We start from the raw sequence: 72,089 nt of genomic DNA on the forward strand, positions 1-72,089 counted from the left end.
TATTGATGTTGGGAAAAATACTTGTTTTGTAAATTAGATAGGAACACTTAGGGTCTTGCTTGAATGAAATATTGTCCTCTATGCCTAAAAAAATCCTTCTATGAGTTTATCATCCAAAGAACAAGATCTTTGTAACATTTATTTTGAGTTATTTGTATTTAAAAGTATTACTCTTATTCAAAAGTATTATATTCGAAGTTTAATGAGTATTTTACATAGCTTTTATGGTCTATTAATGTCCTAAGCTCTACACATACAACATTAGTGTATTTCAAGTTTATGCCCCCAAATTAATGATTTAATGTGCAAGATTTAAGTTAATTAATTGATTGAAATTATTTTCACAGTTTAAGGCAAGAAGATGAGTGAGTTTATAAGGGGGTATGAACTCCCACTCATATGGTACTAAAATGATCATTGAACCAAGAAAGAAAGTAAGGAGGTATATAGGAGTTTGATCTGCATTTTATCAAGTGGAGGGTATTATGATCTATGGAGGTATATCCAAAGGGCTTCTATCGTGATGAAATTTTAGTGAGGAAGGGAAAAATACAACTCAAAATTATGGGTATTCTCATAATATTGGTGGCATGACTATTTAAAAATGGAATCACTTACTCAAATGGTTCAATAAATCATGGGAAGTAATAAAGGCCTCCTTGGAGTAATAAGACTACAATAACATTGGAAACTCAATGTCTCAACGTCTCAAGTAATTTTCTTGTCTTAGCTTGGATTTTTTCTTTGGTTTCTAGGTTGGAGTGAGGACGGTTGGTCTTTCTCTACTCCACAAGGGATAGGTATGTTACTTTTATTATTTGGAAGGGATAGGTATGTTACTTTTATTATTTGGGATGTTATTTGATTTTAAGGCTCTAATATATGGTGACCTAGTTGGTGATATGCACTTTTGAGTCTATTAATTTTGATGTTCTAGTGATGGGAGGTTTGATTTTTCTAGTAAGATACCAACCATTTATAAGATGAAATCAAATGAGGTAGCTCCAAAACTTGGAACTCGGAAAAAAACAAGGATTTCACCTTGAGGGCCTTGGGCTCTAAGAATATAAATCATGTGCCTAGAGCTAAGAAGCATGTGATAGAGGTAAAAAAGAACTTCCATTAGCTAAAGAGGAAATTGAAAAATTGGAAAAAAATGGTTAAGGAAAAAGGAAACAATTATACTAACAGTAAAATATTGAAAGATTTGGATGGACGAATTAAAGACTTGGTACATTCTTAGCCCTTGGAAACAATTTTCTTTAGGATAGAAAACATTGAGCAGATTTTCGAAGCTTTTATTTCTCAAGCTCTAAAAAACAAGGAGGAATAATCGTGGTACATTCTCCATGCGATCAAGATCTTTGAGGGAAATTTTTAGGGATGAGTATGTAAGGAAATCTTTATAATAGGTACAATGGTTTCTCAATTGAGAGATGAATATGAAATCAAGTTTGAAAGAGAGAATGAGTGTATCTTGTAGGGAATGAAATTCAATACCATCATCCTTGAGGAAAACCTAAAACCTTTTGGGTCTAAATAAACCAAGAAGTGTGACTATAAGGAGCTAGTTAATCAGCATATTGAAGACAATGCACCATGAGTCATAACTTGATTTCTATTTTGTTGTGTTATAATATTTTTCATGCACAAATATAAGATATTATCTTAATATTCTATTTTCTTATGTATAATGGCCTGTAAAAAAATATACATGAATTCTTTGGTGGAATAGTATGATATCTAAAGGAACAGCTTAGATAAGCCTCTAAGAAAGAATGGTTTAATATTGTTTATATATGAAGTAAATTAATATTTATGTTTTAGATTTATATAATTCTTTATAAATTAGTTATTAATTAATAAAGAAGGTAGTTTTTATTAATTGATAATAAATTGTTATGACTTAATTATTAATTAAGGAAGATCACTACTATTAGTGGTTATCTATGAATGTGGCTTGACTATGGTCATTGGCTACTCATTCCATTGACTCATGTTTCATAAGAGAGAGGCTTCCATAAGGGAAAAAGACATATTCTCTTACTGGATATGTTTAACCACTCATACGAAATTTGGTGCTCTATAGTTCTACAACTTAGTATATGGTAGATGTTTAGGCTATAGATGTTATAAGTTAGACAATAAAGGTTAAATGTAAATATTATATATATATATATATATTTTTATACTGTAATTTTATTTTTATTAATCATAATATAGATATCACATCAACGCAGTCATTGTGAGGTCACCAATTCAAATACATTTGGTCTAGCATTCATATATGTGTCTATGTTATGTATAAATTAATATCATTTTTATCATATAAATTAAAATAATCATTTCGTAAGGATATTTAAATTTAATTAATAAGCACATAAAAATTCCATACTTATATAACTGGATTCCTAATTATGGATATTCAACCTCATTTTATCATGGATATTATTAACTTCCAAATAGGATGGGCCAATACATGGCTTATGGATACCACATTCCAAAAAACCATAACTCATTTTAGAATCAAAATATTTTATAAGTATTTTATTTTCATTTAATTTTATAACATTTAATTAAATCAAAACTTAATACTTAAAATATAACAAGATTCTTAACCAAAGATATTCATCCCCATTTTACCATAAATATTATTAAATTGTAAATAGGCTTTGTTAAAATAGCAAGGGCCAATATCATTTAACATTTTTAATCTAATGTTGACACTATTTAAAAATCAATCTAATTATTACTTATGTATAAACACAATATAAATTTAAAGAGGTTTATGAACATTAAAAAAAACAAATATGGTAAGTAGATAAAAATATAAATAAACTATAGGTATGGTAAATAAATAAAAACAAAAATAAACTAGAGGTATGGTAAATAAATAAAATCTCTTTTTATATTTACTCAATAAACCTCTTTACATTTATAAAGAAGAAGTTAAACCTATGGGCCAAATACCATATTTATAAAGAGGTATGGTAAATAAATAAATATAAAAGAGGTATAATAGTATTAGAAATCAACGTCTAAAATCTCATAGATCCGTATTAGATCAAAACTACCATGGTCCAAATACTATAGTAAATAAAATAAGTATGTTAAATAGATAAAAATATAAATAAACTAGAGGTATGGTAAATAAATAAAACCTTTTTATATTTACTCCATAATGGATCAAAAACAAAAAATAATATTTTATATTAGTTAAGCTCATGGAACAAATATTAATAAAAATAAAGATGGCACATGCAATTGAGACACAATGGTATTGACCCAATAATAAAATGACCATAGTATCTACCCATAATATTTTTATTAATATTAATAAAAATAAAAATGACCCATAGTATATATAAATCAAATATCTATTAGGAGCAACAATCCAGATCTTACTATTGTTAATCTGCTCCAGATCTTGTAATTGTTCAACTGCGAAAAACTTCTTATCTCTTCAGATCTATTGTTCAAAGAATCGAACAAGGGAACAGAACCGTATTCTGAGAGACGTGGAATCCGCACTAAGCGCAAACGCAACAGAGGCAATTACAACCACTGAAAGGCCCCAAAGCGAAGATGATGTAAATGCAGAGCATTTGGTGTCCAGTTAATAACCGTTAATATAACTGTTAATATGATCTAACTTGAGATGCTGGTCTACATGAGTTGCAGGAAGAGTGGTAAATAGCAGTGTTCGTGCAGCAATTGATGCGTTGCCAGGAGTTATAAGCCCCCAAGAAAAGGAAAGCGAGGATGTGGTAATGTGCTGTATCTGTCACGAAACTTTTTCCACTGGAGATCCTGCAAAACAATTACCGTGCACACATAGCTTTCTTGCAAAGTGCATTCGTCTCCAATATGCAGACGTGAGGTGGTGATGCAGCAAGTCAACCTTCTTGTTCTCAACTTAAGTTTTCGGTAACTTGAGGTTTTTTCAGTAATAATTTGTTTTTTCGCTGGCCATCTAAGTTTTATATTGTTAAAATCTATTGTATTATTCCTTGAAAACCGCTGCAGTGCCGAAATGTTAGTTCATTGCTCTATATCTTCAGTATATTTCAGTATAGGTAACCTATGCAACATGAGCTTATCTACGTTTTATATTGTTAAAATCTATTGTATTGTTCCTTGAAAACCGCTGCAGCGCCGAAATGTTAGTTCATTGCTCTATATGTTCAGTATATTTCAGTATAGGTAACCTATGCAACATGAGCTTATGGGTTTTATTATACGTTCTAGATTTGGAATTGCACCGCATTTTGTTTAGTCCATAATATTTAAATATATGCTTGATTGAAGGCCTGAATGTGTGTTTTATCGATTGTAAAATGTGACAGATTTTTAATTATTTGAGTCTGTTTAGTGTAGGTAACATGATGCTATTGGATTTTATTGCGTAGGTTAGAATTGGAAAAATGCTATGGATATTTTTTTACAAATTTCTCTCTTATGTATCATAAATAATTTTTTGGTTAGGTTAACATTTCACTATAATGAAAATGGTGTCATTTGAGTAGACAATGGTGTCACTGAATTATTCAAAACATAAAATGTATCTGTGCATTTGAATGTCATGCATTGAGGCTCAATCAAGAGTTGAGCCACCATGTTTTAGAATGCCTAATTATCCAGGTTAGCTAAAAGAAATTGTAAGTGCATTCAGACTTCCATATATATTTAAACTTCACAATAAAGAAGTTTATAATTGTTTACTCTGTAATTTTATTGAATGAAAAAGTACAAGGGATTTTATGATAAATGAATGATGTCACGAATTTAGGGATCTGTTTTCAAAGAGAATATGATGTTGTTATCTGATTAAGCAGGTTTTATTATTTTTCATTCAAACTATTATAACAACAACAAAAGTAAGAGAATTTAAGAATAAGATTATGAAGAAAACCAAGTTCCTTCTTTTTCTTGGATCCCCATAACCAGAAAAATGCTAAACTATCCATGGAGGAGACATCCATACCCTGTGACTTCAGTTGGAGGCCTCATCATTCCTAGATGAAGTCAGGGGCCTAACCCTGGGTACCCATAGAATATGGGTAAACCAAACTAATTTAACTACAACTTTTTTATTCTGCTATATCATTTTTTTTTGTCAAGAACTTAACTATTACACATTTTTTATTAGGCTATTTAATTTTTTTGGTAAGAACTTGAATTTTGGTGGTTTGAAATATGTTTTTGAATGTATATTCTCTGGAAAATATTTAAGTACTCACAGATTGGAAAAAAAAATTGCCTCTTTATTTGATTAAGCAAGTTTTATTATTTTTCACTCAAACTATTATCAACAACCACAAAAGTAAGAGAATTTAAGGATAAGATTATGAAGAAAACCAAGTTCTTGCTTTTGCTTCAATCCCCATAATTAAAAGAATGCTAAACAATTCATCCAAGAGACATCCATACCCTTTGATTTCAGTTGGAAGCCTCGTCATTCTTAGCTAAAGTCCCTTGCCTAACCCTGGGTAGCCATAGAATATGGGTAAACCAAAATAATTTAACTACTATTCCTTTCTTTGTTGTGTTATTTATTTTTTTCTTGGCAAAAACTTAACTATTACTCCTTTTTTTTTGTTGTGTTATTTAATTTTTTTTTTGGCAGGAACTTGAATTTTGGGGCTTTGAAATATGTTCTTGAATGTATATTGGAAAAAAATTGCCTCCTCACTTGCACACAAAATGAACCAGAAGAGAGCTAATACTTCTAGCAAAATAACCTGGAGCACAAAGTGGTCTACATGTGTGAGTATACCATTAGTGGTTACACAACTCTATAACAATATATTTGAAAATCTAGTAGTAGGGAGTCACCTTGTAGTAGGATGCACATGCCTGTGGGTGGCAAGTAATATTGTATTTTTAATTAGTGAAGAACTTGAGAAAAGGTTTGAGCCTAGTCTAAAGTTTGAATTGGTTAAGCTTATTTACTTTTAGGATATGTAAGACTCCCCCTTATATTTCAATAAAATTTAAATGTTGTCTTGTCTAATGGCCACAAAGAATTGTTGCATAATAACTAACATATCATGGTTATGATTTCCAACATCATTGATTAGTTATAAAATTTTACAGACACATAATACTTAACCCAATTATTTAAAAAACCACAACACTTCTTTCTTTACATGAAAAAGAATACAAAATTAAAAAAGGAAAAAAGAGAAACAATACTTCACCCTTTAGATTGAAGAGAATACAAAATTAAAAAAGGAAAAAAGAGAAATTGTCCTTTCATGTTTAAATGGAAACAAAAAAAAAAAAATGGAATACCAAATGGAAAGGGAAAAGACTAAACTCATGTTCCCATGATTATTCAATGGAGCAAGAAAATAAACAAAACAACAATTATTTCTTACTTTTGTTTTTTTTATAATTAGTTGCTCTCTTGCTTGTAAGAAAGCCTATGAAATTGACATAGCTGAGAAATTCTTGAAGAATTGGTTAAAGATGACTTACCTCTGGAATCTCTAAAATTCAATGTTGTCTTTTGTAATGGTTTATGGAATTTTCTTTTGTTCCACACAAACTTGTTTTCTTAACTATCACTTACTTGTGAAAAAATGTTACATAGTCACAAGCTCTTACCAAGAACAAGGTCAAACAATATTATTTAATTTAGCACATAATTGATGTATATTTTACCCCACGTCCCCACCGAGATTGAATTCGAGAGGATGCAATTCACAATCTTTCCTTTGAAATTAGATTTGTTGACGACCGAGATTGAATTCGAGAGGATGCAATTCACAATCTTTCCTTTGAAATTAGATTTGAAGTCAACATATCTTTTGTTGTTTTACATAAGGTTGCAACTTGTAGAGGGAGGAATAAATATTGTTATTTTTCTTAAACACTTTGTGTTCTTCAATTTTCAACTTTTGATCCACATGCATTATCATTTTAATCCTTGAGCTCCACTCTTAGTTGAAGGTCTTTTGCTTTTCTCTATGCGTGATTTCCTAACTCTTGCCTACATTCTTAGTTGAAGGTCTTTTGCTTTTCTCTATGCGTGATTTCCTAACTCTTGCCTACATTCTTGAGGTTGCTAGTTGTTTTTAGGTTAATGTTGTTCTTTAAATGCTTGAAAACATATATAAAAATAATTTTTTGACATTTATAATTAACATATCATAGTTGTGTTTTCTAAACATCATTTACTTGTGACGAAATGTTACACAGTAACAAGCTCTTACAAAGAATAACGTCAAACAATACTATTTAATTTATCACCTAATTGATGTATCATTTGCTACAGTTCCCACCACATATTTTAGAGATTGTGATTAGAGAGGATACAATTCACAATCTTTCCTTTGAACTTAGATCTGAAGTAAACATATATTTTGTTGTTTTACATGAGGTTGCAACTTGTAGAGACTGGAATAAATATCTATTGGTATTTTTCTTAACCCCCTTGTGTTCTTCAATTTTGAACTTTTGATCCACATGGATTGTCATTTTAATCCTTGAGCTCCATGGGTAGTTGAAGGTATTTTGCTTCTCTCTATTATTGGAAGCTTGTGATTTCCTAACTCTTTTCTACATTGGTGAGGTTAATGGTTTTTGTATATTAATGTTTATATTAAAATGCTTGCAAACATACATAAAAAAATCTTTTGACTTAAGCTCATTCTGTTATGATGTATTTTGTGTAGTGATTTTTGGTGCACATATTGTTCAAGTTTTTTCCTTTGCACACAAAGTATTTGTGAAATCCAAGCAGTTGGATTGACACATTTTCCATATCACAAAATGTAAAGGATTGTCAAGAATCATTGAAACTTTGAAATCTAAAAAAAATAATTTCTCATGAAATGCTTAACCCACTAGCATATATATTAGAATTATATACCATAGTTAAGGTTCTTCATAATATCTTACTAAGTGCAACCTTTCATTGGGCTAAGATTCTATGCCATTAATAATGTCCACTAATCATGAGAATAATTAGTACTATCTATAGGAAAACAAGTAGAGTTGTTTAACATAAAACAATTTGATTGGAGGCTCATAGTGCACATCAACTAACATGTCTCTAATATATTCATAAGCTTTCCCACAATTTAAATCAAGAAATACAACTTGAACTATGTTGAACTGTGGAAATCTACATACTAGGATGATGTTTTTAACATTAATCTTGACATTTCACTTTGTTGATAAGGTGTTTCTAAACTACAATCTCTTTCACAAGGATTATGATTGCACCATTCTACAACTGTCCTTCCTAAGTGTTGTATCTCATATACTCAAATCTTAAATTTCAAACTTTCGTGTTGTATCTCATTTATGCAAATCTTAAATTTCAAACTTTCTCTAAGACAAACGTGACTAAAGAAACAAAATTGCATAAAAAATCTACTTCTTTCTTCTAAGATTGTCTCTTCTATGTTACTGACTTACAACGTTTCCTTTGCAACATGTGGTGCAATTGCTAGTTTCTATTTCTAATAATTATATATGTTTATGTGAGAGAGATTCCTTGTTTTGTTTGTTTTATTAGAAATTTCTTTAAAAGGAAAAAGGAGTTCTCATTTTTAACAACCCATCAATGTCCAAATTCATTCCATGTATGAATAGCTAGCAAAACATCCTATCAAATGCACCTTTACTTCCAATTCCAATAGCCTAGTCTATTGCAACATCAATATATTTGGCTTGTCTTTGAATAAATTTTTTTTGAAGAATAATTTCTTTAAGGCCATCCTAATTCCTCTTGTGATATGAGAGATGAGAATCATTAAGCCACTTATTCAGGACCCCCTCTACTAAGGACCCTAGGGTTGTGAATTGATATATACATAATATTTATTTCTCTCATTCTTATTTAGCATGTAATATGTAAATTATCATGCCTACTATTTCAAAATGGGTAACTATAACCATGATCTTTAGTCTTCCTAAATATTGATTAGTTTCTAGATTTATTGCTCAACATTTTTATCAATCTTGGAAGATTCAAGAAAAAATACATCTCTACAAAGAATATTTTATTATTTAACTCATTGTAGAGGTTATATTCCTTGGATTCACTTGAATACGCCAAGAATATGCACCTTTCAATCCCTTGCATCAAGCATGTTTCTTTGCTGCTTACAAATTAAGGCATAACAAGTGAAACCAAATACAATGAGATGCCCCACCAAAGTTATGCAACCATGTCATACTTCATGAGCCTTGTTCTTAATAGTATGAGGAGGGCATATTTTTCACATATAATGCACATAGAACTACATTATCCCAAAACATCAACTTTAAATTTTTGAAAAACAACGTGGAACAAACCATTTTGTTGAGGATTCTATGGAATTGTGATTTGACCTTGAATCACATATTGGTGAAGATAGTTTCCATTTCGAAATTAATTAAATGAATCCTCTTCCATTATAAATAAAAAGAGAGACAATATATGATTGTTCTTAAGCATTATTGTTCTTTCACACTGTACACCAAACACACCTAGTTGTAATAATTAATAAAAGCAATCATATACTTATTTCCCTTAGGATATGGAAGAGGCATGGGGTCACAAAAATCATAATGTATTAGTCAAATTTTTGTACATGTTATGGGAAAAATAAGATTGTCACCCATGGGGCTTATAATATATGGAGTAACAAATTGACCAACTTGAGTGCCAATGTCCAACCACAAAGGTTTTCTCTCTAATCCATATTGCATTTAAATTTACCACAAAGTTGGACACATTGAAATCACAGTGGTGTGACATATGGTCACTAATATGGGTGCACACATCCTTTACTCCAAACATTACATTTCAGGAAGCTAACTTCAAATAAATAATTATGTTGAATCCTTATATTTCAATATATCATTTTGTGATCAAGCTCTACACGTGGATTCTAAACACTATCATGGAGTATGATTTCTCAGTCGTACGAAATGGTAAACTAAGAAAGGATATAGTGTTGGATAATTGACATTGTTTATGGCTGTCAACAGTCATGCTAGGAGATCAAGGTGGGCAGTTGGCATTGATGTCAACCAAACTAGCATGGATGCATGTGCTAGAATGATAGTTAGGCAAGGCAACATTGATGCCCACTAGGCTAGTTGTGATGACATCAGATGCTAGCATTGATATGCTTGATGTCTCAAGATTAGGGGGAGACTTATGGTTGTCATAGTATAATTTTTATTGGAGAAGCCATAAAATTATTGCTATAATGGTTGGGAGTCCTAGAATTTGGAGGATATTTTGCCTCAAGAGATTAGCTTTGATACTCCTAGAGTTAGATAATTTGGTTTGTTCTTAGAAATATCTTTCCAATGGTATGTTGAAGTCCATAAAAGGATCTTGGGATCAAAATTTATTTATAGTTAAAGTATGCATGTTGAAGTCCTTAGAGGGAGGATGCATTTAGGAACCCCAGGAGTAGGCCCAATTTTGAAACCTCAAATTTCAAAGACTTGAAGGCTTGGGACATCGAAGAGGAGGAATCTCGAAAGGTCAAAATATCAGAAGGTTGAAATATCAGAGGGCTGGAATTTCAGAACCTCAGAGGGCCTGATTATCAAAGTAGGCCAAATATTGAAAGCAGGCTAGAGCATGAGAACCTCAGAGGTTTTGAGCTTTAGAGGTTCAAAATTTTGGAGGTCAGATTCTCGGTCAATTGAAAGGTCAGTATATCAGAATTTCATGGCATTATAACTTCTTTCAAATTGAATTCTTTTGAAAGTGTCAAGGGTTGTGAGGAGCACATATTATAAAGGAAATCGGTGCAAAACTAAAGACTCAGAGACCCTTTCTCTCTCCTAAGACAAGACACATGGCGGTAGCTAATTGGCCCTCAGGAGTTGATGGTGGTAGGTGATGTTAGCATGACATGTCTATATAAAAGACATGTGGGAGTCATATTCAACATTTTAGAGTGGCTTAATGGAGAAAATATTTGTGAGAGGTGTCACCACTATGGAGACACCACATGGGGTTGATGATAAGAGCATGATGTCATCCTGTAAGCATATCGAAGATCGGGGATTTTGTAAGTCCGTTGTAATTTATTTTTGAGAAAGTTATGATACACAAAGCAGCTTTGATGTTGATTGGAAGTTGGTTATGGAGACCCAAAGAACCAAGGGTGTAATGAAGGGATTAACACCTAAGTGCTATGGAGATTCCACAGAGGTATTTCAAAGTTTGGGATTTTATAACTCCACTCTAATTGAAATTTGAAATAGTTTTGATGATATGAGCATCCTATGTTAGTTTCTGCTTGGTCGTGGAAGCCTAAAGAATCAAGGGCGTAGTAAAGGCTTAGCATCAAAATGCTATGGTGAGGTCAGGTGGGAGGTATTTCAGAGGTCGAAATTTGAGAACTCCGCTATAAATGTAATTTCAAAAAAGTTTCAATACTAGGGAGCTTTGATGTTGAATGACACCTAGTCATGGATCCCAAAGAACTAATGGAATAGAGAAATCACACAAGGATATAGGACCCCAGTGGGATCCTGAAGGAATTTGCACCTAAGTACTATGCTACTGGTCACAATGCTTGCTCATATGTTGGAAAACAATAATAGGCAAATAAAATGGGCTAAATGCAAGGATTGGGATCTCGTAATATCGTAACATCCACCACAATAAAGTTATGAAATATCGGGCTCCAAGATTACAACACATAGGTGTATGGCGCCGCTGGTCAAAGAACTCGGTCTTATGGTGGAAACGCGATAAGGGGTGAAGAAAAAGGGGTTAAGTCCAATCAGAATCTCATGATTTCGTGACATCTCCTTTATAAAGTTACAGAATTATTGGGCTCTGAAATTGTAGCACAAAGGCATACGACAGATGAATGAGTTAGCAAGTAAGTAAATGTACATAGTAAGATTTTGTCAATGGATTCAATGGTGACTATCACAGGTAGGAGATAGAGACAAAAATCATTGGGTCAAGGCACTAAGGACCACAATTGTGGAGGATGATTTAACTGGAGTTTATGTGTGAGTTGAGACAAGCCATCCCTGAGCTTGCTTGCGTGCTACAAGGAATTAAATGAATATCATAGCCTTAGGTAGAGGAGATTTTTTCATAGAACTAACAAGCACCTTGATGGAGTGTGTATATTGATTGAAGATTTATGTCTCAGCATGGATACACTAAGGTGCCCATTCTCATGTTTAATGCAGTGAAAAAATTAAAGAAAGGGACACAATAGTAGGATGGAGAAGCTATACATAGGTACACTTTGATAATGTGAATGGTAGAGTGATGGATGATGGAGAAAACATTCATCACTGTATTTTAGTGAAACAAAGCTAGAATTGCAGTTGAGCAAGGTGGGGGGAAGAAACATTGTTTCGAGTGAGTTGTGTGGATAAATTTGTGCGTGTGTGTGTAATCCTAAATAAAGGCTAAGTTAGATAGAATTGCAGAAAGAAAATGTTGAGAGTGCATATGCGAAGAAAACAGACCTCGAGGGAGCTTGTTTTCGTATGTGAGAGGCCGAGAGAGTTTGTGTTGTTGTGTGAGGCTGAGAAAGCCTTTAGAATATAATACATGTGAGACCGAAGTATATTCTATGGAGTGTGAGTTATCTACAGAGGTCTGAGTGTGATTACACTGCAAGGAAGAGGTCATGTGTGCATTAGCATAATGAGAAGGCTGATGGATGAGAGCCTATGTGAGTACGCTTTTGTAGGTGGGCACATTGCAAAGAATGTTGTGCATTATTGAATGTTCTTGAGTAGAACGACAAGCTACAATAGAGTATGCATAGGGCGAAAAAGGTTCCAATATGATTTTTCCTTCCTCATCAAGTTTTGGAATTATTGCTTGAACTAGAATCGTGTCACCTATAACCTTGTTTAAGCATGAAACATGGAAAACTGGGTGCCCTCGGGAAGCTGCAGGAAGCTCCAATTTGTATGGCATAGTACCTATCTTTTGCAACACCTTGTATGGACCATAATAATTTGGTGATAATTTATTATCCTTCTTAGCTTGCTTGAGGGACATTTATTGACATGGTTGTAGCCATAGGAATACCCAATCACCTACATCAAAACTTATTTCGCTGCAATGTTGATCTACCTGTTGTTTCATTCTATTTTGTGCCAAGGTGAGGTTATCCTTTAAGAGTTGGAGAACTTGTTGCTGATGGTCAATGTGATCTTCCACCGCTTGAACCTTAGAATTTTCTCTTGAATACGATGTCATGGATGATGGATGATATCCATAAAGTACCATAAATGGGGTCATTTTGGTTGCAGTATGGAAGGAAGTGTTATACCACCATTCAACTAGAGGCAACCATTAGACCCATTGTGTTTGTTTATCAGATACAAAGAAACTAAGATATCCTTCCAAACATTTGTTTACTATATCAATTTTCCCATCAGATTGAGGATGATAAGATGATATATGAGCTAACTGAGTACCAAGACAAGAAAATAATTCTATCCAAAAATTTCCACTGAAAATGGGATCTCTATCGCTTACAATAATCTTTGGGTTTCCATGAAGCTTTTGAATTGTTTCCATAAATACAGTAGAAATTGTTTATACTTGGTAAGTCTGTCAAGTACCACCATGATAACACTGTTTCCTTCAGACTTGGTAAACTTGTGATAAAATCCATTGAAACCTCCTCCCAATGTTGGCTTGGAATTGATAAAGGTTTTAATAGTCTTGGGGTCTTAATTGTTTCAACTTTATTTTTTTGGCAAACCAAACATTCCACCACAAACTTTTGAATATCTGATTTAAGGCCATCCCAAAAAAAATCCTTCTTAACCCTGCGGTAGGTTTTTAGAAATTTTGAGTGCCCTCCTAAGGGAGAGGTGTGCAATTCCCTAAGAATCTTTTGTTTGAGTTGGGAATTCTTACATAGGTATAACCGATCCTTGTAACATAATGAATCATTTTTCTAGCTAAATGTATTAGATGTATTGGGATCTTATTGTATCTTTTGAATGAGTGACCACACTTCCTCATCCTTCTTCCATTCATCCCTTGCTTCGTTTATCTAATCTGGTTGGATAACAGAAGTGGCGCAAAGAAATGCTTCCTCATCCTCATCCTTTCTTGAGAGTGCAACTGTCACAACATTTTGCTTCCCTTTTTGGTGGATGATTTCAAAGTGATAGCCCAACATCTTTGTGACCCATTTTTGCTACTCTTCTGAAGATAATCTTTGTTGTAAAAGTATTTAAGACTATCATGACTTGTTTTTACCTTAATGTGTCTTCCCATTAGGTAGGGTAGCCATTTCTTAAGTGCATGTAGTATTGGCAGCATTTTGCTTCTGATAAATAGCTTTGTGTAAATACTTTCCTTTGATTGGACGACTTTCGAAAGCAATGGGCCTTTCTTCTTGCATTAAAACATCACCAATTCTAGGGTGGTGTCAACCTTGTAGATTGTGGATGGCTAGGGTCATCAACGCTTCCATATTTATGACTGTGAGTGGTAGGCTTCCTTGTTTCCATAATTTTTCTTTCCATTTTTCTTGCCATCGTGAATGCCTTCTCCAATGAATCTAGTTCACAAAGGCGAACCTCATGTTGTATGTTATCTTTTAAATTCCCTATGAACACATCAATCATATTCTCCTCTGGAATATCTTTTACCCTTATATTCAATTTTTGGAAGTCCTCAATGTGCTCCATCATTAAACCCTTTTGTTTGAGATTTATCAATTGGGTAGAAAAAGTGTTGCTTTTTGTATCCTCATAATGTGCTATCATTTCATTCGTAAAGATAGCCCAAGTGGCAATTTGTTTACAAGAGCGAAGCCATTGATACCATACAAACTGATTTGGTGAAAACTGTGGTAGCTCATCACTAGTGCCGGTTAGGACGTCTTTGTACATTAGCAAGCCCTCTGATGATGAATGTGTGGACATCCAAATGGATCCCTCCTCGAGCGCATCTTCTGAGTAGTCCACTAGGTCTATGTCCATTGCACCAACTGCCAGTGGAGCAGCAAATTGATACAAGAAGTAAGTCCGACAACAAGAGCTGTAATCAATAGTGTACACGGGAATGGTGGAGAAGCAAAGCCATCGAAGATTCTAAACCATCGAGGAGGTAATTCTCATACATTATGTGGGTAAACTGGGAGGTATGTTGCCGGGGGTACTGCGTCAATGAGCCAGCGAGGAGGAGAGTGAAGCAAAAACCCCTCAGATAAAAACTGAAGTAAAAAATACCCCCCTAGACTACTTGTTCCGAGAGAATAATGTCGAGACGAGTCAGTTTAGATGTCTGCAGTATTATCCCATACTACAGATCGTAAACCCTCTCATTTCACATCTCTCTTCATCTGCACCTTTATATCGGATGTTAGAGGCTCCATTTTAGGTTTTCTAGCTACATCATTGAAGTCAAAGATGTCTTCTAGTGGGGCTAATCCCTTCTGCAAAAATATGTCTTTGAGGTTTAAAAATTCTCATTCATCATTGGTTAATTCCTTAATTTCTACAGTTTCTAATTCATATATCTCTAGTATAGAGAATTTAGCTGGTTCTAACTTATTTACATCATTTGCATCTATTTCATTATTTATGGTATAATCTGATTTACATCCAGTGTTTATATTACCATTTTCAAATTCTCCTTCAAAAATCATAAAATCATGAATTTGATTGTCATGTGAGAAAATTTGCCAATACTTTAAATTATCATGTATAGTTAGCCTATGTCTTACCTCAGCTATGTACTGATGATTTGGTTGGAAGGGAAACCTACATGTGCTGGAAAAAGTGGCTAAGCTATGAGCTTTCATATTTTTCTTTCTTGCAATAACAATGAAGTCAGTCTCAAGGAAACAATTTATCAAGTCTAGGATGGTTTCTCTATACCAACTAAATATAGGGTTATTGGTAATGTACTCTCCCTTGACCTATTTTATAATGAGTTCCGAGTCTACCATGATGGAAACTCTTTTAGCTCCAAGTTTTCTTATGATTTGAAGGCCTGGCACTAATGATTTGTATTTTGCCATGTTGTTAGTGCATTTGAAATTTAATCTAAAAGCATGTCCTTCTGAATAATCATTCTCTAAATTGTAGATCCATACACTAGCTCTTGCTCCTAATCTATTTACAGAGCAATCAAAATCTAAATTCCATAGACTCATGTGTTAGGTTTTCACTATCACGTTCTTTGTGTTTTTCTTCTAAAGTTGTGATTTCATCTTTGCTATTTTCTGAATTATATAAGATAAATGAGTCTAAATCAGAATGCATGGAATAAATAGGGTAATTCTCTGGTCTTTCTGAACTACTTACCATGTATTTCATTAGGGTCTCATTATAAAGTTTTCTTTGTTGGCCAAATACAGAAATGGTAGCATATGACATGTCTAATTGCAATGACCCTTGTAACTTTTCTCCCCATGAGCGAGATAACAACATACCATATTTAGGTGGTATATCAACAACTACTATATCCATAACAATACTCTGTGTTGGGCACTCGACTAGAGTTACACACAGATCTTTTATCAGGCCAAGACATTTGACTTGACTAGAATCAAAGGAAAACACATCCTTGTAGGGTCTAGTGATGTCCTAGTTTAACCTTTCCATGACTGCATTAGGCATTAGGATATGAGATGCTCCTAAATCTAACATAACACATGTAGGATTTTATCATGAAAATTTAAGCTAATATAGAATGGAGGGATACCCCCTTGTTGATGTTTTCCATTTACTTCTGGACCAAATAACAACTCAGGTTGATCATCATTAAGGTTTACATCATCTTCACCTTCACCTATGTTTAGTGTTTCAGTTATTTGTGCTTTGTATGATTCATTTCTCACCAACTTTGTTAAAGGAACTAGTATTTTTAATTTGGCTAACTCAATTTTGATATTAAATGGTATTTGAGGTTTGCCAAATTAGATGAGTTTCTTTTCAACAATTGTAGTCTGAGTGTTTTTGTCTTCTTTACCAGCACTTGATAATTCAGTTTGTGTGTCAACAATTTTGTTTTAAATTTTCTTGTTTGGAACAGTTTGACTACTAGCTTCAGTTGATGTTATGCCTACAATATTTGGGCTGGAGGCCTCCCAAGTTCCTCTAGGGAGAATTTGTAGAACTTTGGTCACAGGAGCTTCTACTATTTTCTTAGTTTAAGTTTGGACTGATTTCTTATTAGGAACTTCTGTGTTCTTTTTCTTCTAAGGCTATATTGTTTATGAACTTCATAGATAGCAGATTCATAGCCTTGTTTGTAGTCAGAGGATTCTCCAGACTCTAATTGTAATTTTTGTAACACGTATAATTAATGTTCTTCCTTGGTAACAAAAATGGCATCTTCATTGTTGTTGTGAAATTTCAGCATAATTTTCCTGGAAAGGTGGCATAACCTACTGATCGGGTACAACTTCTCTTGATTTTCCAGTATTAGGATTTTTTCGAAAGTTGAGGTTCCTAATTTGGGGTCCTTGTTGATTTTCCCACTGAGGCTTTCTTTCCATATTCTCTAACCCATCCATTAACCTTTCTACACTTTTAACTAAACTATCTATCTTAACATCTGAAGTAGATGGTTCTTATTTAATGGTAACTCTCATCTCATTCCTCATCCTCGCTCTTTTAGCCAATAAGTTAGCTTCTACACTAATGACATCACTTTGCATTTGTTCTAAAGTCACCGTGTTTCTTTCTCTTAATTAATAGGACATGACAACATGAAAACCATCTGGGAATTTAATCAAGGAAAGGTTTGGTGGGGGTCTGATATTCACTGGAATTGCATTGTAAATGTTGTTAAACCTAGTATAGTAATCCTGGACAAATTCACTAGGAGATATCCTTATGTTCTCATATTCAGATAATATCTGGAGAGGGTTTTTCTTTATTTCCCACGTATTTATGAACAATTGGTGGAAAGCAACTAGATCATAAATATGGTCATGAGGTAAAGATTTAAACCACATTTTAAAATCTCCTGCTACTGTTTGTGCAAATAATCTCATTTTTTCATCAACTTCATGTAACTCAAAATAATCTGTCATTTTATTTACATGTTGTTGAACAATATACTGACTAGTACCATCAAACTGCAAAATTTTACTTTGGTAATCCTATGGCATAGCATGTAAAGGAGCTTGTAAGGCCGAAGGTGGATATCTGTTTTCCATGGCTACAATTTTAGCTTGACTGGGAGGTGAAGTAGTGTTGCTTGAAGATGAACTTGAGAAACTAGGTTGGAGAGGAAGTTTAGGTATGAATAAATTTGTGGAATGAACTGTGGTGGATATTATAGGTGAGGTGGTACTGAATGTGGTTGTGTTTACAGTTTCTAAAAATAATGTAGAGTGTTCAGGGGTAGCAGTAGTTAGGGCAGCTAATTCAACTGACTGTTGAAACTAGGCTTCATCTATATGCCTTATCAAAGTGGAGGTTAACTCATCAAGTTTGTCAAAAGTATCCAGAACATGTTGATCTAAATCAGGATGTATAGTATCCTTCTTTGATTCAATAAATTGAATAAAATTGGGATATATTACAATATCATAGGCTGAATTTTCAGATTTGGTATCAAACAAAGAATGCTCAAATGATAAGTCAAAATTAATATCCTCTAAGCTTGATAACTCTTTAGGAAGTGAATTTGATTTGCTTCACTCATTAACCCTTCCTTGACTCTCTAGCTTTTTAGGTTTTCATAAAATTCTGTCAGGATCATCAACAATTGTAGCAGGTTGTGGATCAAGATGAGACCTGCTATAATATGTTCTTTTACAAGCCAGAGTTTTGATTTACTATCCAACTTGGTTAGTTTCTCCTTTGGAACATGTACATATGCATCACATCCAAATACCCTCAGATGTGAAAGAGAGGGTTTCTTACTAGTCCCTACCTCTTGTGGATTCTTATCCTACAATGCTCATGAAGGTGACCTATTGACCAGGTAACATGTAGTATCCACTGCCTCTACCCAGAATTCTTGTCCTAACCCAGCGCCACTGAGCATGCTTCTTCCCCTTTCCATCAACGTCTTATTCATTCTTTCTGCAACTCCATTTTTTTGAGGTGTATATGGTGTAGTCTTCTGCTATGCTATACCACACTTCTTATAGAATTCTTCAAATTCCTTGCTGCAAAACTCTCCACCATTATCTGTCCTTAGCACCTTTGTCTTCTTCTCTATCTGATTTTCAATAAGAGCCTTAAATTCTTTAAACCTGTCAAAAACTTCAGATTTATTCTTAAGGAAATATGTCCATGTATTCCTTGAGAAATCATCTATAAATGATACATAGTACACAGACTTACCCAGTGATGGAACCTTCATAGGTCCAAACACATCACTGTGGACAAGCTCTAATATCTGTTTCACCCTCTTACTACTAGAGGGAAAACTCACCCGATTATGCTTCCCATTTACACAATTTTCACAAAAATCAAAATCCAGAGAGCTATTACTCATACCTTCTACCATACCTTTACCATGAAGTATTTGAAGGCCCTTCTCTCCAATATGTCCAAGCCTTTGATGCCACAACATGGTCTTCTCTCCAGAGACCACTAGATCTTTTGCTCCACTTTCAAGAACCATAGAACTGTTGCACCCATCAATAACAATGCTACCTTGAAGATTGTATAGAGTTCTAATCCAAACTCCCCACATCAATACCAATGCTCCCCAAACCATCTTGTAGGTATCCTTCTTGAACACTGTTTTTACACCTGCATCATCCAGCTTGCTAACAGAAATTAGATTTCTGGCTAATGTAGGAATATGCAGAACACACGGAAGTGTTTGAACCCTTCCACCTTGCAACTTCAACTTTACTTTTCCATGACCAAGGATTCTAGTCTTCCTATCATCCCCTAAGAAGACATCACCACCATTGTATTTCTCATACTCGCAGAACCACTCTCTATGGGGAGTGAAGTGAAAGGATGCGCGTGAGTCAATCAAACATGCCTCATGATCTACATGTGTACTTGAAGAAGCCAAGTACACATCCCCACCTTCATCTAAGGTGGTTTTTGCCTCTGCAGAAGGAGAATCATCAGATCCCTTTCTTTTATGAGGAGATTTAGATTTATAGTCCCTTTTGTAGTGCCCTTCCTTTCTACATTTCCAGCACACCACCTTTATAGGTTTTCCTGGAGATTTATATCTCCCTCTAGATTTAGATCTCCCACTCGATGATTTATTTTTGTTTCTATTCTGGGACCGTCCTCGTATAGACAAGGCATCACTATTGTGGCTGTCCATATTTTTTCATCTCATCTCCTCTGTCAATAAGGATGAGACTATTTCATCAAACTGCAAGGCAGTTGCATTGCTACCTATTGCAATAACAAGACTATCCCACGAATCTGGTAGAGAACGCAACAAACTGATGCACTTATCTTCATCTAAAATTTTAATATCAACATATGCTAACTGACTTACCACAATATTAAATGCGTTCAGATGTTCTGTCACCGAGTCTCCATCTTTCATCCTCAGGTTATATAGCTTTTTCTGCAGGAACAATTTATTCACTGAAGACTTAGATTGGTACAAAGTCCCTAACTTGTCACACAAAGCCTTTCCCGTAGCTTCCCTTGATACATTCATCAATACTGAATCTGAGACACACAATCATATTATGCTCTTTGCCTTCTGGTCCAACTTCTTCCATTCTTCATCAAACACTCCCGTTGGTTTAGTACCCGGATCTACCACAATCCACTGATCTTTATCCACCAACAGATCCTCCATCTTGAGTTTCCATAACTCAAAACTCTGAACAGGGTCTACCACTGAATAGGGTCTACCAAAGGCCTGAGCGAAACCCCTCAGCAACAAAGGCATCTCCTTGAAGCCAAAACTGCTCCGATACCAAATGTAGGTTTTAACCCTGTACAAAAATTGCCTGCATACGAATTCTAAAACATAGAAAATAAACAATGCAAGAGCATAACACATAAAACACATATACACAGAGATTTTCCCCTAGATACAAAAACCGGGACTACCAGCTTGATTTTTCGTTATATTCCTTTCAATGTTATAATACATAATTATACATGCCGAATCATTTAATACCATGGACCGAAAAACCATCGCGTCCAAAACCATGGACCGAAAACCATCACGTCCAAAACCATGTGTGAAAATCATGCACAAAACCATAGGTGGGACCACCCAACCTAACATAGGGTCCAAAACCAAAATTTTCTGGGGCACTGCCTCAGACCCCATAGAGTGGGGTTATGGGTACCCCTCAAACCCCCTGTGACCTCCCCCCTTCTAACCCCCGGGTAACTACGTGGGCTAGTTGTGGAAAGAATATAACACAACCCAACATTGGAGTTCTTCTTTGACTATATCTTTAAGAAATGGATTCATCCTCCATTGTGGTTGCCAGACTGGCTTGCAACCCTATTTGATGTATATGTGGTGAGTACACATTGAGGGGTGTGCCCCATTCATTTCCTTGTAACTCCAGGCGAAGGCTTCTAGATTTTCCTTTAACATGTTGCATAGCTTGCCCTCTTCGAGAGTAGAAAGAGATGGATTGATTTTAAAGCTTCTCTCTGGGCCGAATTATATGGTTTTGACACGGAGTGAGTTGGAATTGGCCAAGCATAAGTCAATTGGATGATTGTTATGGGTTTCCTTTACTGCTTCTTCTAAAGGTAATGAACCGAGAGTTGGACTTTGGAGGAGGTGTTCAATCAAGTCATCCTCATCTTGTTGTCCTCCTCCCATGGTTGCTTCCAAAGCATAATGTTGGGCAGGATAAACTTTATCTTCTTCCTCCTCCTCCAACCATAAAGGTAAATCATGCTCTACAAAAGGTTGAGCAGGAGGGTATAGGACTAACTTCTTGGACATATGCCCATTCTTGATGGTCATATTCCCAGCTCTGGTGCTAATGTAAGCATCGACAGTGGCCAACCATGGCCTCCCAAGGATGAGAGGATAACCAGTAAGCTTAGCCTTGGGCTGGAGGACTAGGAAATCTACAGGGTACTCCCACATGTCAATGGCGACCATCACATCCTCCACAATTCCCTCAAGGGTTATTGTGGAATGATCTGTAAGTTGCAGAACTGTTGTGGTCTTCCTTAATGAACCTTGGAGGTTAAGCTTGAGCATGGTGTCCTTGGTCATCACATTAATGGCAACCACAAGATCGATCAGAGTGTGTGGGACAATGGTGCCATTGATGTTCACATCTACTACAGGGCTTCCAGGGTCCAAATATTTTGGAAATATTACCTGCCCCAGTATTAAGTCGGACAGCTGCCCAATGACATTAGTGGTAGGGGAATCCCTTTTTCGGCTCCCTGGATGCTTGAAGCACTTCTCCTTAATCAACTTATTGTAAATGGGAACATCTTTTATTGCTTGGAGAAGGGTGATATTTACACATAGATTTTTCAATTCTCCCAAAAGTTCAGTCTCTTCTGGGGTAGGTTGGAGTGGTTGGGCTAATCTCTCAAGAAAGGGTGGATTTACTTTAAGGTTTCTTTCCTCTCGTTCTTCCTCAACCTCCCTAGGTGGAGGAGGAGGTTGGTTATTTGGGAGAAATCTCCCAGATCTCAGGTTAATCTCCTAGATTTCCACAATAGAAGCTGGATATGATGTCTCTCCATTGTATACTTTTTGAGCCTGCCTATTGTTCAGGTTCAGATTTGGTTGAGCAGGAATCTGGGGCTGCTTAGGTGGAGCAGAGTGTAGGAGCTGTGGTTGGGTAGGCGATGGAGGCAGTAGAGCTGGAGAATTGTTGTATTGGGGCCTCCACCCCTGGAGTGGTGTATTCCACTGAGGTTGTGGTAGAGCATAAGGTTGAAATGACTGGCTGGCTAGCTGGGAAGGATACTGAGGTGCACAGGACCAAGGAGGGGGTGTAGACCAGGAAGGGTGAGTAGCGGGTCCCCAAGAAGGTATAGTTTTGGTTTGGTTGGGGTTGTAATATGCATGGGATGACCCTTGCATGCCCTCCTCGTATGGTCTAGGCCTATGAGGTCTCCTTTGGTTAATGTACCAAAGTTGCTCAGTGACCCCTTCAGCTCCGTGATATACATCTTTGAGTCTGGGTAAAGAAGGGCACTTGTCTGTGGAGTGGTTTTCCTCACAGACCGAGCAAATTTTAATAGAGTTCAATGGACATTCATTCCTAGGATGCCTCCTGGTGCATCTAGGATAGAATATGGCCAAGGATCTCTCTGCTTCCTCCTTCTTCATTTTAATGTTCATGGTGTCCAATTGTAAGGAAAGGGTTTGCAGCATCTCACTTTTGAAATCTTACAGCATGTTTCCAATTTTACCCTTGATGGATGTGTTGGAAGATGATGTACTGGCCATAGGTTGACTACCCCTACCCTTTTTTATGGCTGCCCTAGAATGGTTTCTGAAGACAGTCTTGATATCCTCATAGGGTAATTAGTAGATATCTCCTCCTTCTAACAAATGTAAGGTATCCAGAAGATCTTCTCTTACTCCCGTAAGCGGGACCAACTTTAGTGACTTAGGGTCAAGTGCGCACCTGGCCCTTTTGTAACTGAGCTAGAATCTTTCTTCATAGCCTTCTAAGGATTCATCATGGCCTATGGTCATCCTAAAAATTTCTTCTTTAGTATCGTTTGACTGACAGTAGTCCCAAAATTTGTTGTTAAAGTCCTGCTACATCTGAGCCCAAGTTGTTATGCTATCACCAGGTAAACCCGTGAACCAACGCGATGTTGCATCCTTGAGGGTAGATGGAAATAGTTTTAACTTTTGCTCATCATCTGTATAATCATAGGTTCGGCATATAACACCAAACTCAAATAGGAAAGTGTCGGGGTTCTCTGTGGTCAGGCCATGGAAATGAGGTAGGGTAGAGGGGCTTATATTTTTCATCTTAGTGTCCCCATTTGTTTCCTTGATGGGGAAGGCACCCTCAACTCTCTCTCTATTCCCTCTGTCATTTTAGTTTTCAACCATTGGCTCAGTAGGAATGGGTTCCTCTTCTTCTTCTTCCCCTGTAGGTTCTTCAAATATGTCAGGTTGCTCACCTAAGGGTTCCTGCAGTTCACAGTCACCGAAGAGAGAGAAGGTTGGTTGTTGGATGCAGTGGGGGTATTTGGCGAAAATTTTCCTAAGTTGTCCCTATTCCTACGAGGCATGAAAGGAAATATTTTTGGGTTGGTTTTGTATTCTTTTTAAAACTTGGAAAATACTTGAAGAATTGAAATTGTTGATTGAATGAAAATTACTGACATAATGAAAAAGCTACTTGCTAAATTGAAATCCTACTTGCAGAATGGAAAGGAAAGAAGATAATGCAAATTGAAAGAAAGGAAACAAATAGATTACTTTTGCAGAAATAAACTAATGGAAGAATATTGAAGACAAAAAATAGAAGAAAAGAAAGCAGTAACCACATTCTACTCAGACACCTCCCTGGCAACGATGCAAAAAAGTGACGAGCACCAGTACTGCAGCAAGGATGTTGCAACTCCTGGGCTACCAAATTTACTTATCAACCTAGGGTTCGTACAAACTTGGAAGTGATAGTGTTGTATGCACAAGTAAAAGTGATGGTTCTGCCTATTGTCAATGTTCAGCTAGTGAGAGACCACTAGGGTTCCAAGCCAGACTTCTATAGAGTCAGAAGAATCTTGATTCTTTGATGGAAGAAGGGAAAATCTACTCTAAGAGAGTTACTCTACTACAGTAATTGAAAAGGCCAACATGTAATGCTAAACCACACCATACCCTAATTAACCATTTAAGAAGCTATGCTAAGCAGAATTGATAAATCAACAATAAAAAAATGCTACTATCTAAGTTGTAGAAGTAAAAATAATCAAACCATACTAATGTGCAAGCAAAGAAACTAAACTAAATCTATTTTACCTTTTTTGGTTTCTCAGGAAAAATGTTATGAAACCAGCTCACAAAAAGATAGAAAAGAGAGATCCACGCCTTAGAATTCAGCCTCTTCGAGGGGGCAACCTCCTTTACATTACATAAATGAACAATTCTTGGATGATACAAATGAAAATACCTCCTTTCTATATATAGGAGTCTAAGTGGTCCCAATACAATCAAAGCCTACATAACAATAATATTGTAGGGCACAACGGTAACAATGGTGGGCTTCTATGTGGCATAATAGTAACAATATGGGCACTACATGGGTACATCAATATAATAAGTGGGTTATACTAATAACAATAAGGTGTTACACTAGTAGTATAGGGGCCTAACATTTGGTATCAGAGCTTTGGATTCTAGGGTTTCGCTGCTCCAAACAGGTCATCGTGGAATTTGCACTATAACGTTTTTTCTGCGATGTTTCAGAAGTTGCAAAAACAACCCATTTGAGAAGAAATCACGCTGAACCTCAGGTCCACATTTAAGAGCTTTTCGCACTATATTGGCGGAGATATGATCTGAGGAAGTTGGTCTTGTTGCAGACTCCTGAATTACATTCCAAACAGGTGACCTGGAGAAAATCGTCATAACTTTCTCTCTGGGGATCATATTGAAATTTCGTAAGAAGGTACAGAAAGAGGACGGAATGTAGTTTCTTGTATGCATTTTTCAGATCCAAAGGTCGAAACAGTGACATGTGGCACTTCATACAATTTCGCTCTTCTAGAAAGGTCTATAATCAGGTCATCTTGGGAGATTGTGCATAACTCTTTCTCAGAGAATCCAATTTGGATTAGTCTAGTGGCATTGGAAAGAGGACACATAGGGCTACTATAGATCATAATTTCAGAACTTAAAGATCTGAAAGTACAGAGTTACAGTAGTTTCAAGGTCGAGCTCCTAAAATCAAGAAAAAGCAAGATGAGGAAGTTTGATGGCAAGGATCCGGTAAATTGGATACTTCAGATGGAGCAATATTTTGATCTACATGGTGTACAACTGTTACAAAAGGTATGTATTGCATCTTCATATTTAGAACCAGATCAATTTTTATGGTACGAAGGGCTTTGTTCTCGTAAACAACTTGTTACGTGGTCAATTTTCACGGAGGAAATGATAGCACATTATGAGGATACAAAGAGCAACACCTTCTTTAGAGCAACACCACAACAATTGGAAAGAGTAAAAGGGCTTTGTGACATAGTGGAAAGCAAAATTATGGAAACCAGGAAGCGTTCCCCTCACAACTATAAAGATGGAAGTGTTGTTTCTCCTAGCCTTCCACAACCTACAAGGGTTACACCACAACAATTGGAAGAAAAAAGAGAAAAAGGGCTTTGTTACAATTGTGATAGAAAATGCACTAAAGGTCAAAAGTGTGTTGAGAAAAAATTATTTTACATAGAATATGAAGAGGAGGAAGAAAAGGATCAAGAAACATCAAAAGAAGAAGATATACGCCAGTACCCCACCCCAGAGAAAGAAGAAATGAATCAGACCATATCTTGTAAAGCATTGGCAAGAATTACCACTCAAACTCTCAAGATAGAAGGACATATCAAGAAGAAAAAGGTGCAAGAAGTGAAAGATAAGATCGAGAAAGAAGAAATGAATCCAACCATATCTTGTAATTTATTGTTCGAAATTACCACTCAAACTATCAAGATAGAAGGACATATAAAGAAGAAAAATGTTCAAGAAGTGAAAGATCACATCGAGCATCAAGAAATGAATCCGACCATATCTTGTAAAGGATTGGAAGAAATTACCACTCCTCAAACTCTAGAGATAGAAGGACATATCAAGAAGAAAAAGGTTCAAGCAGTGAAAGATCACATCGATCATCAACAACAAGTTCTCCAACTTTTAAAGGATAACGCCACTTCGGTGCAAAATAAAACGAAACAATAGGTAGATCAACATCGTAGTGAAAAATGTTTTGATGTAGGTGATTGGGTATTTTTACTGCTACATCTCAAGCAAGCTATTTATGAGAAGGAAATGTTGGCAATACTACATGCACTTAAAAAATGGCGACCTTACCGAATGGGAAGACTCTTTAAGGATGAGGATGTGGAAGCATTGTTTTGTTCTATTTATATTATCCAACCAGATTGGATAAACGAAGCAAGGGATGAATGGAAGAAGGACGAAGAAGTATGGCCACTTATTCAAAAGTTTCAAAAGATCCCAATTCAAACAATATTGCCAGAAATTGAAGAGGAAGGAAAAATCATATTGGAACCTGGAGCAGTCACAGAAACAAGAACCCGACAGCTACGAAATCGATCAATTTCAGAGTATCTCATCAAGTGGAAGAACTTACCCGCTAAATATTCCACATGGGAGGACAAGAATTTTATACAGAAGCATCAAGAACTACTCGAGCGTTGAGGACAACATTTTTTGAAGGAGAGGGGCATGTTAGGCCCCTATACTACTAGTGTAACCCCTTATTGTTATTAGTACAACCCACTTATTATATTGATGTACCCATGTAGTGCCCATATTGTTACTAATGTGCCCCATAGAAGCCCACTATTGTTATTATTGTGCCCTTACATTATTATTGTTATGTCGGCTCTGATTATGTTATGACCCCTTAGACTCCTATATATAGAAAGGAGGTCTTTTCATTTGTATCATCCAAGAATTGTTCATTTATGTAATGTAAAGGAGGTTTCCCCCTCGAAGAGGCTGAGTTCTAAGGCGTTGATCTATCTTTTCTACCTTTTCTTGAGGCTGAATTCTAAGGCTGAATTTCAAGTATGCAAACTAATCGTTCTGTGGATGTGACAGGTGGGTGGAAGGTGTTTGAGTATGGCTAGAAGGTTTATGGAGTGGTTGGATGGTGTGGAGGGGTCCTAGGAGAATTTTTGTGACCTCATAGAGGTTTCCCATCAATTTGGCCTCAAAACAGGCTGTTTCAGGAAAACCTACAGGATGTACTAGAAACCTACAGGATGATCCTGTAGGAATTACAGGAAACCTACAAGATACAACTGAGAACTAATTATGAGGTGTTAGAGGTGTTGGGAAGCTTAGGAAAGGTGTGTTATGGATGGAATGGAGTGTTAGAAGGTCTAGGAGCACTTAGGAGTCAATATCCAAGATAAGAGATGGCTAGATTCGCTCAATGTGTTTAGCGAAATTTCAATGAAAAATGATGAAAAACTAGTGAGGGTGATGGTGAAACAAGGGATGGCTAAGGTGGATGAAGTGGAAGGTGGTTGTTGGTTATGAAGTCTTGGTCTACTCCTGAAGTACCTACTCTGCATAAAACATGTGTGTCTTCCAAAAATAACTATGCAACAAGATACATTTTTCATAAACTAGAAAATCATGAATCAACTGCCTATATTATGCATGAAGAAAGTTGTTGAAGGGAATGAAAGCATGAGTGAGATATTATTGCAGAAATGGAGATGGAAAAATATGACAACGAAATCTTCCTTGCAACATTAACCAACTAGTAAATTAAAGACAACAAACTCCAAAGCTCATAAAATAGTTATAAGAAGAGCTTCGGCGTAAATCACATAATGAAAGACTTTTGTCGACGCGTTTCGAGCCAGCAAGTGTGGCTCATCGTCAGGACAAGTTGAAGAAACAGATCCAGCTTTGCATGTTAAATAGTATGAGCAGGGCCTCGAACAGCTATCTAGAATAACAGCTAGCTAGAATAACGTTTGTATTGAGGAGGCAAAGGTTATTGCCAAGGTTGCCGAGTTCCATCATCGGAAACTCAGGGAAGCTATTGAGATTGAAAGAAGGCCTAACAATCTCAATAGAGATGGATGGAAGATCATTAGATGTTGGATCCCTGCCCTTTCTTCTTAGTCTCCCCCCCCCCCCCCCCTCTTTCATCTTTTTTCACTTTTGTCGTTCCCCTCGAGCCTTCCTTTCTCCTTTGGTTTATCCTTTTTGGCTCTGGACTCTTTCGAGGCCTTCTCCTGTTTATTTTGTGTCGCTCCTTTTTCCCGGATTGATATTGGTATCTATTATTATAGCTAGTATTTATTTACTTATTATTATTATTATTATTATTTTATATATATATATATATATATATATATATTTTAATAAGTTTTTATTATTATTATTATTCTCTCTCTCTCTCTCTCTATATATATATATATATATATATCTATATATATATATATATATATATATATATATATATATTCATTAATTACTTATTAACGAATAGATATTATTATTTTGCTTAATTTTATTGGTGAGTCGTCCCCCTTTCCCGAATTATTATTGTTATAACAAATATTTATTTACTTATGTTTTTATTATTATTATTTATTTGTTTATTTATTAGTTCTTCGTAACTAATTTTTATATATATTATTATTATTTTATTATATACTAATTTTATTTATCTATTAAGGAAGATATATTATTATTATTATTTTATTTTTCGTCACTAATTTTTATATATTGTTAGTATTGGTAATTTATCTATTTATTAAGGGATATATATCATTATTAGTATTTACTTTATTATTATTATTATTATTATTATTATTATTATTTCATAACTAATTTATATATATTATTATTATTTTTATTTTTATATAGATTTTTATCTATTTATTTATTTATCTAGCGAATATATATTATTATTATTTATTTATTTGCTTATTTCTATTATTATTTTATTTAATTACATTTACCTTGTTTATAAATATGTTAGGTGTTCAATTTAACTAATTCCCATTTAATAAAAAATATTTAATTATTAAATTATACATTTTAACTAGTTATTAAAGTAAACCCCTTCTTAAATTATTTCATTTATATAATTATATATTTTTATATAGGTATGGTCATTACTCTCTTCCTTGAAATAATCAATTTGAATTTTTGACTGTCCCCAAGTCATAGCTAGCCGTTATTCTAGATAGCTGTTGGAGGCCCTGCTCATACTATTTAACACGCAAAGCTGGACCTATTTCTTCAACTTGTCTTGACGATGAGCCACACTTGCTGGCTCGAAACGCGTTGACAAAAGTCTTTCATTATGTGATTTACGTCGAAGCTCTTATTATAACTATTATGGATCATAGAAGTCTCAATTCAACAGCTCATAAAATAACTAGAAATCTTTGTTTTTGGGGCTCCTGAAGGGTCCCTTCCTCAAGTCATTGTCCCAGAGGGAGGAAGTGAGGCCGAGACACCTATTGAAAACCTTGTGGTGATCATTTTTCTTCTTGCTAACCTGCTACTTGAAGAAAGGCACAAATGGAAGCAAACTATCACACAACCAGTCTAATCTACACTACTTGTAATGGAAATGCATCTACTAAGAAAACTAACAACTAAGCTATGAATCTACACTAAGCATACACATACAATAAAGAGGATCCTTGGCTGCCAGGGATGGGCCCTAACCCAAGAGCTTCAGCCCTCTAAGTTAACTCAATGTTGGCTCAAAACAAAACTCATTCTTATTGCCAAAACAACAAATTACATCAACAGAACTGTCACAAGTCTTATAGCTCGAAAAATAGAGTAGAGTTTTAAAATAAAAAATCTGAATCCTACTGAGGTCCTAGGCCTCTCTACTTATACATCTCAAGTCTCCAACAACTTTCTTAAAATTAGGGAGGCTTGGCTCCCAAACTCAATATAAATTGGTGCTTTGTCTTTCATTTTCTCGACTGCCTTCTAGTCCTCATGATTTGGTTGTTTGCACTCCGAGCTGATGGATGAATATTCGAATGGAGGGGTAGTAGATGAGGAGGATTTACCTCCTATAATCCATCTCCCTTGTCCCATTCAATTTTTTACCTTGGACTTTTCCAAAATTCCTTGCTTTCCTCCTTTAATCTTGCATTAAATGCATATTAGACCACAAAGCAAAATATCCAACTCTAACTCATCTCATAAACAAACTATAATCAAAAGTATGCAATAAGTTATGAGAATAGTTTGTTTGACTATCTTAGGATATGAATTAAGGCCCATATAATTACCCAATGATGAGGATCATCACTACCCATATGCCATGTTCTTCAGCTGAAGCTTTGCAACCCATCAAACCTTTGACTTACCCGCAGAAACAAACATCACTTGCAGAATTGTTGTAATTCAGTATCTCAGGTAAATATTGAGTTAAATAATAAAGAAAAATGATATTTGTGAAATATAAAATTATTATGTACCTTCTATGGTATCAAACTTGTAAACCGACACCAAAATTGGAGTTATGAAGGGAAAAAAGGGAGGAGTGGAGTGAAAAGAGTTGTCAAAAAGAAGCAATTTTGGGGTTCAACATTCCCCCACGTGGAAGACATTTCATGTCCTCATGAAAATTTCGAAATTTGTGAGTCCTTCCTATTGAGACTCTTCAGATGCTCGAGCAAGGACATCCAAGTTTGTCCTCCTTTCTTTCTTAGTGGTGACTGCCATCCTCAGTTTCTTCATCAAAATTTTGTGTTGCAGACTCATAAGCTTCCTCTGAAGAATTTTTTTTTCACTGTCAATTTATTATTTTTCTTATACAATAGACCAAGATGTAGTAGGATGTTGTCATTTTTTGTTCTTTTAATTTCATTCTATTCCTTTATTGTTTCATTCTCCTGCTTCAAATGTCCATTCAATATTTCCAATTCATAAATTTTCTAGTTGAGGGTGTCTTCAACTTGGAGTTCTCCTAAAATATTAGAATGAATTCCTTCATTTTCTTCTTGGTTTGAGGATGATAAAACAAATTTACTTGTATCTCTTCTTTCCAAAGCCTCTATATAATCATAAATTTCCTACTAGACAAGATCGATCTCACGTGTTTTCCTAGCTGGACTGGAGATTGGTGATGGAATTGGTGATGGAACTGTTGATGATGGAATTCTAGGTTCCATTTCTTCTTCGTCTAAATCGAAACATTATGGGGAATGTCGAGGTTTTTCATGCATTTTTTTTACTAAGCCTTTCACTTATTCTTATGGTAGATGATAGTTTAGATGGTGATTTAGTAGGAAGGGGATTCTTTTTAACCTTTCTCTTCCTTGTTTTCTTTTTGGATGAACTTTCTTCCTTAGTGTTGACTATCTTTCTTCTAACATTTTTTTAATAGATTTTATAACATATTTGCAAGAGGAGTCTCATCCTCTAAATGATGCCCTTGTTGTGGAGGTTATTTATCTTCTATAGGAAGCTTCCTTCTACTCTTCTTGGTCTTACCACTAGGCTCTTCTTCTTTTGTTTCCTTAAAATGATTTTTAATTAGGAAATCTTCCCAATTATCTCCTATGTTTTTCAGATGGGCCTCAATTAGAATTTTCATTAGGCCATGATGGTATAGGGAATTATCTAAAGATTGTACATTTCTTTGAATATTACCAACCATCTTTCTTAAGCTATGAAGCAAGAAATATGGTAGGTTAATTTCATTCCCATCAAGAAAATTCATCATTAAGTGTGCATGATAAAAGAATGTGTTACCAAATATTCCTTCACATGTTATAAACTTTTGAATGATCAGTAGAAAATTCTTCCATCTATTCTTCAAAGATAAGATTGGTATTCCCTTTTTAAACACATAAATTTCCATACCTAGATTCTTGAGGAAAACTTTCCATTCTTTTTCTTCAATTTTTCTGTTCTTGAACCAACTCTTTCTGATTCTTTGTAATCCAGTAGCTTTTGTTATGAAAGACTCTATGAAAACCAACTTCTCCAATTTCTTCTTGAATTTCATCATATTCCCTATCGAAATACTTTGTTACCTCTTTCTCGTTCCCATCAAATTTCTCCACAAATTCTAACCACCGTGCCTACTGTAACAATTATTTGACCTGTGGGTATCCTTTGAGAAACTTAACACCATTTGGTTCTTATCTTATAATGACCCCCATGTTAGAGAATCTTAGCCTGCAATTTCTCTCTCAATAGGGTTAAGGTGTGGAAGGAATTTGAGTATGGACTGAATCAGGGAAACAAAGTTTAGGTGAGGGTTTTTCGGCAATAAAACAAGGCTGAGTGAAATGGAAGTGTCTCAGCATGAAGTGGAATGATGAATGGAGAGGAGAGGTTGAATTTTGAATTATATCAAGCTTCATTTCCGACTTGGTTGACAAGACATAGATATTTTTGTTAAAACCAAATTCATGTGAGAATAATTAAGGGTAATCACTATCCAGTATGGCAGTAGCAACAATTACCCATCATTTATTTCATAATTCAAATGTTCTACCTTTATTATATAGCTTAATATTTACATAGATTTGATCCTTTATCTTACTGATTTTGATTTGTCTTTTGTAGGTTGTTAGTGTTGGTGCTCTAAGATGTCTTATTACAAGCAATCTTAATTCCTACATTAATCATCAACCCAGGGAAAGTCTTTTTATTTCAAGAGTGTCAGCACTATATATGCAATGAATTCATAGGTCAACTGATAATGAAAGAAATTGGAATCGTTGCAATTGCTAATGTCTATCTCATTAAATTCAATCCAAACAACTCTGAAAGAAATTCATAACACACTTTGCAATTCGACTTAATCTATCCTGAAATCAAATGAATCTAAATACAAATAGAAAGAATCACACTTGGAAATCTTAACTGGTATTGAAACTAACTCACTTAACATGAAACAAAGCTATGACAATTGAACAACAAATGATAATTGAACAACAAATAATAATTGAACAACAAATAACCATATAAGAATCTCACGAAAAGCAATCAATTCTAACTTTGAAATCTATGATAACATTACTTAGAATGAACAACAATGTAATGCGGGAATTAACATAACCAATTCAATAAAGAGCATCATGCATATGTAACACACAACTAATCTTGAATCTTGAATGAACAACAAATGCAAATCAGAATCTTCAATCCTCACGGTAATCAGAATGATACTAACTTGACAATAATAAACAATAAAGAAGAAACACAAATAATTATAACATAGTTGGAGTAGTAGATATTCTCTTGACTGGGCCCAAATTCTTCAGAACTCCCCTCTATTAGATACTCAGAATACTATTATGAATTAAACGCAGTCTTCTTCATTAAAATAAGTAAAAAAGTTACAACATCAACAAGATGAAAGTATTATATGTCCAAAAGAATAGTTATAATCTGTGAATTCCTAGACTAGTTGTTCAGTTCGCCTTTTGGCTTTATATAAAATTTGGAAAAGTAAATAGATAGAAGTGAATCCTCAGGATCAGTGCATCCTAAGGATTTCACAACACTCAATCTGATTTCATCATAAAATAGAATTTGTTTGCCTAGTCTTTCGTTGTCTTCCTTGCCCCAGATGTTGTCTTTTCCTTTACTTGTTGTTGTTGTTCTATCGATTGAATAGCCATCATCCAATCCGCGTCTCTGCACATAAAGATAGTAAATGTCAGTTTTTTGCACCTAGATTTATCTAATGTGTTACTAATCACTTTTAACCAACTTCAGTTGTTGTTTCCTCTACTTTTATCCATAAAACGAAGATAAATATGTGAGGATAAATTCTTAATCAAACTATTTATGAGGAGAAAACGTACCTTTTTATCGGCCCAACATACTCCCCTGCTTACCTTATTTCATGTCCTCATGAAATCAGATGGTTAAGGTGTAGTTGAGTTAAGGAATAGGTAGGATATACCTCCTCCTTATATACTGTGAAACCGTTTTTCTTCTTGAGCATTGCAAAGGCCTGGTTCACTTGATCATCTGACAAGTTATAATCACTACGGTACCCATCTAGAGGATACCATATAATTGGACATCTATACCAGCACCCTATCCACTCAGGGCCCATGGTTAATACCATGTTACTCTATTTATGTAAGAGAGTGGAGGCAGCTTTGAAATTCTGGAACCCAAATGGTTCTTTGTTCCTAACAATATTGTTGGAGGCTTCCCATCTTTGTCTGGCTACAGACAAAGCTTCTTCTTTGATCTCCAGGAAGTACTCCTTCCCTGCTTGTATAATGTCTGTGTGGAATGACCATAATTGGCCCACAACACCCATTCGTTTCATGAATTGTTTGTGCTTGATAGAGAGTTGCAAGGGGTCTTGTAGGTTCTCCCCTAACCCATAGGTCGATGCCATATTCTCTCTTTTGAAAAATATTATGGGCTTTAACCCATTTGATCTAGTTATTAGCAAAGGAAAGATAGGCTTGGAATTGGATATCCCCTATGAAGGGGCTAGGATTGTTGTCTAAGTCATCTTCTAAAAAGAAATTATGCATGTATAATTCACACAAGAGGCATTGTACCTGCTCATTATGTTCTTCGAAACACTTGACGAAGTCTGGGGTGGTCTTAATTTCCACTGACTTGCCAGCTTTAACAACTTTGATCTTCAGTAGGATGTGCCTTTCTATGAGGAACAAGGCATAGTTGGTTGCAAGAGCTCGACATGATAGGGTGTTAAGTTATGGTATGTTCTATGCTTATAACAGTTTACTTCTTTTTCTTATTATATTCCACCGATTAGCAATCACATGTACATAAAGTAAAGTGCAGATAGAACATTAAACGATCGACAGAAAACAAGCCAAGACAAAAGACACAAGATGTGGCGGCTAGCCAGGGACAAACCCCACAATGTGTGGGGAAACCCTTTGATCAAATCTTATTTTATCTTCAATAATTCAGCAGAGAGAAATAAATCTGATTCATATCAACAGTAGCAAACCCTAGATCAGTAGCATTAGCATTAGCGGCTTCATTATCAAACTGGGGCAGACCATATCTCACAAACTGACAGTCGGATTGACTTCATTCCACCACCAAAAGTTTCGGCTTCCAGAGGAGGTTCAGATGAACCTACAACGCAGTTTAGATGAGGAGATATTCTAGGCCATGCAAGTCAATCTTTACTTCTGCAGTTGCAGCTTCAGTTTCAGCAGTTTCCGGCTTCAAAGTAGGGCAGTCGATATCTTGCAAACCGTTCGTTGGATTGGCTTCATTCCACCACCAAAAGTTGTGGATTTCAAAGGAGGTTCAGATGAACCTACAGCGTAGTTCCAAAGAGGAGATCTTCTAGGCAACGCAAGTCAATCTTTACTTCTGCAGTTGCAGCTTCAGCTTTAGCAGTTTCCGGCTTCAAACTAGGGCAGTCGATATCTTGCAAACCGTTCGTCGGATTGACTTCATTCCACCACCAACAATTGTGGATTTCAAAGGAGGTTCAGATGAACCTACATCGCAGTTCCAAAGAGGAGATATTCTAGGCAACGCAAGTCAATCTTTACTTCTGCAGTTGCAGCTTCAGTTTCAGCAGTTTCCGGCTTCAAACTAGGGCAGTCGATATCTTGCAAATTGTTCGTCGAATTGACTTCATTCCACCACCAAAAGTTGCGGCTTTCAAAGGAGGTTTAGATGAACCTGCAACGTAGTTCCAAAGAGGAGATCTTCTAGGCCACGTAAGTCAATCTTTACTTCTGCAGTTGCAGCTTCAAATTCAACAGCTTCCAGCTTCAAATGTGTGTGAGAGAGAGACCCATTTCAGTGCAGTAGAGAAGAGACTCATATCTGCGCAGTAGAGAGAGAGAGAGAGATGCGATGAGATGAGTGAGTCTAAATGAGGAAAAGTCCTCTTATATTTATACACAACGTTGGTGGGTGAATAGATGCGACTGTTGGGCTTCTGAGCCTACATGAGATGTAGGTCGGCTTGATAATAATTCCATCATCAAAATAAATTCATATCTCCATGAATACTTATCGGAATCTGATGATCTTTATATCAATCCTACACCTCTCGATGATACGAATCTAATAAAAATATTATTAGCCATGAATAAGATGACCCACATGAATTTTTTCCCTGGTTTCCAATTTTAACACTCCCTCTCAACCATGGAGAACTTCATCTCCAATCTGTCTATCGGTCATTACTATTCATCCATCAAATGCATTGCCTTCTACAGCCTGACCCTTGCCCTGCTCTGCTCTATTTTGCCTGTTCTGCTTTGTCTTGTTCTGCCCTGCACTAATTTGAATTGTTTTGTTCTGTTCTGCTCTGCTCTTGCATTGTTCTGTTCTACTCTGCTTTTGTCTGAATTATGAAGAAGAAGAAATGATCGAGGATGTATCATACTGACTCAAAGTCAGTCTCCGAGTATGTGCTACTGGTCCCAGACCAGTCTCAACCAACCCAAAGATAGCGTCATACTAAGTACAACTCCAATGGTCCCAGACCAATATCATCCTCCACTGACTCAAATTCAGTCTCAGAGTATGTACCACTGATCCCAGACCAGTCTCAACCGACCCGAAGTCAGCGTCATAGTATGGTGCAACTCCTACCACTAGTCCCATACCAGTATCATTGATCCCAGATCAATGGAGGTCATCCTAGCGTAGGGAGTACGGTAGTTACAACGATGCGTCCATTGGTACTACTATGGTCCCTAACTTCATTTCCCTACTCATTGATCAGATGAGAGGTACTTCCCATGAGTCCCAGACTGCATGGGTAGGATGCCTCGACAAGGGAACTAATCAATCCTATCCTCACAGGAGAACACATCAATCTTGCAACAATTGACATGGAGAACACATCAATCCAGGCCGCCATGGAGAACACATCAATCGAGGCCTCACAGGAGAACACATCAATCCTCCTACAATCGCCATGGAGAACACATTAATCCAAGCCTCACAGGAGAACTAATCATCCTGCTACACAGGAGAGCGAATCATCGTGTTCCACAAGAGAACGAATCATCTTGTCCCACAAGAGAGCGAATCATCTTGTTCGAGTGTGCACCACCAGGGGAGGGTGAGTCACCCTGTGGTCGTATGTTGCTCCAGTAATAACCGCAAGCCCTCAGAGCTCCCAGAGCTCAGTGTATGCAACGTGCAGGACCCTTGTACAAGGGTTTCTTATTGACTCCAAGTCGTTTGGGAAAATCACAGATTAGATCTTTCCTCGGGGCTTTGACAAGGTGTATCAACCTCTACATCATCTTAATGTGATGGAGCCTCCTTGCTCATCAACTTACCATATCCAAGATGATGTCTATCTGCTGGAGCAATTGACGAATACGGGATTCCTCAATAATCGAATCCCACCTCTGGTTGTTATAGAGAATCACAGTGGTATCCAATGTAAATCCAAACAGCTCGCTGAAGAGCTTTCACAACCAAACTACCTCACACGAGGTTATGCTAGAAACAGTATATCCTGCTTCGGCGGTGCTCAAAGCCACCGACTTCTGCTTCCTTCTCATCCAGGATATAGAAGAAGATCCCAAGGTGAAATAGCACCCGGAAGTGCTCTTACGGTCCACCACATTGCCTACCCAATCAACATCAGTATATCCAAGTAGTGTCACATCTCTGGCAGTGTATCTTAATCCATGAGAGATTGTGTCCTGAAGACATCTCAGAAGATTCTTGGCATCAATCCAGTGAGGCTCAACCAAATATGAGCTCACAATGCTAACTGCAAAAAATATGTTTGGACGGAGGTTCACCAAGAACATCAATGCGAATGGGTTTGTGAAACTCAGAGGCATTTCCCAAATCTTGTCTGACATCACTACCATATAACTTCTAAAAGTTAAGATCCTCGAGGTAGTCACAGGCTTGCAGTCCATCATACCAAATCTTTCCAATATGTTTACCACATATTTCCTTTGAGATAGGAAAATTTTCCTTGGCTTCTGCCATAGTTCAAGTCGTAGGAAGTAGTGCATCAGTCCTAGGTCTTTCATTTCAAATTCAGAGGCCAGCTCCCTCTTACATTTGTGAATGAGAGGGTCTACACCTGTTAGAAAGAGGTCATCCACATACAATACCAGTATGAGAGGCTTGTCATCTTCAACCTTAAAGTAAAGGTTAGGATCGGCTTCACTCCTAGTGAATCCCAGCTTCATCAAGTAGCTATCGATCCTCTCATACCATGCTCGGGGTGCTTGCTTCAGCCCATAGAGAGCTTTCTTCAACCTGCATACATGAGATTTTCGATCATAAATCTCAAATACTTCGGGTTGCTCCACGTAGACCTCTTCTTTGATTAAGCCATGCAAGAATGCAGTCTTGACATCCATCTGATGTAGGTTCCATCCTTGTGAAGCGGCAAGGGCTATGATCGAGCAGATGGTCGTATATCTGGCAACAGGTGAAAATATCTCATCATAGTCTATACCTTCCTTTTGGGAGAAACCTCGAGCAACAAAACAAGCCTTATACTTTTCCGTGCTTCCATCTGTTGCATGCTTTATCTTGTAAAGCCATTTTGAAGTAACAATTTTCTTGTACAGGGTCTGGGAACTACTTCTAAGACATCATTCTCCATAATAGACTCATGTTCTATTGTCATAGCATCCTTCCATACTTGATGCTTGATGGCATATGAGAATGACGAAGGCTCATTTTGTATGATCGTGCTCATGATGGTCAAGTATCCTTGATACCTATTAAGTTTCTTACTTTGACGAAAGGTTCCTCAGGGTGCAACATGTCCTTTAGCGTCATCAAGTATCCCCCTAAGCCATGAAGGCCTCTTCCTAGAAGAGGAAGGCTCATGTGGATGAGAATCTATCAGATCCATGGGTTCTTCTACATTAGGCATTGATTCATCATCCTTTTCTTTCAGTTCCCTGGTGTTGGCTTCTTGAGAGCTCCTCAAAGTCGAAAGATTGTTCACCTTGTGGTGAACTTTTCTTTAGGAGTCTTGGAACCAATGCTTGATGAGGGCATCAATTTTGTACATATATGATGGTGATTGTAGTTTCAACCCATAGAAACATCAGAAGTTTTTGATCATGTAGCATGGCCCAGACAGCTTCCATCATCATGCGGTTCTTCCTTCCCACCACACCATTCTGCTCAGGAGTATGTGGTGTAGTAGTCTCCCTCTTAATGCCAACCTCAAGTATGCCTGAGTGAACCAATTGTAATATATCAGAGGTCTTTCTTTGGCTTGAGGGGAATGGTCCCCTTTTGAGCTTTCCTTCAGCACATCCTGGACATACTCCTTCATTCTCTATTCAGAATTCGGGCATCCCTATCACCATTTGTCTTACACTGAGTATAGCTTTATAATGAAGGGGGAAAACCTCTAATGCCAAAGTTCAGACTTAAGAGATGTTTCATAAGACATGACACCTAGCAGACTTCCATCGACCTGACATAATGAATCAACACTAAACCAAAGAGTAAAGACATATTTAACATTATTTTTCCATATACATACCTTGCCATCGCTGAAGGTTACCTTGTAGCCTTTGTCTTCCGTTCCCGAGATGGACACTAGGTTATTTTTGAGGTCACGTGCATTTAATACATCCTGGAATTTCTGGCCTTCTTGAATGCTTGTCCTCTTCGTTGATTCCCAACTCTCCTCTTACCTTTGTTGTTGAATTTGTCATTCCTTTGATTGCCATCAGAGGGATTTTGATCATCTTCTTAGAGTGAGTCCTTTCTATCAGGGCAATCCCTTGCATAGTGACTTGCTTTATTGCAAATGTAACATCGTCATTTTCTTCTAGCCTTAGGTCCAGCCTTTCCTTTTGATTTAGTCCCAGAATTATTTCTTTTCTTTGCATGAAAAGAAAAGGCAACAGAAGGACCTTTAGGCATGGGAATTTCTTACACTTCTTCCCTTATTTCTTCTTGAATGCATCTAGCCATTAATTCCTCGAAACTAGGAATTCCATTATAGTTTAGAAGAGTAGTCCTAAACACACACCATTCAGATGGTAATCCTTCAAGAGTTGTGAGTGCCATTTCTCTGTCAATAATAGTTTCCCCAATAGATAGGAGATCATTCTTGATCTCGGTGATTCTTAAGAAGTATGCTTGCATACATTCATCTTTACCCTTCTTGATTTGCATCATTAACTTTAAATAAACTCACCAGTCTATCGTAGATTTCCTTGGAGGTGTCCAGTTCAGAGATGTAGGCCACCAAGCGCTTGTCGATAGAGTCCCGGATGATCTTCTATTGTTTTGACTTCTCCATTTTTCCATTTGTTCCAGGCAGCAGCAGATGCATTTGATGAAGGATCAACAATATTGCCTCTTACATGGTCCAACACTCCTTGATTCAAAAGGGTTAGATCGATAGAAATCTTCCATCCGTGATAGTAAGCTTTCTCACGGAGCTTGTCTTTGGCAGAAAAGAGTGTTGAGGACCCCATAGTTCTTTTAGGATAGCCTTGCCAATCTTCTCTTCAATGATTGCTCTTGCTCTTGCTCGGGCTTTTTCTTCACCTCAGCTCTGATACCATGTTAAGTTATGGTATGCTCTATGCTTATAATAGTTTACTTATTTTTCTTATTATATTCCACCGATTAGCAATCACATGTACATAAAGTAAAATGCAGATAGAACATTAAATGATCGACAGAAAACAAGCCAAGACAAAAGACACAAGATGTGGTGGCTAGCCAGGGACAAACCCCACAATGTGTTGGGAAACCCTTTGATCAAATCTTCTTTTGTCTTGAATAATTCAACAAAGATAAATAGTACAATAAATCTGATTCATATCAGCAGTAGCAAACCCTAGATCAGTAGCATCATCATTAGCGGCTTCATTATCAAACTAGGGCAGACCATATCTCACAAACCGACAGTCGGATTGACTTCATTCCACCACCAAACGTTTCGGCTTCCAGAGGAGGTTCAGGTGAACCTATAGCTAGTTCAGATGAGGATATCTTCTAGGCCATGCAGGTCAATCTTTACTTCTGCAGTTGCAGCTTCAGTTTCAGCAGTTTCCAGCTTCAAAGTAGGGCAGTTGATATCTTGCAAACCGTTCGTCGGATTGACTTCATTCCACCACCAGAAGTTGTGGCTTTCAAAGGAGGTTGAAATGAACCTATAGCATAGCTCCAAAGAGGATATATTCTAGGCAACTCAAGTCAATCTTTACTTCTGCAGTTGCAACTTCAGTTTCAGCAGTTTCCGGCTTCAAACTAGGGCAGTCAATATCTTGAAAACCATTCATCGGATTGACTTCATTCCACCACCAAAAGTTGTGGCTTTCCAAGGAGGTTCAGATGAACTGATAGCGCAGTTCCAAAGAGGAGATCTTCTAGGCAACGCAAGTCAATCTTTACTTCTGCAGTTGCAGCTTCAGTTTCAGCAGTTTCCGGCTTCAAACTAGGGTAGTCGATATCTTGCAAACCGTTCGTCGGATTGACTTCATTCCACCACCAAACGTTGAAGCTTTCAAAGGAGGTTTAGATGAACCTACAGCGTAGTTCCAAAGAGGAGATATTCTAGGCAACGCAATTCAATCTTTACTTCTGCAGTTGCAGCTTCAAATTCAACAGCTCCCGGCTTCAAATGTGAGAGAGAGAGACCCATTTCAGCGCAGTAGAGAAGAGACTCATATCTGCACAGTAGAGAGAGAGAGATGTGATGAGATGAGTGAGTCTAAATGAGGAAAAGTCCTCTTATATTTTTACAAAACGTTGGTGGGTGAATAGATGTGATCGTTGGGCTTCTGAGCCTACATGAGATGCAGGTCGGCTTGATAATAATTCCATAATCAAAATAAATTCATATCTCCATGAATACTTATCGGAATCGGATGATATTTATATCAATCCTACACCTCTCGATGAGAGGAATCTAATAAAAATATTATTAGCCATGAATAAGATGACCCACATTAAGTTTTGCCCTGGTTGCCAATTTTAACACAGGGTATCTCAGTAAAGAGAGAAAACAGTCTCCAATTACTCTTTGACCTTTTGTAACTTGACCTGTTCTTTTCCAAATTTCTTTTGTTCATTCTTGTAATGAGCGAACGTCTCATCCTTTGTGACTGTGAGTGACTCAAATTTCTTCCTTAATTCGTAGTGTACTCGTAGGGGCACTACTTCCTCTTTATACCGAGTTAATTCATGTTGAGCCTTAACTAGTTCATTCTGAAATTTCATAATGATCGCTTCCCTTACTAGGGGAATGTAAGCAGGAATCTCATCTGTCTAGACCTCACCATCCTGTGTTTCCATAGCATCAGTCTGAACAATAGCCTTGGCCGCTTCTTGAATCATGCAATAATCAACTTGGATGTTTTCTTCAACATCAGTTTGAACGAAAGCATTCACAGTAGGGAAGTCCGTTTTGGTTTCCTGTGGGAAAACACAGGGATCTTCTGTCTGCATTTCACTGTCCTTTAAAAGACATGGCTCTGTTTGAGTTTCTTTCGAATAAACGAAAAGAGTCTCAATTTTGGTTTTAGCATCCTCCCCAGAGCAATGTTCTATCTGGGTCCCTGTGGTCTCCAATTATGCTTTCAATTTTCTGACCCTAACTGCTTCCTTCAACCACTGTCTTAGCTACTTAATTGTTTTCTTTTACTTCCTATACTTTTTAAGCATATTCCTGAGTCTATCCTAGTAGGTTTTCTTTGTTGTGAGACTTCAGATCGGTGGTGGTACAACTATATTTATGTCAGGTTAATGTTCAGGTGGAATGTTGTCGACATCAGGGTGGGGTTATATTGGAACTGTATCTCCTGATGGATATTCACCTTCTAGGTCTCTTTCGTCATGAATTTCTCTCTCAGGAGACCCCAATGGAATGGTGTCTCCTAAGCAATTATCGTTTTCAGGGCTTTCTTCTAGGTGGGCCTCGTCCTCAGTGGACTTCATAAAACTAGTATTCCCTGGTTGATTTTCACCTCCCAGGGTTTCTTCTGTAGGGTTTTCTTTAGCTTGGGGTTCCAGTGGACTAGTAACTACTGCTTGATTTCCTTCTCTAATGGTTTCCTATGCATGCACTTCTGCTTCAAGGGGCTTCTCCACAGAAGGGACTGGTTCCATCTGTTCTTCCAAATTATCACTAAATGATGGGGTTTGATCATGACCAGGACTTCTAGGTGGGGTAGATTGGTTGGGGAAAAATTTTTTCCCTTCAGAATTCCTAGATTTCTCCCTTCCTTCACCAAATATCCCCATATTTTCTAGTACGTTGGCCACCTCTTCCTCATAGTATTGTAAGGAGTCATCCTGTGGACTTGGAGGGGGTATGTGAGATGGCCTGACCTCGTTTATTTGAATTGGGGTGTGTCACTGTGACTTCACCCTCACAGAGTGACTTATTTTTGCTAGGCACAATGCCACAGAGGGATTCTTCCTTTTCTATGTCCTTTTCACACTTGTCACTCCTGGCCCTTGCTATTCAGTTGCTGGATTTCTAGTAGGTGGGGCCAGAGTAGGATTAACAATATTTCCCATCTGGGTCCTAAAATACTTTGATCGCATTGTGAAGAAGAACATGTTTGTCCATCCATCTTGTTGCTTCTACTGGAAATCTAGTGACATCAGCTATGAATGCTTCGGAGAGCCTTATGTTCCTACCTTTTACCATCGTGTTTCCATTCTGTAAATTCTGCAGAAATTCAAGTATCATCTCTTCGTGAAATCCCTGTAATTTATTCAAGTATTGCAGCTAGCCAGTGCGGTCAAGAATTGCACGAGCCTAGTCTGATGCCCTGAGGACTGTGGGTTCATTTTAGATGGTTTTTCCTCCCATGGTTGTTGCTTTTCTATGACTGGTTCACTTGCATGCACTTCTCTCACAATTTCACAGTTTAGAACAGCAGCAGAGAATGTTAAAGCTATTGACAGGGAAATGACGATGTTTTGAGAATTAATATCACATACAGTCAAGTCATTTCTCTCGTCAGCAATATTTGACGTAGGATCATAATCAATCCGCATGTTATCCATAATGGTTGCCTTTTTTCCTCCAATCAGAAATGGTTTGATAATTATTACACACACACAATCATCATGCAGTCCTTTAACCAGAAATCAGTTTAATAATCATCACACAACTATCCATAAATTGTCACACATGTTGTCCATACGGAGACCATCCCCCCTCCAATAAAAAAAGGGCGTCCACGTCTGCCAATCATGGGAAAAATAAGAGAAAGAATCGATAAAATCATAAATGCATGCAACCAATCAATAAAAGTGGTGCAATATATGACAATGACAATCAAAGCAGTACATGTCAACAAATTTTAAATGCTTGTAAATTAAAATAGATATTTAAACCATTATGTCAAAATATTTTTACCTTACTTGGAAAAGTAACAAACGCATGATCGTCAATAAGTATTAATGACTATCATTAAAGTGATTGAACAGATATGATATAATGAATATAAGATATAAGTTACCATGCATGTTGGATTTTTAGGAATGTTGTTCAAATGGGAAATTTTCCCTTAGAAACAAATCCATATGTGGTAATAGGATAGAGAGCATTTGGCGGTGTCACATAGTACTTCAATACCACAAGCAGAGCCACTATTGCCAGTAGGCGTTTATAGCCCCGGAAGGGTTTCTTTTTAACCCCACAAGTGAGCCAAAGTCCTCCTTTTAGTATTTAGATGATTCTCTCTTTTCCTGCTATAAAGAGACCACTATGCTGGCATGGTGACCAGATAATCATAGTGCCATTCACCAGGATATAACAAAGTGATCAGGCTGGCTCATGATGAGACCCCTGTCCTTCTGATAGTTTTAATTATAAAGAAGGTCATTACCTTGGTTTGGTGTCCAAAATGGAATGTCACCTGTTACATCCTTATGATCATGGTAGGTTGGCTCCTACTTAGACCCCTTATCCTCTTTAAGACAATATTTGTTACATTTTCATATTTTGATGCTTTAATTGTAAAAAGAGGGAGACTCATTTACTCCTTAAGAGTTAGGTATGGCGTAAGAACTCAAAAAAAATCCAATGAAAGTTATACTTTTACCCCCATATCATCATATCAAAGGGATTTATCCATTTGAATGTGTGAAATATAAACCAGCATGGTATTAAAATAATAAATCATTTTATGATGTGTCCAAAGGGAAGATATTCAGCAAGTCATTATAGATATGCACCATGTGAGCTTTTGAATAAAGATAACCATCAAAAGGTTTCATAGGTCATAATGGTATTAACATTACTGTTTTTCTTTATCTTAGGCACAAATCCAACCAGATGGTTTTTATTCGAAACAAAAAAAAAAGCCAAAAAGAATGACTAATGATGAAACAACAAAGAGAAATCATAGTTATTCAGTCTATTGATTTAAACAAAAAACACACAAAAATAAAAATCAAGGTTGTTCAATTGATTGAACATCAACACAAAAACACAAAAAATATTGTTCAATTAATTGAACAACAATCGTTCAATCGATTGAACAACAAAATTGTAGAAACACAAAAGTGTTGTTCAATTGATTGAACAACAATCGTTCAATCGTTTGAACAACGAAATCGAAAAAAAAAAAGTAATGTTCAATTGATTGAACAACAATCGTTCAATCGATTGAACAACAAAATTGAAAAAATGAAAAAGTGTTGTTTAATTGATTGAACAACAATCGTTCAATCGATTGAACAAAAAAATCATAAAAATGCAAAAAGTGTTGTTCAATTGATTGAACACTAATCATTCAATCGATTGAACACCAAAATCATAAAAATGCAAAAAGTGTTTTTCAATTGATTGAACAACAATCGTTCAATCGATTGAACAACAAAACACCAAAAGTGTTTTTCAATTGATTGGATAGTAATTGTTCAAATGATTAAACAACAAACATGCAAAAAGTGATGTTGTTAGGATATTCTGACACATAGGAAATAGTTAGGTACAACTTGGTCTACTATAGAGTTAGGTATAGAGTTAGATAAAGTGTGTTTCTTTACCGTTGTACATTTTGTAACTTACAATCCGACGGTCACGATATGTAGTGATCCGACGGTTCATTCTCTCCTCGGTATTACCGACACTTGATGCGTAGCTTGACACCCGATTGGTCCATGAATTCTATTTAAAGCGCATGGAGGGTCATTTGTAGGGTAATCAGTGCATGAGAGAATCTTATGTAAATTTTCATTCTTTGATTAATAAATTGCCTGAAGTGGCAGTGTTGGCTCAGGTCGTGGACTGTTTCCCTCTTTGAGGGTTTTAACCACGTCAAAAATACTAGTGTATTGATCTGTGATCTGGTTGTGAGAGGTGTCCTTTTGGTGTTATTTCTGAGGAACTTACCCTGTAAATTCCTACATGGTATCAGAGCAGTCCTCTCGGCCCGAAAGCAGTCAGAAACAACACATCTAGGAAACGACAGTCGGATGCAGTTCTACCGGCTTCAGATTTGGATCACCAATGGACGCAGCCCTCAAATAGCTCCGATACCATGTATGTAAAGAAAATATGTTGACGGGTCTTCCTATGGTATCTTGCAGAGATGGTGTTTGTTCCGGATGTGTACTCGGAAAACATCATCGGGACAGTTTTGAAAAACATGCCTCTTGGCATGCCTCAACCCCTTTACAGCTTGTGCATAGTGATTTATGTGGTCCATTTCGAGTTGTGTCATTCTCTGGTTGCAAGTATTTCTTAACTTTCATTGATGATTTCTCCAGACGCACTTGGGTATACTTCTTAAAACTCAAGAGTGAAGTATTTAACACTTTTTTGGCCTTCAAGGCCTTTGTTGAAAAACAATCTGGACATCAAATTCTTAAGTTAAGATCTGATAATGGCGGAGAATATGTTAAAATCACATTCATCAACTATTGCACTGAGAATGGAATTCAAATGCAACATACTGTTCCATATACTCCACAACAAAATGGTGTAGCTGAAAGGAAGAATCACACCTTAAAGGAAATGGCTAATTGTATGCTACAATCTAAAGGACTTGGTCTTAGTTTTTGGGCAGAAGCAATTAACTGTGCAAATTACATAATAAATCGCACTCCTACTAAGGCTTTAAAGAATATCACTCCAGAAGAAGCATGGAGCTCAATCAAACCAGATGTAAGTCACTTTCGTGTTTTTGGAAGTGAAGCGTGGGCCCATATTCCAGATGAAAAGCATAAAGCTTTAGAACCTAAGAGTGAAAAATGTACTTTTTTTGGATATTATGAAGATGTCAAAGGCTATAGACTTATTCCATTTAATTCCAAAAATGTTAACATTAGAAGAGATGTAAAATTTGATGAAAATATATCGGCTTGCGAGCCTAGTCCGGCGGATGTGCCACCTCTCCCTATCTCTTCTACCTTTGAAAACATTTCTTCTTCAGATGATGAAAGTGAGGATGAAAATCCTCCCCCACCATCTCAAGATCCTCCTTCAGCTCCTGAGCTTCCAAAATGGGTTCGTGCTACTTGAGATGCAGCAGGTGATCTTGTTGGTGATCCTATAGATCGGCGACACACACGTTCTCAGTTCGAGAGAGCCTCTTCTTTACTGGCTCAAGCTCCAGTAAATTATGATCCTGACACCTTTGCAGAAGCTTCATATCATCCAGATTGGGAAGCAGCTATGAATGAAGAATATCATTCATTACTGGCAAATGATACATGGGATCTTGTTCCTTTACCAAAGGGACGAAAACTTGTTAGATGCAAATGGGTTTACAGAACCAAGTATGGACCAGATGGGAAAGTTGATAAACATAAAGCTCGTCTTGTTGCTAAGGGTTTTTCACAGGTTGAAGGCATTGAATACACTGAAACCGTCTCCCTTGTTGCCAAAATGAACTCTATCCACCTTGTTCTTTCCCTTGCTGCCTCTTTCAAATGGGAAGTCCATCAGATGGATGTTAAATCTGCCTTCTTGCATGGGGACTTGCATGAAGAAATCTATATGGAACAACCCATTGGCTTCATACAAACAGACTCCAGCCTTGTTTGTCGACTTAAGAAATCCCTTTATGGTCTCAAGCAAGCTCCTTGGGCTTGGTATGCCAAAATGGATAGCTTTCTTTTAGAATCTGGCTTTTCTAGCTGTCATTCTGACAATACTGTCTACACCAAGAAAGTGGGCAACACTCTTATCATCCTTGTTCTTTATGTTGATGATCTTATCCTTACTGGTAGTGATCCCAACCTTATAAACCAGGTGAAGTCTAGCCTCAAAAGGAAATTTAAAATGACAGACTTAGGACACTTACACTATTTTCTCGGTCTTCAAGTCTTGCAATCCAAGGAGGGTATTTCCCTTTCCCAGTCCAAGTATGCTTATGATATTCTACGCCATTTTCACATGGAAGACTGTAAGCCAGCCCCTTCTCCCTTTCAGTCTGGAGTCAAACTCTCAGTCACTTGTACTTCTCCTGAAGTTGATGCTACCTTATACCGTCAACTTGTAGGAAAACTTTTTTATCTAACCCATACTCGTCCTGACCTTTCCTTTGTTGCTGGCCTTGTTGCTCGGTTCATGCAAAACCCCCGTGAAAGTCATTGGAAAGCAGCTAAAAGAATACTTCGTTATGTTTGAGGTACAGTTCAGTTTGGGATTCATTACAGTGTCAAAGCATCTCCTCTATTGGTTGGTTTCACTGATTCCGATTGGGCTGGTGACCCTGATGATCGGAAGTCTACTACTGGTTATGTGTTCACTCTTGGTTCAGGACCTATTACATGGGCTTGCAAGAAACAGGGTGCCATTTCTCTTTCATCAGCAGAAGCAAAGTATCGTGGTGCCGTAGAAGCTAGTAAGGAAGCCTTGTGGCTTCGTCAGATCCTGTCAGAATTTGGCTTTCAGCAGCAGCATTCGACTACACTTTGGTGTGATAATAAAAGTTCCATTCAGCTATGCAAAGATCCAGTTCAACATCAGCGCAGCAAACACATTGAACTGCACATACACTTCATTAGAAAGCTCATTCACGACCATGTCCTTGAAGTGCAATATTGTTCAACAGATGATCAAGTTGCAGACATCTTCACAAAGGTTCTCACAGAGGCGAAGTTCACTAAACTTCGATTTATGGTTGGAGTTCAGGAAGTTGCCACTAAGGGGGGATAGGCTCTAGTGCCTCCTTCCTTCTCCTATTGTGTCATATTTGTAAATCCTTCAATCCTATCCCAAGTTGTTCTTAAGGGGGGATGTTAGGATATTCCGACACATAGGAAATAGTTAAGTACAACTTGGTCTAGTATAGAGGTAGGTATAGAGTTAGGTAAAGTGTGTTTCTTTACCATTGTAGATTTTGTAACTTACAATTCGACGGTCACGATATGTAGTGATCCGACGGTTCATTCTCTCCTCAGTATTACCGACACTTGATCCGTGGCTTGACACCCGATTGGTCCATGAATTCTATTTAAAGCGCCTGGAGGGTCATTTGTAGGGTAATCTGTGCATGAGAGAAGCTTATGTAAATTTTCATTCTTTGATTAATAAATTGCCTGAAGTGGCCGCGTTGGCTTAGGTCGTGGACTGTTTCCCTCTTTGAGGGTTTTAACCACGTCAAAAATACTGGTGTATTCATCTGTGATCTGGTTGTGAGCGGTGTCCTTTTGGTGTTCTTTCTGAGGAAATTACCCTGTAAATTCCTACAGATGTTCAATTGATTGAACAACAAAAAAAACATAGAAACAAATAAGTGTTGTTCAATCAATCGTTCAATTAATTGAACAACAAAACACACAAAGTGTTGTTCAATTGATTGCCAACAAAATGCACAAAGTGTTGTGTTAGGCGCGAGATCCCCCAAGGGTAGTTTTGGGGCTAAAAGCCCATATTTTGGTCAAATTTTGTAATTCAAGTGTTGGACTTGCTGCATAAAATATCCTTTAGTGAGGGGCTGCAAATACACCTTCAATCTATGCCCATTTACTAGGAACACAAAATTTTGTCCATCAATAATTTTAATTTCTGCCACTCCATTATCAAACATTTGACCACCTCATAAGGTCCCATCTAGCGTGTATGGAATTTCCATTTAAAATATTTAAATCTAGAATCATAAAGGAGTACCCAATCACCTAGTTGGAACTGCTTCTTTCGAATAGACTTGTCATGCCACTTTTTGCGTTGTTGTTGAATCAATATGTTCTGTTGAACAACATCCCTTAGAAATTCATCCAACTCATTCAACTGTAGAAGATGCTATTGTTGGGCTTCAGAGAGATCTAGCCCCAATTGGACTACAGTCCTGAAAATCTTGATTTGGAATTCTATTGGCAAGAGGACTTGTTTCCCGTAGACTAGCTCATATGGTGTGTGTCCTGTCCTGTTCCTCTAAGTGTTTCGGTAATTTTTCATCCCAATCCTTTCTGTGGATATTTACTGTCTTTGTGAGGATGGACTCATTCACCTTCTTTGTGGACTCCACCTGACCATTTTCTTGTGGGTGATACAGTGTAGATTTCTTGTGCCAGATTTTGTACTGCTCCATCACACCCTATACCAGATTAGAAATAAATTGCGGTCCATTGTCAGAAACAATTTCTCTAGGAATGCAAAATCTAGTAAATATTTCAGTAAAAATAAAATAAACAAATTTTTCAGTAGCAAAAGAAACAACTTTAGCTTCTACCCATTTTGTAATGAAATCTGTACAAACCAAAATATGCTTTTTATTTAATGATGTTGGATTTATTGGTCCTACAAAATCAATGACCCATTTTTCAAAAGGCTCAATCATAACCTGAGGACATAAATGCATCTCATTGGTTTGATTAGGTTGGCCAATTCACTGACAACTATCACATTGCTTGACATATTGTTTGTCATCCTTAAACAAGGAGGGCCAAAAATAGCCAGCTCGTAACACTTTGTATGCAGTCCACTTATCAGCGAAGTGACCTCCGCAAGGTTCATCATGGGAATATTTTAAGATATGAAACACTTCTTCCTCTCTTACACATCTATGAATAATAAGATCTAGTCCAGTGTAAAAGAGTTCTCCTTGAATCCAAGAATATGCAACACTCTTCTGTATAATACTTCACTTTTCAGGAGCGATAAGTGAGGTGGTGTTTTTCCAATGACTAAATAGATAGCTATGTCAGCGAACCACGGGGATTTTGTCAACACAACAAAAAGATGTTCGTTAGGAAAATCATCATCAACAGGAATTGCTTCACTAGGATTATTTAATCTTGAAAGATAATCTTCTACTACATTAGACTTTCCTGGTCTATCAACAATAGTAATATTAAATTTCTGCAACAATAATAGCCTCCTAGTCACTCTATGGCTAGTTAATGCTTTATTCATCAAATATTTTATTGTAGAATGGTCAGTATGCACAAATACTTCATATCCTATAATGTAATGTCTGAATTTATTAATGGAAAAAATTACAGTTAAAAAATATTTCTTAGTAACCGTATAATTTAGTTCAGTAGGTGACAAGTTTTTACTAATGAAGTAAATAGCATAGGATTGTTTGTTCTTTTCCTATCCTAAAACTGCACCAATAGTAGTATCTAAGGCATCAGAGGAAATATGAAAAGGCAGGGACCAGTTTGGTCCTCTCAAAACTGGTGCCTGAACTATTTTTTCCTTCAATGTCTCAAAGGACTGTTGGCAAGCTGTGGACCAAGAAAACGTACTATCCTTAGCCAAAAGTCAGAAAAGGGGGGTAGCTATCCTTGAGAAATTCTCAATGAATCTCCTATAGTAGCTTGCATGTCCTAGAAAACCTCTCACTTCCCTTTGAGTTTTGGGTATAGGAAGACTCAAAATAATTTCTATTTTTGCAGGGTCAAGCTGGATACCTTTGTCGGAAATAAGATGGCCAAGAACCACTCTCGGCTTACACATTAATCTGCATTTTTTTTCACTCAAGGCAAGATGAGCTTATTGGAAATGAAGAAGTTGTCTTCTGCCTCTCCTTCATGTCATTCTTCTTACGTCTCAGCTCACGGTGCAGTTTCCACCAATTCTCTTCTCCGTGGTTCCTCTGCTCTCAAGATGCATGGCCTTCACATTAGCCTCATCGATAGTAGTCGTCTCGAACAATAATAATCAATGCCATATTTAACTATGTAAAGAACTGACATACTTAGTTACAATCTCTAGTGAATCTAATGGAATGCTCAAATTCAATGTTTGTTTCCTAAATTCTTCGGTGAAGTTTTTCACATTTTGACCCTTTCTTTGCCTTAGGTGTTTCCATTCCATTAATTCTTTTTCTTTATATCCCAGAGGGTAAAATTGATTCTTCAATGTAGAACCAAAATTTGACCATGAAGAGAGAAGGTTACCCACATTTTTGTTGCCTTGCAATCTGCTCTCCCAGCAAATGAGAGCGGTGCTACTCAGTCAAATGGATGCCAACTAGATCTTTGCCTCATCTTCTTTGATGTGTTAAATCCGACAGTAGAACTCAATATACTTAATCCAATTGTTGGGATTTTCTACATTACATTCTTTAGCATACATAGCCAAGTCAAACTTTACATCTAGTTTAAGGAAAGGTTTCTTAGACGTATGTCTGGAATCGCGATTACAGTGATCAAAACTATCACTTGAAGGAGAGGGAGGAGGCTCTTTTATAATGCCTTCATGATTTTTTGATCCACTGTCATCAACATATTTCTTCTCATGCCCAAGTGCCTTCTCATACTCTGAAAACAACTTGTCCACTTTCTCTGCAATATTGTACAATACCTTGCAAAAATTGTGTTCCTCTTCCCAACGAGCTTCTTCATTTTCCATGTTTCTTCTTTGTTGTCCGTGTCCTGCTTTGGGATCAAAGGACTTAAGTGTTCCTTCACCTTTTCGTAGCTTATTCCGGGTTAGCATATTCTCATTAAATTCATGTCAACAAAGACCCGCTCTCATACCAAACTTGATCCAAGATCTTGTACTTGTAGATGCATCATAATTACATGAAACTGAGCTTATTAACCATGGAACTTAAAATAACATAAAACAATGCAGAAATAACAAGATAAGCATGAAACCATCACACAAATATTTGATTACAGAGTTCATCCAATTTTGACTATGTCTCGAGGCCCTGCTCAATAGTGGGGAGGCCTTCTTTCATTAAGTGGAATAAAAAGAGATAAAAGTACAAGCAACATTCATTTACAATCCTTATACCTACAAGATGGAAGATGGATGAAGAATGGAGAGCCTAGCTTCAGAAACAGAAAGTAGCACCTGAATCCTAGCGAAAAATCATGCAAAAATGCCTATCTAAACACCCAATTTGAATAATCGGGCTTTCTGCACCCTCTCGGAACATCCCTACTGCTGAAGGTGACGTCCCGCCTACTTCCAAGTCAGGTTACTATTGTATGCACTGATCTTCTAAATTATTGTGATGTCTCCCTTTTTTAGGATGCAGATAGTCCTTTATATAAGTTGGTTGGTAACTCCTCAATCCCCGGGCAGTTCTCAACAAACAACAAGTATAACAGGATGGTTTCTGTCAATAAACAGAGATTCTCAGCCCCAAAATAGTGCACAGGCACAGCCCTATTAAATATAGTAAAACTACCAAAAAAATAGTTCCACTTACTATTTCCTTCTTATCTTCTTAACCGCCCATTAATTCCCTAAACCTGTGGCTTAAAAATAGAGAATCGACACATAACTCCTTAAACCAACCACTTTAACAGACCCAATACTTCTATGAACAGAAAACCATAATTCAGCGGTGTCGATACGCCATATCAAAAATCACAAATTGACGAAATCAACAAATCTTAAGGTCTCTGCACGTTGTGTGTTCGATATGCGATTGCGATATCACAATCGCAATCCTGACTGCCGAGGGCCGATTATGTACTACCTTCCCTTTGTGATGTGTTATTGTGATCATCACATCGCAATTGTGACTGCCAGTGACTGATTCGTAAACACTTGATCCATCTCTGATCCGCGATATGCGATATCGCAATCGCATCTTGGATCCTGTCGGGGCCAATTCATAAACACCTGCCTTTCGCGATTGTGATATGCGATTATCGCATCCCAACTTTTCTTGCATAGGGCCAATTTGAAACTACTGACCTCTACCTTCTACGATAAGCGAAATGCGGGACCAATGGTGGCTTGCCATTTGGCCCTTCCCCATTCGATGGGAGTTCTGCCACGTCATTTTCTCCTGCCACCTATCCAAGTCAAACATGATATTTGACTTACTAGAACTTCTTCATATGAGCTTGCATTTGAGTGGCATTCACATAGTTGGAATCAGGATCACGAGCACTTCAATCTTATGCTAATTTTATCCAGATTCTGCCACTTTGAATTTTGAGCCTTTCTACCATGCCACTGGTACTTTTTTAGAGATCCTACTGGATGAGTGAGAGATCTCGTCTCTACATAAGCAAGACACATAATAGAGGATAAGAAATCAAAACAAAGTAAATGAACTAGTGAACGTAACACACCAATCACGAAAGTAATAAGAAAATGAACTATAATCTAACTATAACTACCAATGTTACACTAGAAGTAAAGAAAACATAGAAAATTTGATTGAATTGAGGGCCCTCTCAACCGATGTCACACTTATTGGAAAGTTAACACACTATGATCAAATCAGGCATAGGTGGTCTATGAACAGTAGTATCAACCACTTTATATTAATGTGATGAAGTGTAGTAATAAATAATCATTTACTCTATGTATCGTATTTATATATTAATCTAACAAACTTCCGAATGATTAAATAGATGATATATATAATCACCAACTCTAGTACATTACTTTTCAGACTGGTTTATATAGTTTTTACATAGTGAAAAATGACACACAAGTTGACACTATTGAATCCCTTGTTTTACATTTTCGAAACATTGAGTATATATACTTATGGGAAAAAGGGGGTATTTTGGTGCATACTTCGACAAAATTATACCGTGGTTGAGTTGTGTAATGTGAGATTAGGATGGATCATTGTAGCTTGATCTTCTCTGATGGACATGCCATTCATGGAACAATTTGACCATAATTTTTATCAATGAACAATGCATACTTTGTCTGGTATGGAACAACTTTGATGGATGAGAAGAATCTCGAGGCATATAGGAGGAAAATTCACATCTTTGTTTTCCCTTTAGAGGCATGTAGACATGTCAAACAATAAGGTGGGACAACAAATCATTATGTATGTTACAACACCTGAATTGGTTAAGCCATCATTGGTGTTGTAGCATTTTTTGGTTTTGATAAGATAGAATAAATTAATCAAAAAAATAAAAAAAATTATTTTGAAAAAATGTTAAGTTAGGATATGGACATAACAATATTTAATAAGATGTTTTTGAAAATATCTTGATGATGATGTCCATATCAAAGAAAATGTTAGGTTAGATGTCCTAAAAAAATCAAGACAAAAAGAAAATTTTAGGTTAGAAAGAAAAGAAAACAAATAAACTCTGAAAGTGAGCAAGTCTAAATGCCACTAATATTTTCTCCGCAAAATAATGGTTGTGTGCAACTTGTCATAAATGCCACAACCCATGCAGTCAAAAAGTTTAATCTTGACTACTTCATGCTTTAAATTTGATGTTATAATTAGAGAATAAAGATCTGGCCAAACTGTTTAATCTTGGCAGATTAGTAGTTAGGTAGAGAATAATAAGGTGCTCATCAATTTAATCTAAGCGCTTGGATGTTATAAGGTTAGAATTAGATATTTTGCTTATTTTTTTAAATAAAAAGAAAGGAAAAGGTTTTTCTAGCTTAAATGCACTCATTAAGTGAAGAAAAAATGATAGGATAAGCAAAGGGTAAGTAGAAGAAAGGTTGCAGAAGTATGATGATTGATTGGACAAAATGTACATTTATCATGTTTTACCATATGTTTCTATGTCCATGAGGCAACTACACAAAGTAAATGAAGGTCTACAAGATCAATTAATTATCTTCCCTCATCCCCATTCATTTGTATATTTACTAATTTCCCCTTCCCACCTTCATACAGTTCATATTCATTCATTTTCCATAAAAAACCCTTTTCCTAAGGTTAAAACCCCTTTTGCCTAGGAAAAGTGAAAACCCCATGTTAAATCCCCTTTTACCCAAAAACCTACAAAATGATGTTTAGCCTAAGTATTGATGTATATATAAATCAAACAACTCATGAAAAAGCATTATACTTATTGTATTTCCCCTTTTCTGCTCATATTTCATATTAACAATAACTTATAGTATTAAACCCCTAAAAGTCCCCTTTCCCGTATATATTAACTCCCTTTACTAAATATCCTGAAACCATAAGTTTTATTATAAAACTATGTATTTCATAACACATCGTATATTGGCAGATCATAAACTTTTCAACGTGCATGCACTCTCCTCCGCATTGCGATATGCGATGAGCGATGGACTCGACCTAATGCAAATATATGACATAATTTATTGCCCATTTCGCATCCACCCCTCATCGCAAGTCCCGGCTGAAACATATAACGTCCACCATTGCGATCTCCGATATGTGATGGGAACCCAGACTCGATCGCAGTATTATCCATGTTTTATTTTCCACATCGCATCTGGCCCCTATCGCAATCCTTTGTGATGGGATTTCCTTCGCTAAAAATGTGAATGCGATATGCGATGAACCCAGACCCGACGTCATTTATTCGCTCGAATTCATACTATTTCAAGTCCGCCATACCTTGTTTTGCAAAGGATTTCTTTGTTAAAATGTTTTTTCTCTTTAACCATAAAACCCCGCTAATCTTAGTTTTTAACCCATAATAAACCCATAACACCATGATTAATCATTTGGCCCCTCTGTTTCTCTTTCCTCTTACCTCCACGCTTCTTTTTTACTCCACCACTGTCTGATCCAATGCATTCAAATCCAATCACCCTTAGTGATTTCGGGTTGGATCTTTGTCCGAGAATTACCCGCCTGAAAAAGGCAGTATTCCATTGACCTCCCCTTGCTACGTGTCAGGCTCTAAACTGTATCAGGTGACCCCTCCCAAAAAACACCCGCACCTCATAAGCAGTGCAATGAAAACAAAAACCACCTCTCGCATAACGACAAAAATGGCCATTGTTCACTTTGCGCCATAATTCAGAAAGTAAATTGTTTTTCCTTTTAAATGTAAAAATCACCATTTTTCCTTATTTCGCCTGTTTACACAGTGAAACCTCCATAAGCCTCTGCAACCAATAAAATCATTGTTTTACCTTCCGATACGCTTTGGACTCCTTCCAATATCCTTTCAAGCTTAATAAAGCCATTGACGACCTTGTCTGTCATCTATGTTTTTCTTAACAATTTCTGTATTTTGCAGGTAAAAACTCTTGTTCCAGGCTTACAAAGAAAAATCCTGTACACAATTAGAAGACAAATATGAATATCATATCAAATCACTTTACCTTGTAACATAAAATCTAAAATGATTTACTGTTGAAAAACACAGAGAAAAACTAAAATGCACAGTAAAGGTAAAAAGAACACAGTAAAGGCTACTCAGCAGGGTCAAAGGATATTCACAGAGTTTAAAGATGAAAGATCAAATGAAGGAATCAACCAGTGTAAATGATACAAATGATCAATCAGCTTAAAGGGAATAATATCAAACAACAAAGCCAGCACAACCTGAATAAAAGGAACAATAAGAAGCAGTTTAATAGCTGCCCCTATCTTCTTGCATGAAGATCTTTCCTTTCCTAGAATAAATCTTAATCAGTTTTAGGATATTTTCATAGTTTCATTATTGTATAAATAACTCTCTTCTCGAGTTTTTAAGGGTTCAAGGTTCAAGGTTCATTGTTCATTGCTTGTTAAGTCATGACTATTCATTCTACTTTGAACCTAGTTTCTCCTTTGAAGGAAGCTTTTCTAGACACTTGATGTACTCAGTCTTTCTGGAACCTTAATACAAAGGAGAGGATTTTGAATTTGGTTTTACACAGTTTGTGTTATCCTATAAGTTTTTTCAGTTATCAATCATTATGTTTTTCTTCATATGCTTATGACTTATAGAGATATCTAGGTAGGAGTAATTGTGTCTCAATTTATTCCTATAAACTCCTGAAGTGATCATCTATTAAGAGAATGGATTAATGAACTGTCTGTTTAGCTAATCCCCTCTAATCAATAAATCATTAGTATCTTTTGTAAGCTTAAGTATACTACCTTGAATCTTTGGAACGTAGTTTAGAAGGTTTTCATACTTATGATTGTTATGTTTTATAGTCTGGAAATTGTGATAATCATATTATATTCTGTCTTCTTCTCACCACTATTTGATCTATTTCACTGTGTGTTATAGACATATTTTGGAACTGCAACCCCAAACTCATATGTCCATAAACCAAGGGCTCTTTAGTCCCTAAAAGTGTTCTTTCATACCCTTAAGGATCATGGTCAACTGATTACATCATTTTCCAGAAGTTCCACCTAAAAAACTACTCAGAACTGGCCAAAACTAGACCATACTGACTGCTCCATGGTCAAGGTGCGATGCATACTGGCTGCCACACTGGCTAGGTGCAATGCATACTGAAATGGCCTTCTGTAGGGTGTGATGAGCGAGAATAGACAAATGGTAGAGACAGTTTGCTAAGTGGAAGCTCTTGGAATCTTCCAGAAACTTCTCCCAGGACACTTGCCTCTCTGAATTCACCCAGGGATGAGTAAGAGATCAATGAAATCTCCAAGTGGAACCAAGAACTATCAGTGGAATGACACTAATCAAAAACCCAGAACTAACTCACACCCTTGCAAGACATCTATAAATGGATCCCTCATCTGAGAGATCTAGAGGTTGGAATTTTGTATTTTGTAAGGAAGTGTTGTTGGTTTATCTGTGAGAAGAGACATTGTATTGTTGGGTGATCTTGCTTTTCATGAGGTGAAGAGGGCTTCTATGCTAGGAGGATGATGCTGGATCAGACAGCTGGGTTGTAATCCTCTCTTCCACTATTAATAAAGTTCTTTGAGTTTTCCTCCATATAATCATGTATTTGTGAATCTTATTGTTTATGAATGCAATTGTATGGTCAATGTGTTTCTGATTCTACATTGTTTATAATGTTTTAGATAGAGATGCTTTGATGGTTTTCTGTTACTTTGACTCTATAGGTACTCTTTAAAGCGGGACAAGTAGGAGGGAAGTGGAAAATTCTATCAAGGGAAAAAGAAATCAAGCAAGGATCAAAGTGGAAGATCCAGGTTGGTCCTATTTTCTTCCCTCTTATCTATTACACCTAAAGGAAATCTTGAATTGCTTTGATTGTTTGTTTCTAAGATAGCTACCCATGTTAGTGGGACTAGTAGTTCGAATCGAAACTAGTTTTCCTAGAAACAAAATGGCGACTCCACTGGGGATCGAATAGTTTGTTTTGTTTGTTTATTGTTTTCTTTATAAACTATAGACGGAGCCTGAAGTTAGCCAGCTAGCCTTTGAAACACCTTTGCTATGCAATTGCGAAGTAGATGAATACTGCTTCAGTCAATCTCTGAGTTGGTTTGTGAACTGAACATCTGACTTACAAGAATCCTAAGCACCCTCGTGGTAGCTCAATAACCTCATAAGATCATACCCCTATACTTTGTTTTTACTGTCCATCATTACTCAGCCTAAATCACTGAACTTAGCTGCAAATTTTGAGCAAAACCCAAACTCAGTTTCGCTCCCTGGTCCATCGCATTGTCTGTAACTAGGCAGCCTGTATGCATTGCACCTCCCGTGTGTTGCAGGTGAGATGCATCCATGTTTCCCTGTGTTGCAGGTGCGATGATTGAGTGATACTGTTTCTCTCTTCAAAAGTTGGTTTTTCCTCCTGATTTTCAGCTTTATTCAGTAGTTTTGTTGTTCATGATCAGTATCTCATTGTTGAAGCCTATTTCCTTCACATATTTTAGCCTCCATTGATTAGGATTTGTAAATGTTTTTATGTATTTGTCAATCATTTATTGTCCTCCTTTGTCGAAAGTAGTTTAATCGAACTATCATTTTTTACGCAAAAAGTGTCGTAATTGTCATTTTGAGTCAGAAAAGAAAACTATCGTAAAGTCTTCCTCCTCTAGATAGTCGATTGTACTTTTGTCATTGTATTTGATTTGAATTGTTAATATTTGAAGTGTCGAAAGCAGTTTTCCATTTGAAATTGAAAGTGTTGTTTTAGTCTTCCTTTCATTTTGAAAAGAAATTGTCGAAATGTCGCTTTGAAGAAAATAGTTCAGATCTATACTTAGTTTTCCTTTTGAGCATTCTCACATTAAGGAAATGAAAAACAAATACATGCATGTGCATTTGCATTTTGACTACATGCGGAATATGATTTAGGAAAGTGCATTTAGTGTGTGCTCTATGCTCTCTGTTGAAAGAAAATCGTAATCTTCTTTCCTTTGTAGCTAGGATTTTCATTGCTAAAAGAAAATAAACGACTGTTTATCATTTTAGTTTGCATATTTAGGAATTGTACATCTACATCACACGGTGAATCTTGAAAGACAAACTTCTAAGCAAGATCAACCATAAAATAAATCTCAATGAACATAAAAACGCTTTGGAACCTAACGCAACACATCGAGAATTCTAGGCTAGAGACGTGTTCCAGCATTGTAAAACCTGGTAACTATCGTTTTCATTGAAGGTTGGGCGATTCCTCCCCTTTGAGACAACAAGTGCCAGTACAAACTTTTTCTCCCTGTACCATCGATTATATATTGGGAGACCACAATAGGCTGATATCCTTTATCCTTAGGAGGTCGTGCCTACCACCCTACCGATCGTAATGCACTGAACACAGCATTTGGGAAGATTGACTTCCGTACATAAGTCCTTGGTAATTTTTGTATCATTTATCACCAAGGTGTATTTTGCAGTTTTTCGATCGGTTTGGTAATCCCTCTGTCTAGATTTCTAGAGTAGTCACTTTCGTTCCTTTTTGACTCCTTAAAAGAAAAGGTCCATCTGAGCACTTGTCACTTCAGGCTCATTAAAAATCGAAGGCGACTAGAGTCACCTTTAGCTTTTTCTCGACTCTTAAAAATTGAAAAAGAAAAGTTGCGTCAAAGTGTCTTAAAATTTATTTAAAGCGGAATAACATCCCCATTCTTTCATTGATCTCAGGTTGAGATAATGGAGTCCACAATCAAGGAATCCCTCTTGGATGGAATCCTAGTCCTTTCTCCTCTTGGGGAGATATTGGTGCTCCATATATGGCTACATTGTCCCTTCCGGGAATCATAATCGGCCTACCGATATGGATATTCTTGACCTCTATCGTTCAAAACACTGTAATTCCTCAACAATCTGATCAGCAACCAGATGATACTGAAGTTGTCCCTTCACCTTCTACTTTGCTTTTTTCTCCCTCCCCTTCTTCCTCTTCGCTTGGTGAAACTAGTGACACTAAAAACCAAGTAGCTGAGAAGAAGAAGAAAGGGAAGGAGAAGAAGAAGAAGAAGCCAGCTAAACAAGGGGGCAACCATGCATCATCTGGTGAAAATCTGCACACTAAACTTTCCAAACCAAAATCTCCATGCATAATTTGCAAGGGAGACCACTACCATCGAGATTACCCTTGCATTCCGTGGATCTTGAGAGAATGGTCTCCCCATTTGCACCATTCGGTGTCATCAACCTCTAGCAGTCAGGTTGACAGCACACCATCAACTAGTGAAAACAAAGTTAATGGACATGTCAAATTTCCCTGTGGGTTATGTGAAGGTAATCATATTCTTCCCCATTGTCCTTTTCTAGACGAAGCCAAAAATATTTTGGATAATCGTCCTGCTTTGCCGCAACGACTTCCACCTGGATACAGGAAACTCCTGCCAAGTCCTTCACTAGTTGAAAACCCGATTGACATAACTCAATTGTCAATCGAATCACCTATCATTGAAAGTAAACCTTCTGAGTCCATACCGGACCAAAGTCAACAGGTCGAGATGGCAGTCCACCCAATCTTTCCTTGAGAAGGTCCACCTTCAGATGATACTATTCCCAAAGAGAATGAGAATGACATCGTTCAAATTCTTTTTGTCGATACTGAGTCTAATAAACTTGGGGGCAATCCACCTGTTCCTTTACAATAGGAAGAAATCCCCCCAGTTCATGAGATTTATCCAGCCATTTATCCGGTACCTCCTCCGAGTAGTCTAGTCATTTTATTTGATTGGAATCAACTAGCAAAACCCCGCCTTCCATCTAATGTACCATTCCGAATCATAGTACAAGTTTACAAAATGATCATGTCTAGCACTATCATAGATGAAGGGGCTTCTGTGAGTATCCTTTCCTCAACTGCTTGGAAAGCGCTTGGTTCACCATCACTTTTTCCTGAAAAACAAAATTTGTTAGGCTTCAACAAAGGAACCAGTCGACTGTTAGGGATCCTTCCAAAGTTACTGATAACTTTGAAAAAGAAAACTGTTCACTTGAACGTGGTGGTAGTCCAAGGGCCACTAGATTAAAATCTACTCCTTGGATGTGACTATATATATAGCATGGAAGCTATTGTTTCCACACTCTTTCGAGTGATGTGTTTTCCACATGAAGGCCAACTGGTGCAACTTGTCGACCAGCTTTCATTTCCCGGTTCAAACACAGCTATGAATCAACCATCATCCCTAAATGGTCTCTTTGCATCAACAATGTCTCTTCAACCTTCATTCCATCCACTTAATTACCGAGAGTAGTTCGGTGAATGTAATGGAGTTTTAGGGGGCATGCACCCTGGTCTGCTTCGACAGGCGAACCCAGAGGAAAAGAGAGATTTTCTTGAAGGTTATATGATTGGATTGAAAAATCATTTCCTTGTTGGATATGAGATCAATCTGAAACAGGTATTTCCTTGTATGTTATGTGATTGGAAGCTCACCATTCACCTTCGTCTATTTCGATGGACAAAGCCAAGGAAGAGATTTTTGTCTGCTGACAGAAACAATCCTGCCTAACCAAAGGAACTTCCATATGGTAACCTGGAAACTCTCCTTTTCTGAAACACCTGGGGGCATGCAAACCTTTTTATGCAACTGAAAAATGACCTTTGATTTTTTAGCTTTTTAGCATTCTCAACCCTTTAGCTTTTTAGCTTTTCTAGCTTTGTAGCTTGGTCGTTTCTAGCCTACATAAAAAGGCAATGAGCACATGTTATAGTAGAGTTCAAGCTCGTTAAAAAATAAATCTACCAAGAGACATCTTCAAACGACTGGTAAGAGCAATGTTCCTGCAAGGTTCAAGCTCATTAAAAAATAAACCTGACGATGAGCAATGTTTCCGCAAGGTTCAAGCTCGTAAAAAAATAAAACCTGCCACTGAGCATAGTTTCACCCAACTCAAGCTCATTAAAAATGAGTCCACCCCTGGTAAATAACCTTTGTGATCGCCTTGCTATCAGCCTTTTGAACCTTGGTTGTGTTCTTACCATCACCTCCATTCTTTTGGCCGATCATACACTTCCACTTGATTGTTTACCCTTTTGAGGAACAGCTGCAATGAGTGATTTGGGTTGCCACCCTCTTTACACTGCCATGTCTTGAGAAGTTCCAAACTTACCTGGAACCAGTTGCTACCCAAAAATATCACTCGTTCCTAAAAAAGGAGTCTCTTTTAAACTCTTTTTAGACTCATTAAATATAAAAAGATTGTCGAGCCATTGGCTTTTCTAGCTCGTTAAACTAAAAGGAAACGCCATCCCTCCTGTAAATTTTAATATTTTTTGGACCTAAGGGATTATCAAACAAAAAGATCGAGCGCTTGTCTTTTTCGGCTCGCTAAAGTGATCGAAAAGTCATCCCTTTCATATTATTTTATACTTTTTTGGACTTAAGGGATTATGCTACGAAAAAGGACTATTGGAGTTTCCTTTTTATCCCTTTTCAAACTCTGTAAACATGAAAAATACCGAGTTATATTTTTCATTAAACTCGTTGAAACAGTAGCAACAAACTTGTCCACCCAGACAAGAACGAGTCTCACTGATGCTAGGCTCGCTAAAACATAGCGACAGGTTTGCACGAAGGGAAAATTATAGACCAAGCATATGTTATCCTCCTCAAGCTTGACAAAAATAAAGAGGTACCCGTCAGCAATGACTGTGGAAAAAGGGAAGAAAACTTGAATAATTTTATTGGTAGCAGATCGCTCTTGAACATGACACTTTCACTCCATCACGATGATTGATTCAGGTTGGGTTATCCCATTCACCATATCACCGTTGGTCATCCATACCATCCATGGGGTTAATGCTACCAATCCATACCAATGTCGCCGACATGTTCAAGAGAAGTCATTTAGAGAATTCATCATCCAGCAAATGCCTCATCCACTGCAATACTTTCACCCTTCATTTTTCATGACCGCCATTCGTGAACCTTATATCGTCAAATCATTTTCACCTCCAGAAAAAATCATTTTCTTCATTTTACATCGTAGATGTGGGATACATCAAGGCCCTCCTATGACAGGGCACTTCTTGTCGACATCAGCTCATTATCCAAAAAGTTGACTTAGAAACAACCCTTTCATTACTTTGAAGCTTGCATGCCTTAATGGCAAGTTTCTCACTTCCAGCGACAGGTTTACATCAATGACCTTCGACCAGAATATTTTATGTGGTGTTCAACATCGGCTCATATATTCACACCACGTGAATTGTACTGTAGTACCTTGAGGGTCATTATCATTATCGGTGATTCCTCTCGCGCCTGTTAACAACTTACATTATTGGCTGGTAATCAGGCGATGTCTTTCCATGTTCAACTTCAGAACATCTTTTCACATGGATTGACTTTTACATCAGGCAAAGATTGAACGAGTTTGAAGACCCCAAATCTAGTTTCATCCATCTGGGCTGCGATATATTCAAGAACATAAAGACATCAAATGTGCACAGAATCTACATAGATAGTCATCTAAGCAAAAGAAGATGACTCTTCATATGAAGAATCACTTTGTCCTATGTACATGAAAATGAATTTATGAAGCTGAGCATGGGAATGCCCACCTCAGCTAGATCATGAAAATAATATGATGATGATGTATTGTATTGTATCTTATACAGTTCACCTTCCAGTTCGAATACCTTAGATCCTCATGATAAAGCATTTCACCCGACATCAGAAGATTTACGACCTAATGCTTTAGGGGGCAACTGTTATAGACATATTTGGGCACTGCAACCCCAAACTCATATGTCCATAAACCAAGGGCTCTTTAGTCCCTAAAAGTTTTGTTTCGTACCCTAAAGGATCATGGTCAACTGATTACATCATTTCCCAGAAGTTCCACCTGAAAGACTACTTAGAACTAGCCAAAACTGGACCATATTAACTGCTCCATGGTCAAGATGTGATGCATATTGGCTACCACACTGGCCTTTTGTAGGGTGTGATGAGAGAGAATAGACAAATGGCAGAGACAATTTGCTAAGTGGAAGCTCATGAAATCTTCCAGAAACTTCTCCCGCGACACTTACCTCTTTGAATTCGCCCAGGGATGAGTAAGAGATCAATGAAATCTCCAAGTGCAACCAAGAACTATTAGTGGAATGACACTAATAAAAAACCCAGAACTGACTCACACCCTTGCAAGACATCTATAAATGGTTCCCTCATCTGAGTGATCTAGAGGCTGGAATTTTGTATTTTGTAAGGAAGTGATGTTGGTTTATCTGTGAGAAGAGACATTGTATTGTTGGGTGATCTTGCTTTTCATGAGGTGAAGAGGGCTTCTATGCTAGGAGGATGATGCTAGATCAAACAACTGGGTTGTAATCCTCTCTTCCACTATTAATAAATTTCTTTGAGTTTTCGTCCATATAATCGTGTATTTGTGAATCTTATTGTTTATGAATGCAACTGTATGGTCAATGTGTTTCTGATTCTGCATTGTTTATGATGTTTTACATAGAGATGCTTTGATGGTTTTCTGTTACTTTGAATCTACAGGTACTCTTTAAAGCAGGACAAGTAGGAGAGGAGTGGAAAATTCTATCAAGGGAAAGAGAAATCAAGCAAGGATCAAAGCGGAAGATCCAGGTTGGTCCTCTTTTCTTCCCTCTTATCTTTTACACCTAAAGGAAATCTCGAATTGCTTCTATTGTTTGTTTCTAAGATAGCTACCCATCTTAGTGGGACTAGCAGTTCGAATCGACACTAGTTTTCCTGGAAACACTGTGTAAAGCTTTATAGCATCCCTTTGCTTAGACATTAATATTATCTAAAGGATTAAGTATTTCAATTCTACATCTGTCTTCATTCTTTGGTCTTCCAAAACTAAAACCCAAAAACCCCAAAAAAATTATTTTAGATGCTCTAGCATTGGTAGCTGACCTACTACTATCTCAGAGGTACAACATCAGACTGGTGTCGTTGCCAGGGATTTGAATTTATTTTAAGTTTCCCTTGTGACAATGATATTCATTAATTCTTTTCCTTTAAGGTGATTAAAGGGTTTAAAAAGGTTAAAATCATTCACCTAGGTGACTCCACACTCCCAAGTTGGCACCTTTTAAACATACCAGATCTTGTTCAGAAGCTGACATAGTTAGTCCTCTATCAGATCCTGAAAAGATTCTTAGAAAAGAAAATTCTAAAAGGGGACACCAACCATCTTCTTCTTCCTCTTCAGTCCTATAGTCTGAAGAATTAGAATCATTTGACCCCTATAGTAATATCCCATCTGATCTTGATTACTCCCATTTATCACCTAGGGTTGTTGAACTTCTAGATAAAGGAGTTGATTTTAAGTCAGCCTACCTTATTAATTCATTAGAATCTCATCCAATACCCGCACTACCACCAGGATCACCTAAAAATGAATTTGATTTGGGTGTTAATCTACCAGAATATAAACCCACGGATTTCATATCCCCTACCACCTATCCATTTCCTTCCATTTTTCACCGACCTGAAGCTTCTTCTTCTAAACAATATGAGGAGACCTTCTCTATATATTCCAATCCTCTCTTTGAAACAAAAGAAGGTATTCCCTTACAGGTCCCAAAGTTAGTTCTTAAGACTCCTTTGAAGTCTTTCAAGAGATCTCCTCCTTCTTCACCTCCAACTAGTTCATCAACCCCTGAATCACCATCTTCTTCCTCTACTTCTTCTTCATCCTCTACATCCACACAAACACCTCATACTCCACTTGGACAACCTCATACACCACCTGCTATCATGGCTTTCCAACCTATTTTACATGCTAGATATGTTGCCTTAGTCTTACCTAATAACCTTGATGCATTCCCAGCTAGATACTTAAAATGCATTCCCAAGTACAATGGAGAAATTGGTCCCTTAGCTGAGGACCATCTTCAAGCTTTCCTAGACTTTGCAAACAACATGAATATTGAACAAGAAAACGTTTATATGAGATTATTTGTACAGTCACTTGAAGGAAATGTGAGGATTTGGTTTAGGCAGTTACCAGCAGCTTCCATTAGAAATTGGGAAGAGCTTACAACCATATTTAAAAATCAATGGGGTGTGAAAAAGGATCCTATTTACTTCCTCACAGAATTTGAAGAGCTTAAAAGGAATTTCGGTGAACCAGTATCAGATTTTATCAAAACATTCAATAAACTCTATCACAAAATGCCTGTTGATTGTAATCCCCTTGTAGCAGCAGCTAAGTCTAGATTTTATAAAGCTTTTGATGATGACTTTGTTGTTATGCTACGAGAGAGAACTTCAAAAACTCTTGAAGATATGCAAACAAACGCTATAGAAGTAGAAGCAAATAGGGCAACCTCAACTTCTTTAAAATTTAAGGAAGAAAAGGCCCAAAGAAAACTCAAATCTGTTCAAGAAGCCTCTAGTTCCTCTAAGACTAAATCATTAGACTCAAAAATAGATATAACATATCTTCTTAGAAACCTATAAAATAGGATTTCAAAGATTGAGACCCAACCCAGGACAATACAAAAAACAATTACTAGACCCCAAAACCAAAATCAAAGTCAGTATAAAAGAAATCCACCACTACAAATTCTTCAGAGACCTAGCAATGATCAACAGGTTCCCACTCCCTTATTGATAGATGACCAACAACCTGATGATAATACTATGAAAATTACTGAAGATATTAATAGTATGGATTCTTCTTCCAATCAAACAGTCATCATTCCTCTCTCACAACAAAATCAGGTTCAAGAAGATCAGAAAGCTTCACATGTCTCTAAATATCACGCTTCCTCTGAATTTTTAATTGCAGAGTTAAACAAGAGGTATGATCTTAGGCCTAGGTCTGGTCTTGGGAGACCTCCAAAGGAAACTCCAATAATTGAGCCATGTACCAAACTGCTGAGGCTCAAACAACTCTTATTCAGCCCTTAGATCAGTCAATTGATACTTCCCAAACTGGTAAAAACATTTTGACTACATTTAGTGTTGAAAAAGAATTAGAGAGGGTTAAGATCCCAATTCCATTGTCAGAACTTTCTAAAAACCCTAGTTACAAAAGCCAAGTCACAAAATGGATACAAAATACCTCGGTTGATGCTGAAGGTGATGTCATAAGTCTGCAAGATGAAAAACTAGCAGTAGTTTTTGGCCCTAGTTCAGACATGATAGATGAGATAGTGCCTCCTTTCTTTGTAAGTCTTAAAACAAATGATTCCATGTTGTATAATTGTATGCTTGATTCAAGAGCATCACACAACCTTATGCGAAAATATATCATGGACCATTTGAAACTTGACATAACTAGATCATACCATGCCCTATACACCTTTGATTCTAAAATGGTGCCCTGTTTGGGATTGATCAAGGATTCAATGGTTACCCTTGCCCAAATTCTAGTGAAAAGTGTAGTACTTGACATTCTTGTCACAGATATCCCTCCCAAGTTTGGAATGCTCCTTTCTAGGTCTTACTCTGCCAAATTAGGGGGAACTCTACTAATGGATATGTGATACGCTAGTATTCCTGTTTATGGAGGAGAGAAATTAAGATTATATAGAGAGGTAAGATTTATACATATTGTTTGTAAGACTAACCAGCCAAGGAACCATCCAATTTATGCAATAGATCAAGACTAGTTTTTTTCAAATCACTTCAAACCAACATAAAACTCAAGTCAAAATTGAAGAGGTAGTTGAAAGTCCTGAACCAAACCAAACTGATATTTGGAAGTTGTTCTTTGATGGCTCTTGCACGAAAGATGGGGCAGGAGCTGGAGTAGTTTTAATTTCACCTGAAAAAGAAAATATAACCCAATCATGTAAATTAGATTTCGAAGTTACAAATAATGTGGTTGAATATGAAGCCTTCCTTTTAGGATTTCAATTAGCCAAAAGCTTAAAAGTTCAAAACTTAAGTGTTTTTACTGATTCAGAACTTATTGTTAAGCAAGTAAGAAATGTTTGCCAGACCAAGCACCCTAGACTTAGGTTCTAACGAAATGAAGTATGGGATTTAGTTGAAAAATTCTTTGATGCTTTTAATTTGACTCATATTCCCAGATATCAGAATATTCATGCAGATGCCTTAGTTGTCTCTACTAGCTCTTTTAAAATTCCTGATCATAGTGATGTATTCTATAAGATACAAGTCAAATATAGGCCATCTATCCTAGATAATCTGAAACATTGGCAAATATTCGAAGATGATGAACATTTGAAATCATTTCTGCAGGTAATAGATGATTTTTCATCTCTACAAATTGATGAAGATAGAACTGAAGTAAATGAAAATGCAGATGGAAATGATACTTTAGATTTTAAAACCTAAATTTCTAATCATGACATTATTCAATATCTAATAATTTTATTCCAAAAGGACTCATTCCTTTAGAAAAATTATTTGATCAAAATGATGTCCTCCGATACCCTCGGTCCATTTCTTTAGAAGATGACATAGAAGATATTAACATTGGAACTGATGAAGATATCAAAAACATCAAAATATGTGAATCTCTAGACCTTGAGATCAAAGCTCAATATCTTAAGTTACTGTAAAATTATAAGGATGTTTTTGCTTGGATTTATACTGATCTAAAGACCTATGATACTTCATTAATACAACATAAGATTACTTTGAAGCCAGAAGAAAAACCTTATAAACAGAAACTTAGAAGGATAAATCCAGCCCTTCTACCAACTGTAGAAGGGAGATTAAGAAAATGCTAGATGCTCAGATCATCCTCCCTCTTAGATATTCTAATTGGGTTGCAAACCTAATTCCTGTTAGAAAGAAAAATGGAGAAATAAGACTCTGTTTAGATTTTAGTAATTTGAACAAGGCATCATTAAAAGATAATTATCCTTTGTGAAAAATGGATCAATTACTTAAAATGGTTTCAGTAGCACAAAGACTTTCTATGCTTGATGGTTTTTCATGTTACAATTAGGTGAATGCTGATACAACAGACAGAGAGAAGACAACCTTTACTACACCCTTGGGTAAATTCATGTACGCTAGGATGCCATTTGGCTTAACCAATGCTGGAGCAACATTTCAGAGAGCTATGGACATAGCTTTTATGGGTCAGGAAAATAAATTTGTGGCTATTGCCTTGATGACATAATTGTTTTTTCTAAATCTGATTAGAAACATCTAACGCACTTGATGAAGGTTTTTGACAGGTGTAGAAAATTTGGAATATAATTGAACCCTAAGAAGTCCTTTTTTGCTGTCAAAGGAGGAAAATTGTTGGGCCATTTAATTTCAAGGGAGTAGTAATTGACCCCAAACGAGTATCTGCCATAGAAACATTGACCTTACCTAGAAACAAGAAGGAGATTCAAGCTTTTCTAGGAAAGATTAATTTTCTAAGGATATTTATTCCAAATTATGCAGAGATTGTAAAAGGTATAACTGACATGCTCCGAAAGGACCATGAAGTCAAATGGACTTCCTCTTCTAGGGATGCATTTGAACAAATAAAGAGGGCTATCTCTGAACTTCCCACCTTAGCCAGCCCTGATTATACTAAGCCATTTAGTATTTTCTCTTTTGCCTCTGAAACAACCCTTGTTTCCATTCTATTACAGACAAATGAAGATTCCCATGACCAACCCATAGCCTTTTTTAGCAAGGTTATGAGAGATGTTGAGCTTATGTATGACATCATTGAGAAGCAAGCCTATGCCCTTATTGAAGCTTTGAAATCATTCAGGATGTATGTCTTACATTCACCTATTACTGCTTATATCCCTAATAGTGCTCTGAAAATTGTCCTAACCCAACCAAACAATGATGGGAAAAGAGGTAGATTGATCACTCAAATTCTAGAGTTTGATCTAACTATCAAGACTACCAAGCTAGTAAAAGGTCAAGGATTATCCAAGCTTCTAACTGAATCCAACTACAAAGTACTTGGAATCAATTTTGTTTTAGAAATACAAGGGAAGAATACATAACAACCTTTTGTCCTTGCAGAAGGGGAGAATCCACAAGAACCTTCCCTTCATCCTAAAGAAAAGAACCCACAAGAAACTCTACCTTTAGAGCAGATCAGTCCTATACACATTGATGAAAACTTATTGTTGTCAAACTGGTATCAAGATATTGTAAATTTCTTGATTCATTTTGAGTGTCCAGCATCGTTCTCAAAAACGCAGTGT

Source organism: Pinus tabuliformis, chromosome 7 (genome assembly GCF_031772625.1).
Source record: "Pinus tabuliformis cultivar Carrire ecotype Pingquan chromosome 7, CPIR1, whole genome shotgun sequence".
NCBI lineage: Eukaryota > Viridiplantae > Streptophyta > Pinopsida > Pinales > Pinaceae > Pinus > Pinus tabuliformis.